The sequence below is a fragment of the Chelonoidis abingdonii genome, chromosome 15, assembly GCF_003597395.2.
Source record: "Chelonoidis abingdonii isolate Lonesome George chromosome 15, CheloAbing_2.0, whole genome shotgun sequence".
Classification (NCBI taxonomy): domain Eukaryota; kingdom Metazoa; phylum Chordata; order Testudines; family Testudinidae; genus Chelonoidis; species Chelonoidis abingdonii.
Window position 1 is genome coordinate 22744370 of NC_133783.1, and position 72089 is coordinate 22816458.

Below are 72089 nucleotides of genomic sequence, written 5' to 3' on the forward strand. Positions count from 1 at the left end.
AGGAAATATACATCCACTTTCCTCCTTCCCGTCCCTAGCTATACCCGGCCGAAACAACGGACCTTCCTCCGTAACCTGAGAGTATGAGGCAATTCATCGTATACATCGTTGCAAAGTAATACCAAGAAGGCTTCCTCTCCATAATAATACAATTAATCTCAAGGAATACACAACATATATCACACCCACCCTCTACCAAGAACTACGAGTTAGCTACCGGAAGCGGATCGTAGCTCCAGCCAGCGCCTCATCGACTTCCAATGACTGCACAGGTAACATGGTGAACGAAGGACTGTAAGGGGACCAGTTGGGTCGGCAGGATAGGTAACATAATATATCCGGCGCCCATAGCCGCTCCACTCCGGGGGGTTAGCGCAGTCGACACACCGAGGTGTTTGCTACAGAAGGTAAAAATCTTCCGCCGGACGTGCACGCGGACATGCGCGACACACCTAACTGGAGCACATGGGATATGAGCAAGCACATCAAGAACGAACTGGTCACATCAAGTATGATGGTTATTATGTTCTTAACACTTGATCACAAAGAAGTCATGAGGCAGCTGGTAATCTTGATGCTCAGCTCCTCCTACAGGGAAAGGGATGCTGTCAAACTCCAGGTATGACTAGGAAGACCAGTGTGTAATCGTAGTAAATTCTTTAAGTTCTTATGGACTGCGCTGTACTCTAGACTATAGCAGAAAGGGCTCACCGTGTCAGCCACTGAGCAATCCGACTTGCCTCAGTAGAAATTTCCATTTCACCAGGCTTCAACTATTGATGATCGTTGCCATACGTCCAGGCTTGGGTCCCCCAGTTCCGCATTCTCCCTCTGTCAATGACACCACACTCGTTTCGCCCTCACTTCATCCACCTTCCCTTGGTCGTTCCCCCGCCCCCAGCTGAGCGCTGCTCTGCGGGCTCGCTGCCAGCCCGTAAGTAGGTATGACTGCCGCCGGCTGCGAAGACTCCGCCACCAGCGCGGAGGACTGGTGGGTGCCGCTCGCGGGCTGCGCATGAGGTAGGCGGCGAGGGGGAGGGACGAGAGGCAGGCAGTCGGGCCTGCCAGAGGGGTAGAAGATTAGGTATGGCACGCGGCCCGAGGAACTCGGGGAACATCTGCTTACTGTGCGCCAGGTTTTCCCTACCTTCGCCTCAGTTCACCCTCATCACACATAATCCCACGCTTCATGGCTACGATCCGATCTCCCTCGCTGTGAGCGAGATAAGAGCCATGCGCGTGAGGCCTCCGGCCGGGGACTGCCAGCGGAGCGGGCGGGCGTCCGAAAGCAGAGACCCCGATCACCGCGGTGTGTACTGTCCCATCTGCGCGAGATGGGCTCCGGACACACAGCCCTGCCCAGCATATCCCCCACGCCACCTGACCGTCAGGCGCTGACGCCCTGACCTACCGGGATGAAGCCGAGGAGGCAGGCCCGACGCATCCTCGCGGGGTCAGACGTTTGTTGTATATTTTTGAGAACGCTCGAGTCATGTTCGCTCCGCGGACCTTAATACGGAGGTGTGTGTGATGTGATGTGCGTTGCCGCCAGGGAGACTCACCTGTGTGTTTGAGCTCCTGCGGTTGCAGGAAGCCAAGGGGAGAGGTTATTTCCCCTTCGGTCAGGGTTTAGTGGGGTGGGCATGGAGAATTTATGTACGACTGCCGATCTCTGGCGTCAACTGCACACACTGCGCCGTGCCATAGGAGGGAATTCGTGAGCCATTTGGGGCATGTCCAGTTCTGTGGTTGTCACGGAGGGCTGGCCTGCGGTACAATCAACTGGTGTTGAGGCAGTTAGCGACTTTCGTAGGTGGAGCGGATGGTGGGCCAAGTGGCATGAAATCAGATTCGGTGCCACAAGTAACAGTAAACATTGCTTAATAGTCTCACTCAGTGGTAGGTAGCGCAAGTAGAAGGGGGAAACCTCACCCACCTTGTACAGTTGTTCTTGTTTGTCTGGATTAATGTAGGAATTTTTCAATTTTAGTTTGTGGGTTGTTCAGTGATGATTTTTGCTTGTTCTGTGTGCGTTTGAAAAGCAGGAAGGGGCAATGTGCTTGAATGTCTATTACTCTGTTAGGAAGTAGTTACAAACTCTTCTCCGCGCTGCAAAGTATTTCTTCGTATACTATCATGCAGCAGGCAGACAGCTTGTGATTCAGTACCTTAGACAATGTTGCAGGCTTGGTAGGGGGAGAGCTTCTGTTGAAGAGAATCATCCAGGCTGTTACAGCCCCAATCCAATTTACATGTCTGTCCTTCTCCTAAAAATGGCAACTTAATTTTTTTCGATATGCTCGCTTATGAACATCGCAGGCGCACACTTACTCTTGGCGTGAAAAAATAGCCAACATTTCCATTTTCAGTGGTGAGTTTGGGATTTACGCAGAATCTGACGGACCGTTTTCTGATAGACTTTGTTCTGTCTTTGTCTCAAGGGCTCCAATTCAAGTACTACTGCGATTTCTTGTTTTGAATCTGATATTTTTTCTCGTGAGAGAGATGTGTTTAAAGTAAAGTGCTTTTTGTTTTTAATAGAATGAGTTGGGAGACATGTTATTTGGGTTTTTCTGAGTTCTTCATAATCTGATAGTATCCTTTAGATTTGCTTTTGAAAGAAACACTACAATTTGAGGAAATACTGAAGAATCAGAACTTAGCACGTATGCCTTATACTTCAGACTTGGATATTGCGTATCTTTTAGCCTGTTTTGTTTATTTTTTTTTTATCTATTTAATAAGAAATTAACCTTTCTTTACCTTGGAGTCCTAATTTCACTCTAGCAACCTTCCCATAAGTAGACCTTCTGCAAAAACAAGGTCAGGGCAACAATTCTATAGTTCCCCGTTAGGATATTGTGGACCTAAGTTAATAACATTTTACTAATCTTTGTTATGTTGTTCTTTCAAAGAAGTTTCTGTAAATTGATTAGTATACACAGTTTATGCATTCTGTTCTTCTTAACACACATTTATCTTTTTTTCTGTGAGCAAACTTTCTGTAAAGGCACCCTGCTAACCTCATTATACTTGTACTGCCTCTTTACATGTTTGGCTTAAGGACTGGTGGAGGCTTTGTTACTAGATGTGGCGCATACATACAGACTTCTAAATCATAAATATACCCCATTGTGACAGAATAAGCGTCAGCCATTGGTTCACTGTAAGATCGACCTCTCCAACCAAAGATAGCGTGTGGGCTTAAGAAATTTAGTCTTTATTTGGTATTCTCCCTCTTCGCCCCTGGATTTTAACTTAGGAACAGTAATGCTAACTTGCTCCTCCTAATTCATATAATCAATAGTCATATGTGCAGTTCTAACACCATGGGATAGTTGTTAAAAGGAAATCAGATATAATTGTTTTGGTATTAGAAATGTTAGTTATAATGATGTGTCTTGGTGCGCTTAGATTAGCTTATAGTGAATGGGTTTGCAACTATAGTTTTACAAAACTCTGAAAGAGACAGATATATATTCGTCCTTAAGGAGGAAGTTTATACACACTGTATATCTTCCTTTAATCTCCTTGTCCCTCCAGCACGAGTCCAGGCAGGTTTTACCTGCACGGCACACCCCTCAACATTACTTGTAATGTTCAAAATGAAAGAAGAAAATATTATTAACTAACGACGGCAAATATAAGAAATTCCCAAGGTCTCTCATATTTCTAGTGCTCCTTTCAATTTATTTATTCTTATTTATTTTTAAACCTTAGCTTTATATCTGAATGTTGGAGCTATTAAGTATATTTTAGAGGCGGTTGTGCCCTTTTGAGTGGGACAGGGCCACATGAAGAGCTGTGTGGAGGAGGAAAGGATGGACCGGTGATAGCAATTTTTTCTTTGCCAGAGGGTTCACCTTTGTTAGTTCATAATTGTTTTCTTTCCCAATGATCTTATGATGTACTTGTTTGAAAATTATGCGCACTTGTGATCCCTCTAAATTCCCATCTCTCCCAATGAAGTTAAACACGATTCTTCTTACTTGGTAATGCTATGTAATAATAAGTACCTAGACTGATTTATTTTTCTGTTATTGCTGACACAATCCCATGACTTCTGAGAGTTAGATTCTTGTTCTTATATAGTTGAAAACCCTTCTGGCTCTGTGAAGGAATTCCATTCATTACTGTTGTACATCTTTATTGACTGTACTACTGCTCTATTTACATTTCCTTCTGTTAGGTTTCTATACTTTTGTTTTCATTGGCTGATAGCACATTCCCCTGAGACGCAGCCATATTACTTATCAGTTAGTTTCTGATGGCACGCACTCTTCTTAGGCACACTTGCAGAGCCAGCGATCGAAGAGTGAGCTTCCTGGAGGCAATTGGGAATTCCTCTGGGTTGTCACTCATTGTGACCTTGCAATAGGGGCAACACCTGCTGGCAGTATCCGCATAGACTGAAGGGAAGGTGAATGTAAAGCAACGTTACCCTATGTTACTCCTTGGTATTGCCAGATTATGTTCTCGTTCATCTTTTTTTTACACTTAATAGTGGAATGATTTTTTCGTGCAATATGGTTTTCACGGCTGGAGCATCTTAATTAACGAACGTAGTATAAATCGTGTAAATATGTAAGACTTTTTTTTTTCTTAATTGTGAGTTTGATCAAGCAAATAGGTCTCTCAAAATCATGATCCTGTTGTGCTCACGTGCATTTTACAGCATTCTGAAGACACATTGGTTAATAATTTTTGTCTATACTGTCAATCATTATGAAGAATGCCACAAAAAGATAACATAGTCTGCAAAAAACTTGTTTGAGCTGTCAAATTGAATAAATTTTGTTGCAGGTCTGTCACTGCTCAATGCGTTACTGGTGATCCTAGAACGGTCTGTTTCAAAACTGCTGACTTCTTCTACGACAACTGAATCCACACTTCCAGCTAATGGATAGTTAAGACTATTTATCAACTCCAATGACTGAAGAGAGTATTTATGTTTTACTGCTAGCCACAAATACATTAATCTTCCACTGTCATCTCCAAGGCGTCGCATCCTGGTTTGGCCGTCAGGATAGGTAGTAGGGTTTCGTAACAATAGCTGTGGTGTAGATTGTGAAACATAAAGCATTTTCATCCTGTATCTTAGACTGTAATGAGTTTTCAACTGGGTCATCACACCGAATACAGCCTTAATTAAACAAAGATTTAGTCAACTGCAATAGGTTTAAAAGCTGTTTTCCAGAGGTTGACGCACATAATTATGTTAATCAAACCCTTTCCCCCATCCAAAGCCTGGTGTTCAAGATGAAATAATTTGCTGATAGTCAGGAATTACTGACACATTAAGCTTTTGTATGTGAATTAACGCAGTAATTCTAGTGCTTCGGGACCGGGTAGTTAAATGCTTTTTCTTTCCACTTGGAAGTGAACCCGGTGGTGGTTCCACACCACACACAAAATTCAGAGTATGTCCACCTATCCTTGGTGATACATATCCCTTAATCAGATCAAGGCCAATCACTGTTCTGGCCTGTGAGTAAAACTATGATTTGCCAAATTTTAAATTAAGTGTGATGGGCAGGTGCAAAATACCCACATACTGTTTGTAGTTATCTATGGGCCTTGCTTACATGCCTCATTTGTGCCAAATACTTTTCCTTTGTTAGAACCAAACAACGGTGGAATGCATACACACTGCTTTGAGGGTGATTTTTTGTTGGGAAAATGCCCAGTTTTGTGACAAATTCATCCATCTCCACAAGTTTATAATCTTTTTCCTCTATATTTTGTCCCGCCGTGCCAGTGTAGACACAGCGGGGAAGGGGCTACTCCCCAAACCCCGCTAACTATTACTAAACTAACTATGCTAGTAAAGAAAAAACGCATAAGTATATAAATATATATATATATAAGGATTATAACTATATACACAAGAACTACGAGTAGCTAGGGAAGTGGAGGTCAGCTAAGCCGCGCTCCACTGTTCCAATGACTGACACGGGTGGTAAGAAGGAACTGAAGGGCGGTTGGGTCGGCAGGAGTATATATCCGGCGCCATAGCGGCGCCACTCCAGGGGGTGCCCAGCCGACCCACCGAGTGTTGCTAGGGTAAAAATCTTCCGACGGACGTGCACGCGGCGCGCGCACACCTAACTGGAATGGATATGAGCAAGCACTCCAAGAAGAACTGGTCACACTCAGTATGATGGTAATTATGTTCATAACACTGACACAAGGAAGTTAGAGGCAGTGTAAATTTGTGCTCCAGCTCCTCCCTCAGGGAAGGGATGCTGTCAAACTCCAGGTAATGACTGAAGACACAGTGTGAATTAGAATCTTTAAGTTCTTGAATGGCTCGCGCTGTAACTCATCAGATATAAGCAGAAAGGCTCCGTGCTCAGCACACTGAGATTCCGACTTGCTCAGTAGAATTTCCTTTCACAGCTTCAACCTATGATGCATCGTTTGCCATACGTCGCAGGCTTGGGTCCCCCAGTTCCGCATTCTCCCTCCCTGTCAATGAAACACACACACTCCGTCGCGCTCACTCATCCCTCCCTGGTCGTCCCCCGCCCCCAGCTGAGCGATAGCTCCTGCGCCGCTGCCACCCAGTGGTGCTGGCCGCGGCTGCGAGACTCCGCCGCCGGCTGGGTGCCGCTCGCGGGCTGCGCTGCAGGTGGCGGCGGGAGAAGCAGGAAGCGGGCCTGCCCGGGGAGTAGGATGGCGGCCGAGGACTCGGGGAACATCTGCTACTGTGCGCGGTTCTCCTACCTCTGCCTCAAGTTCACCCTCATCACCTACTCCACGCTCTTCTGGGTGAGCGCGGGCCGCCGGCCGGGGACTCCCGCGGGCGGGGGGCGCCGAGCAGAGACCCCGATCCCCGCTGTGTCCAGTCTGCGCGAGAGGGCTCCGGCCACCGCCCTGCCCAGCAAATCCCCCCACGCCAGGGCAGGGCGAGAGCAGCCCGCGCACTCCGCGGGGCAGAGTTGTTGTTTTTATTTATTGGGAACGCTCGAGTCATCCTCCGCGTGGATGTGCGTTGCCGCGGCTCACCTCGTGTGTTGGTCCGCGAAGTGCGAGAGAAGGCCAGGGAGGTTTTCCCCTTCGGCAGGGTTTAGTGGGTGGGCATGGAAGAATTTTGTAACCGAATGAGATCTCTGGCGTCAATGCACCGCGTGCCCTAGGAGGACTTCGGAAGCCTCTGGGGCGCAGTTCTGTGGTTGTCACTGGGTAACAATCAACTGGTGTTGGCAGTTAGCGACTTTCAGAGGTGGAAGCGGGTGGCAAGTGGCATGAAAATCAGTTGTGCACAGTAACAGTAAAACATTGCTTTGTCTCACTCAGATGGGAGTAGGAAAGCTAAGAAGGGGAAAGACCTCACCCACTAGAGAACCAGTTGTTTTGTGTCTGATTAATGTAGGATTGTTTCAATTTTAAGTTTGTGGGTTGTTCAGTGATGTTTCATCTGCTCTGTTCTGTGCGTTTAAAAGAGGAAGGGGCAATGTTGCTTGATGTCTTTTACTTTTTCTTAGGAAAGGTAGTACAAACTCTCTGCGCCTGATATTTATACTATCCTGCAAAGCAGCAGACCAGCTGTCGTAGTACTTAAGACAATTGTTCAGGCTTGGTAGGGGAAGAGCTTCTGTTGAAAGAGACATCATCCAGGCTGTTACAGCCCAAATCCAATTTACATGTCTGTCCTTCTCAAAAATGGCAACTTCATTTTTGATATGCATCCTGAGTATGAAAACAATGATCAGAGGCGAACACTCACTTCCGGGGAAAAAATAGCAAATTTCCATTTTCAGGGTGTGAAGTTCTGGATTTACAGCAGAATCTGACAGACCATTTTCTGATGAGATTTGTTTCTGTCTTTGTCTTCAAAGGGCTCCAAATTCAAGACTACTGCATTTCTTGTTTTGAAGATCTGATAATTTTTCTCTAGTAGAGAGAGATTTTTAAAGTAAGGCTTTTTGTTTTAAAGCATGAGTTGGGAGAACATGTTACTTTGGGTTTCTGAGTCTTCATAATGTAGTATCCCTTTAGATTTTGTTTTGAAGAAACAACTACAATTTGAGGAATAACTGAAAATCAGAACATAAAGCACGTTGCCTTTACTTCAGACTTTTTTGGATATTAGGTATCTTTTAGCCTGTTTTGTTTTATTATTTTTTCTATTTTTTAATAGAAAATTAACCTTTTCTCTTCCTTGGAGTCCTAATTTCACTCTAGCAACCATTCCCTAAGTAGACCCTTCTGCAAAAAAAGGTCAGGGCAACAATAATTATAGCTTCCCAGATTAGGATACTTGTCCTAGTAATAACATTTTACTAATTTTGTTATGTTGTTCTGTTCAAAGGGTTTCTAGTAAATTGATTTATACACAGTTATGCCTTCTGTTCTTTCTTAAACACCACATTATCTTTTTTTCTGTAAGCAAACTTTCTGTAAAGGCACCCTTGTACCTCATTTACTTGTCTGCTCTTTCATTTGGCATGGTGGGCTTGTTCTAGTGTGGCATAATACAGCACTTAATATAATATACCCCTTAGTAACAGAAAAGTCAGCCCTGGTATCACTGAGTACCTCTCCAAACCAAAGTAGCTTTCAAACACCTTAAGAAATTTAGTCTTTATTTGTAATTCTCCCCTCTCTCCCCCCTGGATTTTCAACTAGGAACGTATGCTAAACTTGCTCCTCCTATCATATATCAAATTACATAATGTGCAGTCTAACACCATGGAATAGTTGTTAAAAGGAAATCAGATATAATGTTTTGGTAATTAGAAATGTTAGTTCATAATAATGTTCTGGTGAGCTAAGATTAGCTTATGTGAATGGAGTTTGCAAACATATAGTTTACAAAAAAACTCCTGAAGAGACAGAATTTAAATTCGTACGTTAATGGAGGAAAGTTTATACACACTGTATCTTCCTTTAAATAACTCCTTGTCACCTCAGCACAGAGTCCAGGCAGGTTTTACCATGCCACCCCACCCTCAACAAAATTACTGTAAATGTTCCAAAAATGAAAAGAAGAAAAACTATAAATAACAGACCGGCAAATATAGAATTCCCAAGGCATCTATATTTTAGTGATCCTTTCAATTTATTTATTTTATTTATTTAAACCTTATTTATATCTAAATGCTTAACTCATTAATATATTAAGAAGGCGGTTTGGAATTTGAAAGTGGGACAGAGGCCACAATGAAAGAGCTGTTGGAGGAGGAAAGGATGGGGGGTGATAGCATTTATTCTTGCAGAGGGCTTCCTTTGTTAGTATAATTGTCTTCTTTCACAGACTGAATGTATGATGTATTGTTTGAAATATGTCGCAGGCTTGTGTTCCCTCTAAATTCTCCATTCTCCCAATGAAGTAAAACAGATCTTCTTACTTGTCCAAATGTGTAATAAGTACCTAAGACTGAATTATTTTTCTGTTATGCTGACACAATCCCACTGACTTCTGAGAGTAGATTTTTGTTCTTTATAGTGAACAACCCTTCTGGCTTGTGAAGGAATTTCAATATATTACTCGTTTAAATCTTTATTGACTGTACTTAACTGCTCTATACTTTCCCCTCTGTTAGGGTTATACTTTGTTTCATGCTGAGCACATTCACCTCCCATTTACTTCCATTAGTTTCTGTGGGCACTACTCTCTTAAGCACACTTGCAAAGCAGCCAGAGAGCTGGCCTACTGGGGCAACTGGGAATTCCTCTGGTGTCACAGTTTTGGACCTGCAATAGGGGCCAAACCACCTGCTGGCAGTATCAGCATAGAACTGAGGGAAGGGTGATGTAAAGCCAACTTAACCCCTTGTTTCTCCTGGTAATTGCCAGAATTACTGTTCTCGTCATATTTTTTAACACTTAATAGTAATGATTTTTTTTGCAATAATGGTTTCAAGGCTGGAGCATTTAATTAAAGAATAAGTATAAAATTTGTAAATTGTAAGACTTTTTTTTCTTAATTTGTGGGTTTGATCAAGCAAATAGGTCTCTCAAAATCTGATCCTGTTGCTTGCCACGTGCATTTTACAGATTTTCTGAGACACATCTGTTAAACTAATTTTTGCTCCTGTCAACATTATTGAAGATGCACAAAGAAGAATAAAAATAGTCTGCAAAAACTTGTTTTGACTGTCAAAATGAATAAATTTGTTGCAAGGTCCTGTCACTGCTATGGTTTCAACTGTGCATCTAGAACTCTGTTCAAAAACTGCTGACTTTTCTAGACAACTGATTTCCAACACTTCCAGCTAATGAGATAGTAGCATAATTTATCACTCCAATGTGAAGAGGTATTTATGTTATGCTAGCCACAATAACATTATCAATTCCCTTCTCCTCCAAGGCCTGCATCCTAGGTTGGCCGGTAGTAGGGTTTGTAACAATAGTGGGTGTGATGTGAACATAAAGCATTTTATAACACTGTTAGACTGTAATTGAGTTTTGAAACTGGTGTCAAACACGAATACAGCCTTAATGTAAACAAGATCTTAGTCACTGATACAGGTTTAAAAAGCTGTTTTTCCAGAGGTTCTAACCATAATTATGTTTTAAAATAAAACCCATTTCCCCCATCCAAGGTTTCAAGATGAAAATAAATAGTGCTGATAGTCACAGAATTACTTGACACACTTAAGCTTTTGTATGTGAATTAAACAGTAAATTTAGTGCTGGGACCAGTAGTTAAACTGCTTTTTCTTCCACTTGGGAAAGTGACTCCACTCTTTTCCACACACACACAAAAATTCAGAGTATGTCCCTATCCTTTGGTGATACATATCCAATTAATACAAATCAAGGCCAAATCACTTCTGGCGTGAGTAAAATATGATTTGCCAAATTTAAATTAAGTTGTGAAGGGACAGGATGCAAAATACACATATGTCTTTGTGGTTATCTATGGCCTTGTCTACACTGCCATATTTTGTTGCCAAAACTTTCCTTTGTTAACCAAAACAGTGAATGCATACACACTGCTGAGGTGACTTTTGTTGGGAAAAATGCCCAGTTTTGGTGAAAAAATTCATCCACTCTCACAAGAAATTTATATCTTTTTCCTCTATATTTTTGTTGACAAGTGCCAGTGTAGACACCAGGCTTGATTTCATTGTTTTAATTAGCCTCCAGGAGATGTCCCACAATGCCCATCCTGACCGCTCTGTTCAGCAGTTTGAACTCCACTGTCCTGTAGCCAGGAAAACAGCCATCCTCCCCTCCCTCTTAGAAGCCCTGAGAATTTTTGAAATTCCATTTCTTGCTGGCTCAGTATGGAGAGGTCTCATCACATTTACCCAGGTGACCTTTGCGGGTTATCGCACCAAATGCTCTCCTGCTTGGACCACTGCAAGGCTGTTGAATCTGCTCAGTATATGAGGAGAGGAGGCTGTGCAGTCCCAGCTGCGCTGGAGCTGTAGGAATTGGGATACCTACGGGCAGATTTCTTGAGGCTTGTGTGAAAAGGGCTATGACTGGAACATGCTGCAGTGCAGAGCGAAGATAAAGGAGCTGAGGCAGGCGTACCATAAGGCGAGGGAGGCAAACCATTGCTCTGGTGTTGCACCTAAGACCTGCTGTTTCTATAAGGAGCTGGATGCTATCCTCAGCGTTGACCCCACCTCAATCGCCAAGAGCCCCATGGATACTTTGGAGGGCATGGTGGCAGCGGAAAGAGAATCTAACCCAGAGGATGAAGTTACTGATGAAGAGGTGGAGTTAGATGAGGATGTGCTGCTCCTGGCTGGGCCGCCCGGTGGGGCAGACATTCAGGAACTGCTCTCCTCTCCAGTGGTGTCTAGCCAGTCTCAGCAGTCGCTCTCTGGCAAGCAAGAAGTAGGAGATGAGCTGCCTGGTAAGTGGTTGTAGCTTGTGTAGTCCGGACTGGAGGTGGGTTAGGGCATAGAAATGTAGGACACTGGCTATGTTTCTGTGAGCTGGACATTTCCCTGTTAGCTAATTGGTATGGTGCAATCGGGTGTTGATGCACGTTGAGATCTCACAGGAATCCTCCAGAGAGTTCTCCAGGAAAGTTTCCTGGAGGTACTGAGTAATCCTCTGCCAAAGGTTCCACGGCAGAGCTGCTTTGTTCCTTCCCCCACTGTAGGAAACTTTCCCGTGCCTTTCGGCAAACTCTTTTGCAGGGACCAAAGCGGCAAACAGGTGAGCAGCGTAGGGAGCAGGGCAAAAGCCACAAGCATGGAGTAGATGTATCCTCGTTTCCCTGCTTACCCTTAGCAATGAGATGTCTGCTAGAATGATCCCCTCCTGTGAAAAGTGTGGGAGAAGTTTAGAATTTGTTTCCTAGAATGCTGCACCATGAACCTTGCAAAGAGCGTGTGCTCTTTTCCCCAGGTGGAGAACCCTCCCTCCCTGTCCCCAGCCAACACTCACCATGCTTTGGCTGTTCACAGAGAGGTGTGTCTGGCTAGGGTCAGTGAAAAAGTGATGGCAATGTTGCAAAAAGTGTATTTAACCGAAATGTTTCAATGCTGTGTGTGAATTTAACAATCCCACTTCTGTGCATTGCCCCCTGTGCTTTGCCAGTCGTGGCCTTCAGGAACACCCCATGCACCCCGGCTGAGCATCTCCAACAGAATGGCGTGACAGAAAAGAGAATCACGCATTTGTTAAGGACGGAACTGAGCGGATAATTAAAGTAATGGAGGAGCAAACGGAGATGCTGAAGTCCTTAATAATCTGCAGACTGAGCAGATCTGTGCTCCACCTCCACTGCAGAATATTCAGAACTGTTTTCCATGCCCCCTCCCCCCCCAAACTCTGCCTACATGTTCCTTTCCACTCTCTGGGACTTCTTGGTTTCCCCTTCACTCCACCCCCTCGGACAACTTTCACAATGATAGCTGAACCTACACACAGTTGTGAAAGTCTGTCGTTCTTTAGTTGCTCCTTTCCCACCAAGCATCTGTGTGTTTGTATGTGCTGTTTCTTGTGTAATAAAAACAAAGTTTTATAATGGTAAATCATTTTTATTTATTTCCTACAAATTGAGATAGCAGGCTCTACCAATACATGAACTGGCAGTTTAATCATGTCCTTATTGAAATATAAGGCCCCAAATGTCACCATTGCCCCCTAGAAAACTACATGTAATGTAACATTGAAGCACCTTTGACAGATATGTTACTGGTGCTCATTGTCAAAGTGCAGCCTCAAAGCCTCTCTGATTTGAATAGCCCCCTTCTTGGCTCCTCTGACAGCCCTGGTATCTGGCTGCTCAAAATCAGCGGCCAAGCAATCTGCTTCAACACACTACCCCTGAGCAAACCTTTCACCCTTAGCTTCACAGAGATTATGCAACATACAGCACCCGGCTATCATCATGGGAATATTATCCTCAGTAAGGTATAATCTGCCATGAAGGCATCACCGGCGTGCCTTTAATCTGCCAAAGGCACATTTAACAGTCATCTGGCACCCATGGAGCCTGTTGTTGAACTGCTCCTTACTGCTGTCCAGGTGTCCTATGTAAGGTTTCATGAGCCATGGCTGTAAGGGGTACGTAGGATCCTCCAGGATCACTATGGGCATTTCAACATCCCCCACTGTAATCTTCTGGTTTGGAAAGAAAGTCCTCACTTGAAGCTTTCTGTACAGGCTGGTGTTCCTGAAGATGCATGCATCATGCACCTTTCCAGACCACCCTGCAATGATGTCAGTGAAATGCCCATAGTGATCCACAAGTGCCTGCAACACCATGGAGAAATACCCCCTTCTATTGATGTACTCCATTGCAAGGTGTTCTGGTGCCAAAATGGGAATATGTGTGCCATCTATCACCCTTGTATCATTAGGGAAACCCATTTCTGCAAAGCTATCCACTATTTCATGCACATTTCCCAGAGTCACAGTCAAGGACATGATTTATTGCCCTGCACACTTACATTAATGTAGCCCAGTGGTTGACTTCCCCACTCCAAACTGATTCGTGACTGACCGGTAGCAATCTGAAGTCATCAGCTTCCACACAGTGATTGCTACACGCTTCTTTACCAAAAGGACTCTCATTCTGGTGTCCTTGCGCTGCAGAGCTGGGGCGAGATCTGCACAAAGTTCCGGGAAGGTGGCTTTCCGCATCCGAAAGGTCTGTAGCTGCTGCTCCTCATCCCACATCTACATGATGATACGATCCTACCATTCAGTTCTTGCTTCCTGAGCCCAAAAGCGATGATCTATCCTATGTACCTGCTCTGTGAATGCCAACAGCAATCTAAAGTTGCTCCTATCCATATCAGTCAGAATGTTGGGTGCCTGTGAGTCTGCCTCAGTTAGGAACTTCACGATTAACTGCACTGCTATCTGTGAAGTCTTCATGACAGTTAACAGAGCATAGGCGAGCAGGGCAGGATCCATCCCTTCTCACAAAGATGCCAGGCTGCACAGCAAAGAAGGGCCATTGCAAAAATGCCACAAAAAAAGCTGGAAGATCTTGGAGTGTTGGGACAGAACGCAATGCATCACGGGACATTTAGCCCTGATCCGCCATGATTTGCTGGTTATGATTATGACATTTGTATGCAGGTATCATTTTTTTATTTGAAGTTATAAGTATTGGCTCTATTCCTGGATTTCAAATGTTTGCTCCTGGGGTAACACCCACAAGGTAGTTAGCCAGCACATCTTGGAGGTACTATTCAAATTGAGTGGCCCATCAAAAGAACATTTTACTGACAATGAACCATGGGAGATGCCTATTACCCTTAATGGAAATTCCTGTAATGACTATGCAAAATGCATGGACATGTGACTTGTCCATGTGACTCCAACCGCCATCTTGTTACTGTACTTTTCCACAGTAAGAACAATGGGATTCTCTCCACATGACAGAAGATATCAAAGGGTCTGAGACACCTCTGTTTTGCCTCTTTTCTGCTCCAGCCTCTGGACTACGAACTTACATTAATGGAAGCATTCTAACCAAGGAATTGAGGACCTTACAATGATTTGGAAGCAGCCAGAGACTTGACTTAGGCCAGCAGTTTATTCCATCACTGCTACGAGCCTGAACCAAGAACTTTGCGATTATGTATGTATTTGATTCCTTTAACTAATTTTAAGTCTCACCTTTCTTTTTTTCTTTTGATGAATAAACCTTTAGATTTTAGATACTAAAAGATTGGCATCAGCGTGATTTTTGGGTAAGATATGGGTTATATATTGATCTGGGTGTGTGGCTGGTCCTTTGGGATCAGGAGAACCTTTTATTTGATGAGACTGGTTGTAAAGAACCACTCACCTTTAAATCCAGTGTTTTTAGCAGTGATATAAGCAGGGCCAGCTCTAGCCATTTTGCCGCCTCAAGCACAGGTGGCACACCGCGGGGGGCGCTCTGCCGCTCGCCGGTCCTGCGGCTCCGGTGCACCTCCCGCAGGCGTGCCTGCGGATGCTCCACCGGAGCCGCGGGACCAGCGGACCCTCCTCAGGGATGCCTGCGGGAGGTCCACCGGAGCAGCCTGCCACCCTCCTGGCAACCGGCAGAGCGCCCCCCGTGGCACGGCCGCCCCAAGCACGCGCTTGGCACGCTGGGGCCTGGAGCCGGCCCTGGATATAAGAACTGGAATGTCTAAGGAAACTGCTTTTATCGCTTCTTGTTAGCCAGTGTGGTGAAACAGACGTTTACTTTTGTTGCTGGTTTGGTATATCCTATGGGGGATTAGCCACCAGTCCTGGGGTGTGTCACCAGTTTTTCTCATCAGTTTTTCCTGAATTGGGCATCCTCAGTTGTGGCCCACAAAGGCACGGTAGAGGTGTTGTGCTGGACGATGGGATAGGTACCCACAGTGCATTTCTTACACTGTCGATGGTGCCCCCACTGTGGACGTGATCTGCCAACAGAGGGAGGAAGTGTGAACACGAAATTGCGATTTTTATTATGTTAACTTTTGGGTGTTGACATCACTTTTGTCAACACAAATTGGTAGCGTAGACATGGCCTATGTGTGGTTTGGATTTCTGCAGCAGCTGGAAGAAGGAGAAGAGTCAACACTGGCAGAAAAGGGTAAGTTGGAGGGGTTAAAGTTCTTTCCCAATCTGTTACCTCTTGGTTGAGGCAAAGCAATGATCCTGTTTTTTTTTAGCCGTCTGTATGAGGGTTTTTTTAGCCATTTAGGCTGTGAGTTTTGTTTTTTCGATGGTTTGCCAATAGAAATAATGAATACAGTAATAAAGCTGGTTTAGTATGCAGATTTTACAAAAAATTATTCCACCTATGTGTAAGAGAAGTGCATATGAGGACAAGTTTATTCAAGTAATGGTATTGCTGGATAGAGGGGTAATTATATTGTCAGCATCATTCTTTTTGATCTGTATATTAATGCTAATCTAGGATTTAAAAAAATCACATATCAAAAATGTACAAGTAAATATAAGCATAACCCACGTGCACAGGGATTATAATAATGTATCTATTCTTTCTTTAGGAATTCCCACTGCTAAAAAAAGAAGTCCTTATACAGTATGGAATATGTGTGTATTGCATGATGGTATGGAGTAAATGTTTTATTAGCTTTATTGTGGGAAGGTAGCATTACTCCTTAATGGCAAAGCTACAAATGAGTGCCAGTAAATGCTTTATACCTCCCACATTTCTATATGTCATGTTTTGCAGAATAACTATTTTAGAAATATTCTAGTGAGTTTTTATACATTTTATTGGCACCAAGTTTTGTAACTGTCTATCTGTCAAATGCCACTGTTTTGAAATGTAAAATGTTGGAGCCTTCCAGAAGTAGAAGTACATGCTGTATGTCCTGTTGGGAAGCTCGGACTATCCCTTGTGTATAGTTTGCATTTCAAGTCTTGATGGGTTATGAGATATCACATCTTAAACCTGTCATTTTTCCAACACTGAATAGTGTCCATTCTGGTTCTCAGGCAGCCCAATGTAATCTTTTGGGGAATGGAAAGAAAGGAGACATAGTTATGGTATGTTGATTTAATAAAGGAAAATAACTGAAACTTCTCCTAAGTTTGGAATATCTAAAGTAGTCTTGGAGGAGATGGATGGGCAGAGTGCAGGATTAAGTGGACAAAAGTGCATTTTGTCATATGGCCCTGCAGTTTATTAGCCAGGTATCATCACCAGATATGCAAAATTTTGTGTGTGGAGCATATGTTCCTACTTCCAGACAAAAATCTTTAGGAAGATGTGGTTAGGTTTGCAAATATGGATCAATAACTCAAGGGAAAAATCTTTCAACAGAATTTTCTAGTGTTAAAACAACAAACTTTTGAAAACCAGGGAATTCATATGTAAGTTTCTACAAAGAAACTTAACTCTGACTTTATATCCCTACCACCTTGCACACCCTTTGTATAAGGTATATTTTTGCTTGACAAGTATTTCAGCTACTAGACAAATCAAATCCTCAAATCTTCATGGTTTGACTACAAATGGTGATAGCTGAGGACATCTTAAACACTGTATACTGCACTTTAGTGTCTTGTGTGCAGTTGCTTATGATAGTGCATAGTAAGTTCTACCAACTTCCTAGCAGAGTATACTTAGTATAACTGCAAGTCTATACTAGGTTTAAATTATCTGCAGTAGTATAGTGTATAGTAAAGGGTTGTAAAATTTACAATTTCTAAGCTACGAGAGTGCAAACATACACCTGAAACTTGTTTTCCAGCTCTTACAATGTGTACATTTCAAGAAATTATTGTGGAAGATTTCTTATTTTCTTTTTAAACAAACTAATTCCAAACGAGAAACATTGTATACCAGCTTTCACTCTGGAGTAGATTTTATTGTTGAGATTTAAGTTCCTGAAAGTTGGAGTTTGTAATGGAAAAACTGACACAGTCCTAACTGTGGTGGCTGTAAGAGGCTTTGATATAGCAGAGTGCAAAGCAGGCATTTGAAATCATGACAGATCTGAAGGTGCTGATTTAATCAAATTCAGATTTAGACCTGTACAACAGCAGCAGTGTGTAACAGAAAAAGCGGTGCTGTTTCTGACCAGTAACACTAGGAACTTTATTGGCTTAATAGTGAGTGTATCTATTCTTAAAAGGGCACTTTTTAAATTTTTTATTGCAAATCATTTCACTGCATATTTATTTTTAAGGTCTTGGATAGGAAGATCTAACACACGAATTAATATAAAACTTTAAGCCAAGTAAGGAGTATAGGGCTGGAAGGCTAGCCAAACCCAGATGTATATATTTTAACAAAAAAGGTATTTTCTAGACATTTTTAGTTATGTTAATATGCATGCTATAATAGCCAAAAAGCCTGCAATTTTATCCATTAAGTTGGTACTGAAGATTTTTGATAAGACACTGTTTAAAGAGTGAACATGAAAAATCATATACAATTGTATTCAAGTGATGAGAGACAGATTTTAAATAAACACAGGACTAATCCATTTGTGTGTTCTGTTTTTGGCTTTTAGCAAACTATTTTCCCCATCTCAGAGTTCTTTGTAAACTGCAATAACCTCAAAGCATTATTCAGTATCAATATTTTTAGAATAAGATTAAAATATTACATTACATAATAATTCTTTTAAAATTAATGGACTTTGCAAATCTACTATTATACAATTGCTATTATAAGGTTTATTGAAGATTCTTTGGGTTGTTTGCCAATGTTCCTAAGTTTCATACCAGCTAGAGTAATATGAATTGTTATGATAAATAATATAATTTATAACTGATAATTCAAAACATTTTGCTTTTTAAAAGCTAAACTAACATTAGAGATCAGCCTTCTAAAGATGTAAAACCAGTTAAAAATAGCTACAGTAGAAAAAGGCTTGTAATGTAAATAGTAAAGTTGAATAAGTGCTGTCTGTCTTTTCTCTTCTGTGATTCATAAACTCCTACAAAAGGCACTCTGAAGTCAGGAAAGCATGTTAGCCTGACTTCAGTCTTATTGATTTAGTTATTTAATGGTTGAATTCAACAAGACAGTGGTAAGTGTTAAAGCACTAAGAGAAAAAGACACTAATATCAAGTACACCATCTATAGAAGTGTTGTGTGGGTGAGATTTGCTATGGCAGCAAAAGGATCAAGAACTTGCAAAGATCTTGGAAGTTACATAGTATTACTGGCTATGTCTACACTACAGACCTTACTGGGGCACAGAAGCTGCACCATCGTAAGGTCTCCTGCGCTCTTTGCCAATTGGCGAGAGCTCTCCTGTTGGCATAATGAAACCACCCCAACGACTGGCGGTAGCTATGTTGGAGGAAGAACGCCTCCTGCTGACATAGAGCTGTCCACCACAGGCACTTAGGTCTGTCAGGGGAGTGTTTTTTCACACCCCTGACCGACAAAAGTTTTACTGACAAAAGTGCTAGTGCAGACATAGCCTAACACAGTGGTTCTCAAATTGGGGGCTTTCCCTACACAAGTGGTGCCCCAGTTTGAGAACCACTGGCCTAACAAGAGTAATAGAAGCTGTGACCAAATACACGTCTCCATAGCTAATATGAGTCCAAATGCAATCATCTTGTGGACTGAATAATAGAGAATTTGAATTGGCAGGTTGAAATAGCCCTACAAGAGCAGAATAACAAGTCTAATATTTATTTCCTGAAAGCTTGCATTTATAATGTAAAGGGGAAAATCGCTAATCTTGGCAAAATTGAATTATTATAGTAACAGTCATGCCTATAGTTTAAAGCAGTGGTTCTCAAACTGAGGTTGCTGCTTGTGTAGATAAAGCCCCTGGCAGGCTTGCCTTTTTGTTTACCTGCCGAGTCCACAGGTTAGGCTGATCGTGGCTCCCACTGGCCATGGTTCACAGCTCCAGGCCAATGGGGGCTGCGGGAAGCGGTGGCAGGCAAATTCCTTGTAAACAAACCGCCCGGCCTGCCAGGGGCTTTCCCTACACAAGCGGCGGCCCAGTTTGAGAACCACTGGTTTAACACGAAGTAATATACAGACTTTTTTGCAATACTGACATACAAGTATGAAGATCTTATCTACAAGGAACATAAAATTCTCTCTTCAAATTCACTTGGAGGAGGGAAGGAAAAGAGCAGGTTGGTAAAATTTGCACATGGACTAAGCCTTTGTACATCTTAGGCAGAGATTTGGTAAGTGGAAAAGTGCCTGTGTGACTGTTCTTGTCAAAATTTGGAGTTATAAGACTGGCTCCTAAAAGAGTATTGTTTGTCAGAGGTGGCCCAGGTTTACCCGATTAAGTGGAAAATGAGAAGGATCCTTTGCACTGGAAGATAATTGGAACTGGATGATGCTTAACCAAATATTAGTCCTGTCTTTCCTAGAAAATCCTTCTTTGTACTGAGCCTAAGCATGCACTGTAGAAGTGAGTGGAAGTTTTGTTACTGATGTTAGTGGAGTATCTATAGGTCCAGTATCTATAGTAAACTTTTTTTTTATCAACTTTTCATGATAATTCTCTTGGCATGAAGTGGTATGCAAATGAATAACTATGTACAGGGTCACTTTGAACTTATTTGCTTGCAGTGTACTTTAATTTTGTGGTCTGTATGACCTGCAAAGAGAACATTATGCAAGTTAAATGTAGAGACTAGTACTTTTAAGTTTTTTCCTTAACCCAGTGCATGGTAATTGTAGAAGTAAATGATTTGTAATTCATTCCAAAGCAATTAGTGACAATATTTGTATATGACAAGAAGTGACAAAGACAAATTTAATACAATTCATTAAATGACATCTCTGTATTTAAGGTTAATATTATTATTTGAAAAAAAAATAACACTTGTTTTTCTTTTTTTCATTGCAGTTGATAGGAGCACTTGTTCTTGCTAGTGGAATTTATGCAGAAGTTGAAAGACAGAAATATAAAACTCTTGAAAGTGCCTTTCTAGCCCCAGCAATTATTTTAATACTCTTGGGCATTGTAATGTTTCTTGTATCATTTGTGGGTGTACTGGCTTCTTTAAGAGACAATATATACCTTCTTCAAGCAGTAAGTACTCCGTTTTTTATTGTCTATTATAGTTTTTGTATTTTTAGATATTGCTTGAACTCAACCTCCCTAACCATTGCTTCATCTATCTTTTATAACACTATATAAAAAACACAGTATTTTTATGTCTCCTTCAATTAAATAATAAAGATACACTATGTAAAGCAAAGCTGGTACACACAACTTTAAAAGCGATACAATCAAGTCACTTTTCTTACTTTAATTAAACATTATAAAATCCTTTATGATGATTTGTTCTTACAAATATTTCATTGCACAGGCATCTTTGTAATGAATCATCTGGATTATTATGGGATTTTCACAAGTGCTCAGCATTGGCCCAGCTCTACTCCCACTGAGATCATTATTGACTTCTGTGGGAGCAGAGTTCAGCCAATGCTGAGCACTTTTGAAAATCTCATCGTGTGTGTGCATAGTGGCCTAAGTGAACAAATGATGAATAAATAAAAATGTCAAATATTGAGATATTAGATTATTTATTTATAAGTAGAATTAATATTATAAATACTTGTAATATTTTCTAATTAGTAGTAAGGTAATAAGATTCCCATCCTCATAATATCTCGTCTCACTTTATATACCTTGAGATTGGAAATGTACCAAACAGCATCTTCTAAAAACAAAGAGCATGTTCTTTGCAGTCCTGTGTAGCAGTAAACCGAGCTTCTCTCAAGCAATCTATATCAGATGACAGTTGTAAATAAACAGTTTTAAGAGATTCCCAGGCTTACAGCTAGAGAAAGGCTAAATAAAGGGATATCCTATACCTCACTTTAACAGCTGGAGAATGCCTCGTGATATCTAATTCTAGGGGGTTCACCACTATGAATGCCCTACCTCAAACTTGTCTGAGCTTCACCCTTGAAAAAGATAGCTGAAGCTTTCTTTCTATGTGTTGTTGATATAATAGCACCTAGGAGGAGAATCAGTCTTTGGCCTGGTCTACACTAAGGTGGGGATCAACCTAAGATAAGCAACCTAAGAAAAGCACTACAAGAATAGTGTAGCTGAAGTCAATGTATTTTAGGTTGACTTACCTTGCATCCTCACGGTGCAGGGTCGACCGCCACCGCTCCCCTGTCGAAGCCGCTTCCGCCTCTCGCTGCGCTGATGTACAGGAGTTGATGGCAGAGCGATCGGGGATTGATTTATCGCATCTACACTAGACGCGATAAATCAGTCCCTGATAGATCGATCACTACCAACCGATCCGGCGGGTAGTGTAGATGTACCATTAGATGAGATAACTGGGACCTAGAGAAGTAAGGGCTTTATCGATAATAACCCCAATCATGAATAGGCAGTCAAAGTGGATTGCACTGACTGACGCTTACAAATAGCCGTCTAAGTTAGCGCTAGGTACAGTGTGTGCCATTTGTGTAGCCTAATGACGACAAAGGCATGTATTGTGGTGAGGGACTGCATTTGAGAGGAAATGGCACAATCTCTTGGCCAGCTGAAAATGAAAGAAAAAATACCTGGCCACTGCTACTATTTGAGAACAGAGAAGAGTAGAACCTTGAAACTGTGAATTACTTCGATAGATGGATTTTGCAGCAGTTCTCAAACTGTGGGTTGTGACCCCAAAGTGGGTTGTGACTCTGTTTTAATGGGGTCGCTAGGGCTGGCTTAGACTTGCTGGGGTCTGGGGCCAAAGCCTAAAGGCTTCAGCCCTGGGTGGCAGGGCTTAGGTTACAGGCCCCCTGCCTGGGGCTGAAGCCCTTGGGTTAGGCTTTGATCTCCCCGTACAGGGTGGTGGGATGTAGGCTTTGGTCTCCCCGTACAGGGTGGTGGGATGTAGGCTTTGGCCTCCCCTTACAGGGTGGTGGGATGTAGGCTTTGGCCTCCCCGTACAGGGTGGTGGGACACGGGCTTTGGCCTCCCCACCCAGGGAGGCAGGGCTTGGGCGAGCTCAGGCTTCCATCCCTCCTCCTGGGATCATGTAGTAATTTTTGTTGTCAGAAGGGGCTCACGGCACAACGAAGTTTGAGAACTCCTGAGTTAAGGCATTAAACTGAGAAGCTAGCTGTCAGAAGAAGCATTTTGAGGAGATGGTAGACTCAGACTGAATCTAAACAAGTTGGCTTACATCCAAATCTCTGTCTACCATTCATTGGGGAAAGCACGGGGAATAGTTCTGTGGGGTTCATTGAAAAGGAGATGTACAACTGCGTATTCAGTATATGGATGGCACTGTAGCACATAGCTCCTCAAAGTCTTAGAGCTGAGACCCCTCAGAAGGAAACAGCTGTAACCTAGCATTTCTCTGTTATTTCTGTGAAAGAATGAGTGTAGCTATTTGAGGGCAATTCTATTCACCCCTGCAGAGTGCTGTGGTCACAAACTTAAGTCATAAACATAAATTACAATAAGGAAAACATATAAACATAATTTTTATTCACCTGTCAAATTTTATTTACTGAATAGTTAAATGTGATACGTAAAGTAGGCTAAAATGATGGGTGATTGCGATTTTAAAAAGTACACTGGAAATTGACAGATACCATATAGATACAGAGAAAACTGCTGAGAGTCTGAGGTTGAATGATCATAGTCTCTAATTGTACAGCGGTATTGCTTCCCATTCTATGGCAGGAAAGTTTACCATGGATTTGAACAATGAAGGTTCATGGTGCTCCTTTCTTAGACTAATTCTGTCTCTAGCAGAGGAAAAGACTTCAATCTGTAGTAGTTCCAGGTCATTCACAACAGTCTGAATAAACTCAGTTTATTAATGTGGGCAGTCTGTAGTGTTTACTTCTGGGCCTTGTTTACCCTTGGCATGTGTCTGTGTTCACAAGTGACAAACTGTATTTTCCTGGTTGGGGGTTGGGAGAGGAAGGAGTAGGATAGAAGCAAGAAGTACAAAAATTTCCAGTGCTCCATCCACATAGTACAGCACTAGTTTTTGCCCTCATGTTTTTGAAAAAGGGAAGTGTGACCCTCTTAAAGCGCTCTCACTTTGCTATCAAATGTACTAAGTCCCAGATCTGGCTGACTTTGAATACTACTGATCTTTTCAGGAAGCACAAAAACATAATGTTCTGTGTTTGTTCTAGCAGTTTGTTAATATGCTATTCCAAGAGCTATGATGCTGTTATAAAGAGAGGTAGAGGTGTTTTGGCATGATAAATGCAATGCAAGTCTTAAAAAAGCTATATAAATTTCATTTCAGTTGAAAACAGGAAAATCAATTTTCAGTGTTTCCAAATGGAAAAAGGTATAATTAGTAACATGGGGAAAAGAATCTCTCAAACCACAGTTTGTTTATATATATAAAAACCTTGAATTTTCTTGTTGTCTTCAAAAGTATATCGAAATTTAGAACATTGTTCAGTACGCTGAAGGTTAAAAAATCCTGATTTAAAGCAGAACAATTGGAGGAATAATTGAGGAAATTTGATCCTAAGCTTATTTAGGATATCTTTTTGCAATTACGTTTTGCAGTTTATGTACATCCTTGGTATTTGTCTCCTCATTGAACTGGTTGGTGGAGTTGTGGCACTGATCTTCAGAAATAAGGTGAGCAAAATTAGTTTACGTTTTTACTCCTTAGTAATATTATGTACAATACGCAAATGCGTGGCTACGCTGTTTAGAGGATAAAAGTATTTAAATTCTTATCTGAACACTAAAAGGTGAGGGACTAAAGAAAGGTACTGTTTTTTTTCAAATTAGTAGGAAAAAAGGAAGTGTCAGAACTTGTGCAACTTATTTTGAGACTGAAGAATAAAGGAAAAGGTTATGTGTATGGCTCATTAGTAAGGATCTGCAATACATGCAGAACTGGTTTGCAAAACCTTTCTGTGTTGTGAAATGCTTTTCTTCATTTTATCTCCCATGTCCCACCTGTTCTGAAAATTTCAGCTGCCTAGGGAGACTTGGGCACTTCTGGGTGAACAATCTGTTTTGCATTTCATTTTCACCTTACTTGTGTATATTAGTACAGTAGTGCTTAACATTATCTCAGTTCTGTTACTAGGTCAGAGTATCTTTCTTTCAATAACCAAACTACTTTGCTCCGACAGACTTGGTCAACCAAACACTTTGCATATTGATTAAATTAAAAAAATGGACTGTTTAATCTATGTGTGTGTGTGTGTTTTTGGCAGATAGGTAATAGATTACTCTTTTCTGTTAAAGTTTTAGGACATAAATTAATTTGCCAGGTTAAGTAGCAGAAGCCTATACACATTTATTTCTCTTTTTTCTTTTTTTCTATTGGCAAAATCAGTAAGAACATTCAAAAGGAACAAAGGAGCAAAAAACAAATGACTACCCCCCAGTGTCCACATCTGTCTCTTCTAAGGAAAGCGTTCTGATGGATAGATTTAAACACATCTTTTTTAAATGATGAATCTTGCCATTTTACTTCTCACTGTTGTATTGAAACAAGCTTTCCCTTTTCCCCAGCATTGCTCTTTCCACTTGATGCTACAGTGAAGTTCTAATATTGAATTGTAACATCAAAAGATGGGTTATCTTCACTTTTAAAAGTTATATTTAACAGTAACGTATACTTAACATTGTGCAAATTATTCTTCTAAATTCCACTTAAAGTGAGAAACTAGACATCAGAACGGAACCCAGCAAATGTGTTTACACTGTATTAGAATCAAAATGAGCAGACATTTTAGTAAATAGAAGATTTGGGTCATGGTAAATAAAAAATCTTAAATTCAATTTGCTGGTTTTTGAGTGTGGGGGAAGGGTTGCTATTGATTTTCATTAAAAAAAGGGTCCAGTTGGTCATTCCTGTAACTCTCCCCTCACAACTTTATTTCTGTTGGCTTAGTTGGCTGTCTAAGCAGAGGGATTAATAATTGAAGGGATCTGGGGGCTGTACTACCCTCTTTTAGAGCTGGTGGAGAGCTTGGTACTAATGATCTATGGGTAAGGAAATGATTTTAAATATCCTGTTATATTCAGTGATGCACTGAATTTAAATGCTGATGTTTTGCATAAGCCACTTCCCTCTGAAAGCTGAAAAGTTACGTTCCTTTTCTTTGAGTCATACTTACTGTAAGAAATATCTTATTGTGGCATCTGTTTGTTTTATTATTTCCTATTGTGCAGAAGAAATGAATTCATCAGGACAGCAGCACAATGTCTCTTGCACGTAATTATCAGCCAATAAGATACACCAGCTGGATCTCAACCTTCTGAAACATTATCAGATATAACTAAGATGGAGAATCTTTATTCCCTCCCTCTCTTAGCAAATATCTGCAGTCTTTTACAGATGTCAGATGAGCCCTCTCCTTTGCCTTTCTAGCCAAGGGATGAGCAATTACAGTTAACTAGAAGAGAAATAGATGAGGGCTTCAGAAGGGAAAATGAGATTCCCAGAATGAAAGAAGTGAGATGCCCACTGACCATCCTTTGGGGACTAAGGCACAGTCTATAGTACAAAGGTAGATTGACATAAGCTGTCTTGCGTTGATCTAATTGTGCATGTGTCTACACTTAAATTTGTCTCCCTCTGATCTAAGCACCCTGTTATGGCGGTACAGTAACACCACCTCCCTAAGCAGCACTGAGTCTTGTTCGATGTACTGGGATCAACACAGCATGTGTGCGGATGCTGTGTTACTTACGTTGACCCTAACTGTCCTCCAGCAGCTGTCCCACAATGCCCAACGCTGACTGCTCTGGTCACATTTGTGAACTGCACTGCCCAAAGGACATGGAGACCAGAAGACCTCTCCACTCGTAAAGCCCTACAGATTTTTGAAATGCCTTTTCCTGATTGTTCAGCTTGGCAAGCACACGTGTTGGCTCTCCATTGTTGTGTGCAAGTGCCCAGCTGTCCGTGCTGGTTATACATTTCAGACATACTCTGGCCTGGAGTAGACTGGAGATATTCGACCTCCTGGGACTGTGGGGAGAAGAGGCTGTGCAGGCACAGGTATGGACCAGCCACAGAAATGTAGATATCTGCAAACAGATTGCATGGAGGATCAGCAACAGTGCCGTGTGAAAGTGAAGTACCTGCAACAGGCATACCAGAAGGCCAGAGAGGCCAACAGTCAAACTAATGCTGAGTTACAGGCCTGCCCTTTATACAATGAACTGCATGCTGTACTTGGTGGAGACCTCACAACAACCCTGCAGATTACTATGGATACCTGTGAACAGCAAGGATGATGATGATGAGGAGGATGGGGGACATGCAACCAGGGGGTCCAGCTATTCCATGAACCAGGACCTTTTTGAGATTCCACTTGCAATCCAGTCAGTCATGGCAGCTGAGTCCAGGTCAAGAGGAAGGAAATTGAAGTGCATGTGTAAATGTATTTCTCCTTTCAATTATGTACTGATGATGCCCCCAACTTAGCAGGACACAGCTATTGACTTTTCATTAATTTACTGATATTGGAAGAAGCATTGGTACAACAAACAGAACAGTGTTATCTGCTTTTCATCCCTCTATAGAGTTATGTGGTGGGGGTCTTACAGAGAACTTTGTGTGTGTACACAGGAATTTCCCTTGAGCCCTCCTGAGAGATATCACTGAAACTTTGATCGAGGTACTCTGCAATCCTCTCCTGAAGGTTTCTGTGAATGGCAGCCTTATTTCTTCCTCTGTGGTAGGATGCTTCCCATGCCAATTGGCGGTAACTTTGGCACACACCATTGCAATAAACAGGCTAGTGGCATACGGGCCCATGTGGGATACTGGCAGCAGCTGTGCTCTCTGTGCTTTTGTTACCCTCAGGAGGGAGATATCAGTTAAAATGACCACGGCCTGTGAGAATGGTTCCAGTTTTCAGTGCCGTTGCTCTTTACTCATAGTCTCATGCAATCAAGCAGTTTCCTCCTCATTTCCCTCACCCCTGGTGGGCCATACTCACCATGGCTGGTGTTGTGAGTGGTGCTGTGCACAAGCACTCTGAAGCAGAAGTGTCAGTAAGCATGTTTTGTTTAAAACTTTAGGGGAATGTGATGGGGTATACAAATCCCACACTGGGCAACAAGGGGTTAAGGAACTGCTCTGGGTTCAGCCAGCCCTGCCCCTCCACACCTGTAGGAAATGCACCAATTGGTAGAGGAGTTAAAAGGCAGGGGAGTAGCTCATTTGGTGGCAGAGCAGAGGAGAGTCCAGAGCTGCAATCCCAGCAGAAGAGAGTGGAAGGAAAGGCAAAATCTTTCCCCAGGATAACTGCCAAAGGGTCCCTCCCTGAGGGAAGGAAGGAACTGCTACAGAGATAACCTGAGAGGGAAGCATTCCCCTCTTCCTCTCATATGGACTTCAAGTTTTATTAATTTCCCTTTCTTTTGTTTGGACTACCCCAGCAGAGGAAAGCCCTAGGATTGATCTGGCCCAGATGGGTGGGCTATACTGCAGAAGGAGGCAGTTGCTGCACGAGAAAGAGAGCTACCACACTACATGCAGCTGCCAGAAGGTGGCACCAAAGGCACAAAATTATGGGATATGGATGAAATTATGGGATGGAGATAGTTGCATGCTGGGAAGTTGATCCCCTTGCTCCCAGTCACCTCTGCACAATTCATTACTGCCCCAACATGCATTGCCAAAACTTTCCAAAGGACAGTGCGCTGGATGGTGGTGAGCTGCACATTGGGTTACCTGCCCATGGTGCACCACACAGTGCATCGATGCAAGCAATCCTGGTGAGTGTGTGCAGCTCTGACTCAAGGAGCCGAGTATGCACGTGCATAAGTGATAGATATACTGCTTGGGGCATGTTTATACTGATACGTTGCAGTCAAAGTTTGTAGTGTAGGCATAGCCTTAGTCATGATGAGGAACAAGCCACACTGACAAGCTCCTGGGGCCTACCTTGTTGTTGTAATGAACATCCTCTGTTTCTGTTTCTTGAAGTCTGAAGGAAGGTGCTCTCATGAAGGCTTTTCCTGAGGAGCTGACAGCTGAAGAAAATTAGTCCATCTTCTTGCATAGTCCATCTTCTTGCATAGGGTTGGCTATAATGTTAAACTACTACTAATGTTAAGCTACCAGAGCTATAAAGAAAGAACTACTGTGGCCTCAGTTAGCTTCTTCCTTGTGTGTCAGAACTGAACAAAAATGTCAAGAAAGAAGTTGAGGGCTTGGAGAGAGAAGAGAAATTGGGAAGATAAGAGATCAAATCTGTGATTAATGTGTGCAGATCTAGGTATACAAATGTATTATAAATCTTCGGCTTGCTTTATGTGTGCTCCCTCACAATAGTTTTCAACTAGGTATAAAGAAATACAGGTTTATAGACTCAAACTCTAAACTATATATTTAATTTTCAGTTTTTCATAGTTTAATTTTGCATATTGTGAAGACAAATTTGGTTCTCTTTTTTTGGGATGCTCTTATATAAGTGTACAAAAGCTAGAAATTAAAAGATCCATCAGTTAAGTCCACCCACTTGCAGGATTTTGATTCTTGGATAAAGGGTGTATTTGATATTGGCAAAAAGATGAAGATTAGATTTCTTATATAATCAATTGTTTTCTGCGAATGTTTGTTTTATTGGGATTTAAGAAATCTAATATTAACAGAATAGAAGAAGCGAACACAATACTTTATTATTTCTACAGACTTTATTTATTGTGGGGCATTCTCTACATACTAAGGAAACTACTGTACCTATTTCTGACCAGTGAAGTCTAGTCTTGAAACATTTCTTAATTATGGAAGTTTTAGTTATAAGGAAGATTGAGGTGTTCTGGTTCTGAGGACTGCCTGTTTCAGGAAGGCTGTGACTGTATTGGATTCTTAAAAGAGAAAAGTTCTAGACATTTTTTCTTAGCTCTTCTTGATTCATGTCTGTAGTTCCCAGTACACTGAGCTCAGGAGACATCGCTTCTTATATCTACAGCTTCTTTTCTGGATGACTTTTATATGTGCTCAAAGCCATGATTGTAAAGTATGCAAATATTCATTTCTTCCCTCTCCTTTCTATTCCAGTGAAACTGAAGCTCTTTTTTCACTAATGATCTTTAGCACAATTATTTTCATGTTAGACCATAAACTATTTGTATGTTTGATGAGAGATTATTCTGCTTTGTATCATTGGGAATGGCAGGGGAACAGTGAGGATAGAAACAGGTACTGAAATATTTTGGCCAAGTAACTAGGGTTGCCAACTTTCTAATCTCATAAAACCAAATACCTTTGCACTGCCCTCTGCCCTGTCCCTTCCCTGAGGCCACGCTCCTGCCCTGTGCCTTCTTCAAGGCCTCGACCCCCCTCACTCTCTCCCCCCCCTCGCTCATCTTCACTGGTCTGGGGCAGAGGGTTGGGATGTGGGAGGGGCTGATGGCTCTGGCTAAGGGTGTGGGCTCTGGGGTGGGGCTGGGGATGAGGGATTTGGGATACACGAAGGGGCTCCGGGCTGCGGGGGTGGGACTGAGGGATTTGGAGTGTAGGAGGGAGATCCGAGTGAGGCAGGGGGTTGGGGTGTGGGAGGGGCTGTGGGGGTCTGGGCTCTGGGAGGGAGTTTGAGTGCAGGAAGGGGCTCAAGGCTGGGGCAGGTGGTTGGGGTGCAGATGGCACTCAGACTCCGGGATGGAATTTGGGGGTGAGAGGGGGCTCAGGGCTGGGGCAGAGGGTTGGGGTGCAGGAGGGTGTTCAGGGTGCGGGCTCCGGGCGACGACTCCTGGGAAGTAGCCGGCATGTCCCTCCGGCTCCTAGGTGGAGGTGCAGCCAGGAGGCTCTGTGCACTGCCCCTGGCGTGGGGTGGGGGCAGTGCATGGAACCCCTGTGGCTGCCCTTATGCCTAGGAGCTGGGGGGACACGCCAGCTGCTTCCTGGGAGCTGTGCGGAGTCAGGTAGAGAGCCTGCCAGCCCCGCATCAACCAGACTTTTAACAGTCCAGTCAGCAGTGCTGACTCTGACTGGAGCCTCCAGGGTCCCTTTTCGACCAGGTGGTCCAATCTAAAACCAGACACCTGGCAACCTTACGAGTGACAGGAACTGTACTAAACCTTTAACTTAAACACAGTGTTTTCTAAAGGCACTTTTCCTGGCAGCAGTGAAAAGGAGGGAAGACCACTTTTCAATGCTCAAAGACAGAGCATCCTAACGTATTCTGGCCTAAAGCAAACCCATGTTACTCTAAGACCTACCAAGTCTTGCAGCTGTTCTAAAACCAGATCAAGGCCAAAGTCTTGTGCAGACCTCTTCATGAGGCCTTGCATAACAACCAGGCCTTACATAAGCAGTATTGCCAACTCAAGCATACAAAAATTGTGAGTCAGATCTCATCAAATGTGTCTTTTTAAAATAAAAACTAGATCCACTTATTGCCCTTCTGGTTTTAAAGCCTTTAGGATTTATGTTTTCAATCTTTTCTCTGCAACCTTGAGGGTTAGAAACTTTTTAAAACATGGAAGCTGAGAGTCTTACATAATCACATGGTTCCATGAGCTTCAGGGGCGGCTCCAGGCCCCAGCACGCCAAGCGTGTGCTTGGGGCGGCAAGCCCTGGGGGGGGCGTACCTGCGGACCCTCCGCAGGCAAACCGCCGGAGGCAGCTTGCCTGCCGTGCTTGGGGCAGCAAAATCTCTAGAGCCGCCCCTGATGAGCTTGGGATTAAGAAGAACAACCAAATATTGCAAATCTTGGATAAAATTATGAGAGTGAACAACATTTTCTAAGTGCCTAGGCCTCCATGCATCTCCAGGCCCTTTCTTTAGGAGAGTTGGACTGATACCCAATGTACTAGTAAGGGGCATTATTCTAACTCCTGACCACTGTAGGGTTGAGAGCACCAATCACCTCTTTATTAATTTTATCACCTGAAGGGGAATCTAACCCAATCTGCCAGGGCAAACCAGACAAAGTTGTGATTTTGCAAATCAAAGACAAATGAATTCTACCACATGTACCCATGAAATCTCTTCCAACCTAGTGAACCTCACAGCATGTACTTCATGCAAGGAATAACCCTGAAGGAAGGAGGGCAACAGACTGGGATGTGCAGTAGCAAGGAAGGTAGAGCAGGAAGAAGCCTGGTTCCACTTTGTGCCTCTCTTTATGGAGTGTGCCTGGGTCCATGCAACTAATCCTGTCAGTTTTAAGTGTAGGGATAGATCTTGCTGGGCATGAGTAAACTTGCATATAGCTTGATTTGAGTGCAGGGTTACACTGTAAAAAAGGGTGTGAGAGACTGTGTGCTGGAGACTGGTTGTGATAAACGGGAACACCCTGAACTGATAAGCTTGTAATATTAAGGTGAGGACTTAAGCAATTGGGGTTTCCATGATCTGCAAAGTGACTGGTGCTTACATGGTCTATACGATGTATTGATGTACATGATCTATACAAACCAATTAGATTCAAGAAGTATAGATATTATTAGTAGCTTGAAAAATATATATATATATTGTGCAGTATGTGACATGATGTGTGCTTATGTTTCCATCCTGTACCTAACCCCCTTGTGTCTGGGCCTGGCCAGGACGGGCATAGAGTTTTCCATGCCTAATAAAGTAACCCGAATGAGTAGCTGGAGTTGCACTGAGTTTTTGGATCCCAGAGAACTGGATGAAGTGTTTTCCCAGAACTTGACTAGGTGTTCTGGGTAAGCTGAGAGGAAAAGTTCTCGGCGGGCTTTCCAAAAATGAGAGATGTTGTGAATTTACCATTTGTAGCAACTCTAACTCAGGAGGTCTGCCTTTGGCAGGCCATTGCCCTTGAGCTGCCAGGGATCTGGACCATTCCCCAATCCCACAATCAGAGCTGACTTGTTAAGGGTCAGGTTCCACTAGACTTGGTCTCAGATGACCTGGGCTGTTTCCTGTGTCTGCCACTAGCCTGCTGGATGACCTTGGGCAAATTGTTTCATTTCACCATCCCTCGGTTTCTTTATCTGTAAAATGGGAATAATGATATTTGCCTTCTTTGTAAAGTGCTTTGTGTTCTATAGATGAAAAGTGCTATGTAAGAGCTAGGCAACGTTAATTATTTATACTATCATAACAAGTGATATCTAAGGCACTGATTATCCAAAAACATATGCATGTGCTTAAACTTTAATCAGTGGTGTCAATGGGACTACTTATCTGCTTAAAATTAAGCAAGTGAATAAATCTTTACGTGATCAGGGCCTAATTTAGTTACTATCTGCATCTATTATGACAGAATATCTGTTTGTGATAGTTTTATGCCCATTAGTTACCCTATCAATAAGTGCTGAGTCTTAAATATTGTTGTAGAATATGTAAGTGATGCATCTTATTTTGCTTTTATCCCCTAGACAATTGACTTTCTAAATGATAATATCCGAAGAGGAATTAAGAATTATTATGATGATCTGGACTTCAAAAACATAATGGATTTTGTTCAAAAGCAGGTTTGTTTTTCTGGGAGTATTTAATTAAAACTAATACTAGAAGGGAACGTGGTAAACCCTTGAATGTCACTCTTGATAATAAATATTACGGAGCGTATTCTTCCATTGGTGTGTTAATCTAACTCCCACTAACCGGGGGGAATAGACTCCCTTGTATGAGCTGGAAAATCTCTTGTAGACTTTCTACTTGTAGGGATTTTATAGAGTTCTAGTTGGCTTTTAAAGCCCCCTTTCCCTCTCAAGTGTGAGGAGTGCAAACTGCAACCCCTACACTTCTGAATGTGAATCTGGGACTAAGGGCATGATCCAAATCCTGCTGAAGACAACGCAAAGATTTTCTGTGAAATCCACTCTAGTGGGCATAGGACTGGGCCTCACTTACAAAAGCTATGAAGAATTTTGCTTAAACAAATTCTTCATGTTTCTTCTTGAAATGCTTACTGAAGGAGGTATACCTGTTACTAAAATTCACAAATGATATTGAGTGCAGCTGAACAGTATTTAATAGCATATGTGGTTGACTCATAGCCTTTATTAAGGCTACTGTGTTAAAATGTTTATTGGATTATTTAAGAATTCTGACACATACTTTTGAGACTATAGAAGAAACAGAAAGTGGTCAGATGTGTGTATAGAGATCCTATACAATGTATAGATGTGTTAAATTCTTTTTCTTAAATGGCTCTAGATGGTGCACAAATTTTGTAACGTCCTTATGGAAACACCACAGTACTTTCAAAAACAAAGTAGAACATGGAAAAAGTTTTCAAAAGCAAACTATCTTTAAGATATCTTGTCATTTTAGTTCATACCCTTCTAAGAGTTTCCATGTTCTACAAATAGTTATGTATATGGACAATGATTATAAGTACCAGTGATAGATAAACACACTTTTTCCTCATTTTGAAAAAAGCAATAGCGGGGGGCTTTTTTAATCAACTGGACTACTGTAAATTAACTATATTTGTTTTGTTTGCAGGACCACAGTCCTATTCTGTTAATTAAATCACTTTGAAAACATTCTACTGTTTTTTATAATTTGCAAGAACATCCCTAGATAAAATACCATGTTTGTGTTTAAACTCTTTTTTTTTTTTCCTTTCAGGAACCTGGTCAAAATTGATCAGCTCAAAATTCAACTAAAAAGAAATAAGTTTTGTGTTATTTAGATCCAAACCAATATCTATCATCTTTCAGAAATTGATCTGGGACTGAGTGTCAGTTACTTTTACGGTCAAACTTAACAGTAATGGCTTAATGAATGATGGCGGGACATGATGTGTATCCATAATGCTGCTAGTCATTTTGAATAGACAGCATATTGAAGTTGGATCCTGCTCTTCAGGAGCCCAGTTCTTTAGCTGTCTTAATATTCTTTCTGTTTTCAGGGGCAATGCAATGTACACACACCTGCTAATCAAAGCAAAGCTGATAACCCCATTACAGCCCCACCTTCAACACTGCCCATTAATGCATATGTACATTAACAACAAACTAGATATTTCAATTTAGCTTTTCCCTCCTTGTCAGTCAGATAGAACTTTTCCTGTGAATACAATATTTTGCATAAAATTGTATTTAACCATTTCTAAAGATATGTTGAGAGTTTTTCCTTTTTCATTTTGCCTCTAATCCTGTAGTTTTACTGATTTCTTCTATAAAAGATGTTTGGGCTTTTTACTTGAAACATTGACTCTGGTCCAATGCATTTTAAATTTGATTTTCCCTTATCCTGCATATTTTATTTGTGACTTTGACTACGATTTTGGGACATGCTGTCCTATAACTTTTGCTAATGAGTCAATGGTATGACAAGCAGATACCTTTTAGTTGCTGCCTCTTTCCTCTCTGATATTTGAACTTTCTTAAAATTAATTCATTTTTATATTTGATTCATTCTGCAATTATTAGAAACATATTTTTTAAGATAGTTTTTTTTTTTTTTTTAAGTTTAAGTGTTGTGGTGGGGAAGATTTTAAAGACTGGTCACAGAATATGTACCATGAGTGTTCTGCACCAGGGCCATTAGCCTGTGGAGTGCCCTATACTTGTTGTATTACAAACAAGGTATGTAAACGCTATTTGATCTTATTATTTTAGCTGGTTTCTGTTAAATCTCACTGATTCACAGAAAAAGAACTACCCTAAATTACTCATTCTCTTAAAGAATAACTTTTCGTCAGTTAAGAATCTTGGGAAATATGTCTGTTAATTAAGCAAAAAGGAACAGATTTTCATAGTTGCTAGGTTTTTATGCTAAGTATGGTCTCCCCAAGGTTGTTACAGGGCCAATATAGTATATAGTGGGGTGCCACTTGACAGGGCCACCCAGAGGATTCAGAGAGTCTGGGGCAAAGCAATTTCAGGGGCCTCTTCCATAAAAAAAAGTTGTAATACTATAGAATACTATATTCTCGTGGGGGCCCCGAGGCAAATTGCCCCACTTGCCCCCTCCCCTCCCAAGCGGCCCTGCCACTTGAAGTGGGAGCTGGTGATCTGTGACTCTGAGGAACTTTAAAAGGGGAAAGTAATTCTGATTTGGCTGAATACTAAATACTTCTCTTATCCTTGCTAATTTGCACATCACCTCTAAGTTCTTTTGACTGTTCGTGCTTTCCCTTTAGCATTATATGCATTCTCATAAGTTGCATTCACATATGTTTGTACACACACACTAGCTGTTCATCCCCAATGATGTGAGAAACCTGAATACATACAATAAGAAACTAACCTCTCTTTTCTTCAAATGGCATGACACACAGCAGGAAAATTGATCTGCATAGCTCAAAAATAACCCTGCTCTTTCTGCTGCATGCCCAAAAGCAGTGAATGTCAGCTTGCTAATGGAGAGACAGGCAGAAACTAACTTTTCTTTTTTTTCATCTGAACCCTTCCAAAAGTACTGATTTGATTAGAGATTTGGAACAGTTTCTAAATCCATCATACCCATCACAAACATTCTGTAACCAGTGCTCTTACTTTGAAGGCAAAGTGTAACACTAAGTTTGATAAGGAAATAGTCCACAATTAAAAAAAATACTGGAAATGCCTTTCCCACTTTGTTTCAGTCATTAGAAGTGAGGTCTATGTACAAGACAGAAAAATAAGGTACTTGTATAGTTTTTCAACTTTGTTCATTGTGCAGTTCCATGTTTTCCTGATCTTGACCAAATTAGTTTTGAAATAAAGGAATTTGGCATTAACTTCTGTACTTGCTGCATACATCTTTCTGCGTGTGCCCAGGTACTTGTGGTTCTCCAACTTAGATAAAAGGCTACCCGATTGTCTTTTATACTGTATTTGTCATGCCAAATCTGAATGTTTGCTTTCTGCGCAGATCTAGGCCCTGCCAACATCTAACTTATCTAAATATTCTTTAACTTGTTCTTACCCTGTTCTGGCTTTTGTTCCTTCCCCCTCATCGTTAATATTAGTTGTGTTAAGCATCTGGTCACTTTTTAGTGAAGACTGAAGCAAAAGAGGTGCAAAACACCTCAGCCTTCTTGGTGTCTTCCATTATTAACTCTCCTTCTCTGCTAAGTAGTGGACCTATACTTTCCTTCATCCTGGTCTACACTACAAAGTTAGGTCAATGTAAGTTACTTTGTGTCAATGCTCAAAGTTGTGCATGTGTCTGTGCTCAAATTTGTATCTGGCCGAAGTAAGTGTCCCATTACAGCGATGCAGTAAAACCACCTTAAAACCACCTCCTTGAATGGTGTGAAGCCATGGTCAGCCTACTGAGATTGACACAGTGCAAGTGTAGACACTTCGTGACTTGTGTCTATCCTAACTATCCTCCAACAGCTGTCTCACAATAATCAATTCCTTGTGACGGTGACTGCTCTAGTCACCATAGATTCTACTGGCCAGGTGTCACAGAAACTGGAATCCAGACCCTCTTTAAAATACCCTTATATTTTTGAATGCCTTTTCCTGACTGCCCACCTTTGTGTGCAACTGCCTAAACAACCATGCTGGCTCCATGCACAGGACATGATCCTACCTGGACAAGGAAGGCCTGTGAGGAGAAGAGGTTGTGTAGGCACAGCTGTGGCTTCACTACCAGTTTTGAAGTTGCTTTTACATAAATCTGATAAGTGAAAAGTAAAAATAAATTTGCTTTTGTGAGTATTTTTTCCAATTTTTGACACTTATTTTTTCTTTTCAGACAGACATTATGAACACTATGTGTGGATATAAAACAATTGACAGAGAGGTAATTTAATTGTAAAGTCTGTTAATTGTAAAGTGTTTCATGTTCCTTCTTTCTGGATTTTGTTAAGGTTAAGTAAATTACTAATATAATGCTTACATTATTTTAACTTTTTTTGCCAATTTTTGAAGTATAAAGAAATGAAAGATTAACCTGATTTATCTAGAGTAATCCATGAGGAAACACGTGGCTTTCCTGTGAAATGCTGTCTTTCTTCCACGTTTAGGTTTGCTGGTTTGACTCAGATGAAAAATTCCTTTCCAACTAGGAGAAATACAAACCAGCATCTAATGCTGCATATTCAGTATACAACAGACTATTTCAGTAATGCTAATGCCATGACTACAACCAGGAAATTATTTTTTAGGAAAATCAAGGCTTCTCACTAAATAAAAACACATCTTCGTAAAGCGTCCTTTTAGTTCTTACAATATCTTACATGCCAGAGTAGTTGGTATAAAATTTAGAAAACTTGACAAAATAATGTAACACTGGAGAGGAAGTAGGACATTCCATATTTTTTGTGAGCAGGCTTTTAATGCTTTTTAAGTGTAGTTGTAACATATGGCCTAGTCCTGTAGATCTCACTCAATGTGTAGTCCACTGACTTTAATGTTGTGGGCTTTGTTGGGACTAGCCATGTGAGAAAGGGCTGCATGCTCAGGCCCACAGTACAGCAGTAGAGTGCATACTGAATGGATCTGCCACAGGTCTGTACTTCATAGGCTTGTAGAACAAAAATTACTGTTGGACTAAAATACCTCTCTCATAAGGCACTTAGCATAAAATGCCAAGTTCAACTGTTAATTTTTTTATATTGGCAATCACCTTTAAAAATGATTTTTCCCTTCATTTAGGCTCATTGACTGAGGGCTTTATCCTGCAAGCTGCTAAGTATTCCAGTCTGGCCCTGATCCAGCAAAGCATTTAAACATGTGCTTAATTTTAACCACATGAGCAGTTCCATTCATTTCAGTGGGACTACTCATGGGCTTAAATGTCTTATCAGTCCAGGTCTAGAGTGCTCAAAATATTGTACGATTGAGACTTATATTCTTTTGTCTCCAGCCTACTTGGAGCCTATTACAAGGCAAGATAGCACTTTGTCTATGGTTTTGTATTTTTGTATTCCAGCAGTAGCAGCAGCTTAGAAAGTAGGGATGTAAAGGTGGATAGATGCCTCTGTATTCCATATGGTTTAAAATTACGATCAGGTATATTTTTTTCAGCAAAGTATAAATGGAATGTAAAAAGTACTTGTTTAGACTTGAAAAACTTCAGAATACATTATTTGAGAGTTGGTGATAAGCCCTCTGTGCCAAATTCAGAGGGGTTGCATGGATGTGAATGAGGCAGAATTTGCCACTTTATATTCCAAAAATACATCTCTGTTCTTTTCTAATTAAACTGTTGTTTGAAGGTATATTTCATTATTTTACAGCACTTGAGCGTTCGAGACATTATATATGTCCGAGGATGCACAAATGCAGTACTCCTTTGGTTCTTAGACAACTACAGCATCATGGCTGGTGCCATGCTTGGCATATTGTTACCCCAGGTAAGCCTAGGTCATTACATTGTCCGTTAAAGGGAATATTTGGTTCACTGCTTTGGTAAAAAAAATGAGATTTGATTTTATAGTTAATAAAATACATTTTTATTTAAAATTTATGTATTCTGTAAACTTATGTGGCTGGACTTTTGTGCCTGTACAGAGCCCCACTGATTTAGTGACAGCAATGTCATATTTTGCATTTTTTCATGACCATAATCACCTCACCTGAACTCTGCTCACTAATCTGTCTCTACCAAGACTTATTCTAACGTTCCATACCCCAGAGTGGTTTCAAATTGCCTCTATTATCTTTTTTAAAAATCAGCTGGTCATTAATATATTTCCTTCATTCCTCTCAAATGTGGACTTTCCCTTCTCCAAGATTGCGCTGGCTTGAGGCCCCAATTTTTGTATATAAAAATTTAGAGTGAGAGGTGTTGGATAAGCAGAACTTTGTCTCCTATTTATATTTGCTGTTTTATTTTACAGTTCCTTGGAGTGTTGTTAACTTTACTTTACATAACTCGTGTAGAGAATATCATTGCTGAACACAAACTTAATGAGGAGCGTTTACAGGAAATACAGCCGAAATCAGAAACTGAATTTGCAAGCACAGGTTGCTGTTTGTGTTATCCTGAGTAATGTAGCTGCCATGCAAGACCTCAAGTGCTGTTTAAAAAAACCAAATCTTGTGTTGTGGCTTGTATGTATTTCTGCAGATCTTAAAGATCTTGAGCCTAATTAATCTGTAAACCTCTTTGATTTTTTTTAAAAAAAAATGTACTTCAAATCAGAAACTTAACTCTCTCCACCATGCGTTCTTAACTGCTTTTCCTGTGTATTTCAGCTTGAGCATGCTTTGAATTTTTAAAGGATCTCTCAGGCTGTGCATTCTGAGGAATTTCATACCCTGGAGAGTGCTAAATCTCATGAGAATTAAAACTTGGGTCAGGTAATCCAGTGTATTTTAAAGGAATGTGGGTTCTGCAAAGCAGAAGCATTGCCACCATATTATAGCTTAGTTCAAACATTTATTTTGGTGCTTTCCCCAACTCTGCTGCCCCAGGTCGCTGTTTGCCTCTAACACAGGCCCTGTATCTCCCATCCTGTCCTCATTTAAGGCAGCAAATGGCCTCCAAGGCTGACACAGGCCAGCTGTGGATTTATAGATTCATAGATTCTAGGACTGGAAGGGACCTCGAGAGGTCATCGAGTCCAGTCCCCTGCCCTCGTGGCAGGACCAAATACTGTCTAGACCATCCCTGATAGACATTTATCTAACCTACTCTTAAATATCTCCAGAGATGGAGATTCCATAACCTCCCTAAGCAATTATTCCAGTGTTTAACCACCCTGACAGTTAGGAACTTTTTCCTAATGTCCAACCTAAACCTCCCTTGCTGCAGTTTAAGCCCATTGCTTCTTGTTCTATTCTTAGAGGCTAAGGTGAACAGGTTTTCTCCCTCCTCCTGATGACACACTTTTAGGTACCTGAAACTGCTATCATATCCCTTCTCAGTCTTCTCTTTTCCAAACTAAACAAACCCAATTTTGTTTTATGGATGGTTAATTGCAGTGTATATCTACCCTCAAAGCACAAGCCCAGGAGCCTACCCTGCTTGACTGTGGTTGACTGAACATTTTCTAGTGATTACTGAAAGATCTGTGGTGAGGAATACTTTATGTTGGGAAAACTCAGAGCTAAATTTTTTTGAAAGAGCTTTTGTATTCTAGTTTGACATATTTAAATGTTTGTATTTTCATATTGATTCCTAATCATAAAGGAAACTTTTGTGTCTTTGTATATTGAGCTAAATTGTAATATCAAATACATGTTTAATAACTTTTTCATGCTGGTCCTGACTAGGGCTGCCAGTTTTGGCTGGACATATTCCTGGAGGTTTCATCACATGACATAATCCTTAATTAAAGATTAATCTTTAATTCCTGGGAACGCCAGGATAATCCTGGAGGGTTGGCAACCCTAGTGACTGATTTAATGACATCATATAACTGCATGTAATGCAGCACGCTTTCATAGATGAATCTTTTGTGCCTTTTAATAATGTCGGTATACACTAATGTTTGAGTCAGTCAGGTAATGCTTGGACAAACTTTTTAACGCAGTTTATTACTATACAGATTTTGTATGAGAGTTATTGGATGTTTGGCTAATTTAAATCTTGTAAATATTGTATTTTCCCCTCCAAGTAAATTAACTAGATTGCCTATTGATTTTTGGAGTTGTTCTGATATGTGCAGATATTTCAAACTGGATTGTTCTCATAAACAATAAACTTTATGATTTGTTTTAAAAAACAAACACCTTATATCAAGGATGGGCAAACTTCTTGACCTGAGGGCCACATCTGGGAATAGAAACTGTATGAAGGGCCATGAATGCTCACAAAATTGGGGTTGGGATGTGGGAGGGATGAGGGCTCTGGTTGGGGAGTGCGGGCTCCGGGGTAGGGCCAGAAATGAGGAGTTCAGGGTGTGGGAGGGAGCTCTGGGCTGGGATGGGGGAGAGGGGTGCAGGATGGGGGTGAGGAGAGTGCTCTGGGCTGGGATCGAGGGGTTTGGAGAGCAGGAGGGGGATCAGGGCTGGGGTGGGTGTTGGAGCGTGGAGAGAGGCAAAGGGGTGTAGGTTCCCAGCGGCGTTTACCTCAAGCGACTCCCGGAAGCAGCGGCATGTCCCTTCTCCAGCTCCATCCGCAGGCACCGCCACTGCAGCTCCCATTGGAGTGCTGGAGGGGGGCCACTAGAGCAGAGCCATTGGAGCAAGTAGGAGTTGGAGTGGGGCCGTGCCATGGCTTCCGGGAGCTGCGTGGAGCAGCCCTCGACTCTGCTCCCCAGATGGAGTGCTGGAGCGGGGCAAGCTCCAGACCCCACTCCCCGGCGGGAGCTCACGGGCCAGCTTAAAACGGTTTGCAGGCCAAATCCAGCCTGGGGGCCGTAGTTTGCCCACCCCTGCCTTATTTAAATCTAATTTTGATTATAGTTTTAAAAGGGATCTGTTCGATCATTAACGTTACTAGATTTGAGATACGGACAAGAAAAATCTCTCTCTAGTCTATTTTTCATGAACTCTCAGGCAAGTGCAGAAAGGTTTAGTTGTTCTTTGAGGAATGTCCCTGTGAGTGCTCCACTTTTAGGTGTTAAAGCATCCCAGCGTTTCTAGTCAGAGATTTAAGGTAGTAGTGCCCTGGTTGGCCATGCATGCGCTGCAGCCAGCTTGTGCTGCTCTGAGTGGGTGTCCCCCAGTTCCTTCTGTGCCGCCGTTGGCTTTGGTCAGAGCAACAGCAGTGCCTCAGCATACTCTTCCTCAGAATACTTTTTCCTTTCTGCCCAAAATTACCCCTTCCTGTTCGCCGCAGGGTTCCTGTCTCTTTCCTTTCCATTTTAAAAAAAAATACCCCTCCCCTCCAGAGACTCTCTTCAAACAGCTATGCCTGGCTTCCCAGGCTTGAAAGTAGAAGTGGGCAAACTTTTTGGCCTGAGAGCCACATCTGGGTATTGAAATTGTATGGTGGGACATAAATGTGGGAGGGAGTGAGGGCTCCGGCTGGGGGTGCTGGCTCTGGGGTGGGGCCAGAAATGAGGAGTTCAGGGTGAGGGAGGGTGCTCCGGGCTGGGACTGATGGGTTCAGAAGTCAGGAGGGGGATCAGGGCTGGCGCAGGGGGTTGGAGCGCGGGAGGGGATCAGCAGTGCAGGCTCCGGGCGATGCTTACCTCAAGCAGCGGAGGCACGGCCAGGCAGCTCTGTGCGCTGCCTGGTCTGCAGGCGCTGCCCCTACAGCTCCCATTACCCATGGTTCCTGGCCAATGGGAGCTGCAGGGGCAGCACTTGGGGTGGGATGCGGCCCCCAAGCTGTAGTTTGCCCACTCCTGCTTTAAACATTGCCTCACCTGTAGACTATCAATACCAGTGTCTGATGATCACTCCCAGTGTGTTTGCTGCCTAGGGGAGACTCACATTACTCAGAAGTGCCAGCACTGCAAAAAGTTAATGGCAAGGACCAGAAAGGCTAGGGAACTCCAGCTCAAACTGATGCTTCTGGAGACATCCCTGTGTCCTACCTCTGACCCTGAGCAGGGGACCCCTCCCCACCAGCTCACTCACTCACCAGCTGCCATGTCAGACATGGGATCCTCTTCTAAGATGAGCACGAAGGACTCAGCCTCCATGAAAACAAAGAAGCGGTCTCCCTCCTCCCTCCAGGGAGACTCACCATGCAAAAAGCGATCTCCGACTGTTAAATCTGCCCTGGTGCTGTCGGTACATAGATCCTTGGACCCTGTGGCATCGGGTTCCTCCAGTACAGAGGCAATCTGAGGAGTGAAAGACCCAGTATGGTCTAGCTCTGAGACAGGCAGCCGTGGTGAAAAAGACAGTTACCTTTCCATAACTGGTGTTCTTCGAGATGTGTTGCTCATGTGTATTCCACAATAGGTGTGCGTGTTCGCCATATGCACCGGTGCCAGAAGATTTTTGCCTTAGCAGTACCTGTAGGGGAGCGCCCCTAGCAATCCCTGGAGTGGTGCCACTATGGTAGCGGTATAAGGGGCGCCGCGTGCTCCCTCAACCCTCAGTTCCTTCTTGCCAGAGACCTCTGACAGAGGGGAAGGAGGGTGGGATGTGGAATGGACATGAGCAAAACGTCTCGAAGAACACCAGTTACAGAAAAGGTAACTGTCTTTTCTTCTTCGAGTGATTGCTTATGTGCATTCCACAATAGGTGATTCCAGGTTATATCTGTTGGAGGTGGGTAGGAGTTTGCAGACACTTGAGATGGAGCATTGCCCTGCCGAACTTGGCATCCTCCGTGGTTTGGGAGATGATCACATAATGTGAAGTGAACGTGTGGACCACGACCATGTAGCAGCCCTACAGATGTCCTGAATAGGGTCGTGGGCCAGAAAGGCAGCCGACAGGGCTTGCGCCCTAGTTCAGTGCGCTCTCACAATCGGCAGCAGGGAAACTCCCACCAGGTCGTAACAAGTATTGATACACGAAGTGATCCAGTTGGAGGGCCGCTTAGTGGAGGGAGACTGACCTTTCATGCATTCAGCCGTGACGATGAACAGTTGCAAAGACTTCCTGAACAGTTTTGTATGTTCCAAGTAAAAAGCCAGAGCCCTTCTCCCATCCAGCATGTGGAGGTGGCACTCCTCACTGGATGCATAGGGTCGGAACAGAGCACTGGCAGGAAAATGTCCTGGCCTATATGATAGGCAGAGACACCCTCGGGGAGGAACGAAGGGTGTGGGCAGAGCTGGACATTATCCTTATTGAACACCACGTACTGGGGTTTGGAGGTCAGAGCCCGGAGCTCCAAGATCCATCTGGCAGTCGTGATCGCCACCAGAAAGGCTACTTTCCACGAGACATATGACCAGGAGCATGTAGCAAGTGGCTCAAATAGAGGTCCAGTTAGCCTGGCCAGCATGAAGTTCAGGTCCCACTGGGGGACTCAGGGTCTAACATACGGAAAGAGGCGATCCAAGCCTTTAAGAAATTGACCGTCATGGCATGAGAGAATATCATGTGGCCTGCACTGGTGGGTTGAAGGCTGATACGGTCGCCAGGTGCACCTTGATGGACGAGGGTGCTAGACCCTGGGCTCTAAGATGAAGGAGGTAGTCTAGTTTAAGCTGGATCAGAGCAGCCACTGAGACATCCCAATCAGCAGCCCACTGGGAAAACCAAGACCATTTTCCCAGGTAGGCCTGACGCGTGGAGGGCCTTCTTCTCTCCAGGAGGACATGCTGAACTCCTTCCGAGCAAGTCCTCTCCTCCAGGCCTAACCATTGAGCACCATGCCATGAGGTGGAGGGCTGCTAGGTTGGAGTGGAGAAGGTGACCTTGGTCCGAGGAGAGCAGGTCCAGGCGGGCTGGCAACGGCCATGGCGGGGCGACTGCCAAGCTCGTGAGAGTCTCTTACCAATGCTCCCTGGGCCATGCTGGGGTGAGCAGAAGGACACAGGCCTTGTCCATCTTTATCTTTTCCAAGTCCTTGCCGATCAGTGGAGTCAGGGGAAAGGCATAGAAAAGCTGACCCGACCAGGACAGAAGGAAGGTGACAGAAGTCCTGGCACAGCTGATCCGCCTGAGAGTTTCGGACACCTGGTAAGTGGTAGGCTTCCAAGTAGATATTGTGGGCTATGCAGAAGTCCCACAGCCTGAGGGCTTCCCTGCAGAGGGCTGAGGAGCGGATCCCACCTTGCCTGTTGATGTAGAACATCGAGGCCGTGTTGTCCATGAGAACTCTGACCACTCTGCCTGCTAGGCACCAGCAAAAAGCCACGCAGGCTAGATGGACTTTGTCCATCCTGCCTCTGGACTGGGAGAATACGGTGTCGAGAATACCGAGGCCAACCAGAGCTGAAGGGGCCGCATCCTGAGACACCCCAAGTCCTGAGTCATGACCATGCCAATGAGCTCCCTTAGGGTTTCGAATCTGTCAAGTAGGAGGGAGGCTCTGGCTGATGTCGTGTCCAGAATTGTCCCAGCGAACTCTATGCATTACACTGGTACCAGTGTGGACTTGGTGTTGTTTACCAGCAGCCCCACTGTGGTGCACATGGACAGGAGGAATGTTATGTGGTCCTGTACCTGTGATCTGGAGCTGCCCTTGACCAGCCAGTTGTCAAGGTAGGGAAAGATCGGGAATCCCCCCCAGCCCCTGAGGTAGGCCGCTACCACAGACATACACTTTGTGAAAACTCTGGGAGCCATCGATAGGCCAAATGGGAAGACTGAACTGGTAGTGCTCCTGCCCTACCGTGAAGCAGAGTCAAATGCCTGTGACCTTTGAATATATGAATGTGGAAGTACGCATTCTGTAGATCGAGGGTGATGTAGCAGTCTCAAGGATCCAGGGAGGGGATGATGGAGGCCAGAGAGACCATGCAAAACTTGAGCTTTACCATGTACTAGTTCAGGCCTTGCAGGTCCAGGATGGACCTGAGCCCCCCTTTGGCCTTCGGGATAAGGAAATAGCGGGAGTAGAACCCTTTGTGTCTGAACTCCGCCAGCACCACTTCCACCACTCCTAAGCAAAGGAGCCGCCTCACCTCCTGCTCAAGTAAGCTCTTGTGAGAGGGGTCCCTGAAGAGGGACGGGGAGCAAGGGTGGATGGGTGGGGTAGAAAGAAACTGGAGGGTATAGCCCCAGGAGATGGTGTTGAGGACCCATCGGTCCGAGGTCAGGAGCGACCACGCTGGGAGGAAAGTTCATAGGCGGTTGGAGAAGGGAAGGTTGGGTGGATCCTTGGCACAAACTGGTAAGTCGTCCCACGGCGTCCCATCAAAACTGGCGCTTACCTGACTGCTTGCCCTTAGAGGGCCCAGGCTGGGGCGCAGGTGAAGATTGCCTTTGTGGGCGCTTTTTAGAGTCCCTTGATTTTTAATAAGAGGGCTTGTATCTGGAATGGGTGGCCTGACTGGGAGCCTGCTGGGGTTTGAACTTGGTCCTGCCACGGCCGGGACATAGAGACCGGAGGTTTTTAATGTCATGCGGGAGTCCTTAAGACTGTGTAACTTCAGGTCTGTTTGTTCTTCAAACAGGGCCTTGCCATTGAACAGAACGTCCTGCAAGGAGTTCTCTACCTCGCTGGACAACCCAGACAGCAGGAGCCACAACGCTGTCCTCATAGACACCGCAGAGTCATAGACTGTGCAGCCATATTCGCAGCATCCGAGGCTTCCTGAAGGGCTTCCCTAGTGGCAGCCATGCCCTCCTCAACCAGAACCTTAAACTCCTGCTTATCATGCTCCTGGAGGGAGTCCGCAAATTTGGGCATCAAACTCTACAAATTGAAATCATATCTGCCCAACAGGGCAAGGTGGATAGCCACCCTCAATTGGAAGCTTGAGAACAAATAAATCTTTCTACCAAATAAATCTAGTCTCCTTGGGTCTTTATTCTTAGGAGTAGGAGCAGGTTGACCTTGATGCCCCCTATGGTTGACCGCCTCGATCACTAGAGAGTTGGGGGTGTGGGGGGTATACAGATATTTGTGCCCCTTGGCGGGCACAAAATACTTCTGTTCTGACCTCTTAGAGATGGAGGGCAAGGAAGCCAGGGTTTGCCACAGGGCATTTGAGATCTTTGCGGCCCCTCAAGGAATGGGAGAGCCACCCTGACTGGTGCTGAAGCTGAGAGGACATTGAAAAGGGAGTCCAAGGGTTCCTCCACCTCCTCAGCTTGCAGGTTGAGGCTTGATGCTACCCTTTTCAACAGTTCCTGGTGGGCTTTCCTGTCCTCCTGCGGGGCAGGAGGAGGAGAGGCCATGATCACCTCATCAGGGGAGGATGAGGAAGAGGGTGCCGTGGTCTGCATCCCCACCGGTGACGTAGGCCCCACCACTTCATCCCCTTCTAAGTGTGAGACTGGGGATGAGTGCTCTGCTGACCCTTTTCTGGGATGCTGAGAGAGGGAGGCCAACGGTCTTTCCAAGGCTCCGACCACTGAGTGAGTCACCACCAGGGACTGCATTGGGCCCATGGGGCTCATTGGTACCATGGCGCTGGCCAGGGAGCCCGGTGCCACTGCACCTGCTGTGGCACCATCACAGCATACTGCCCTGCCTGATTCACCTGGCCCACTGACTGTCGACTTTGAAGGGAGGCGGGGCAGGCATACAATCTACCTCTATCCCGGGATCAGGACAAATAATGGCGTTGGGAGCGGTCCAAACACGAGACCACGATCCTGGCGTGGAGGAGTGGGAGTACCGTCTGTAGTAGCTGCTCCGTGAACAGCTCCGACGGGTGGATCCGCAGTGGCAGGGTGCTGGCAATTGATGCCTGGGACTGTGGGAGCGGTGCCGTGGTGGGGATCTTGAATGGGACAAAGAGTGGGAGCGGCATCGACATCTGTACCACGAGGGGCTGCGATAGCTTCTTGGAGATAACGACCTCTGGTGCTGTCTGTCCCAGTATCGGCGGGGCATGGTCTCATCACAAGGTCTGCGTTCCCTTTGAGGTGAAACGGTGCCAGGAACCCCTGCTGCTTGGTGGGGGTCGACAGGGACCGGCGCGGGCTGCATGTGGGACAGTCGCTGTGCGGAGAATAGCATCGGGAACCTTCCCTTGACCGTGACTGGTACCATCCAGGTGGTGACTGTGGGGGTCCAGGCAGCAGCTTGCCTCTGGACCAGGGAGCTGTTGACGGCAGTGTGACTGGTACCAGTAGAGACATAATGTCTCGGGCTGCCTGCAGGGCCTTCAGTGTGGAGGGCACCCGAATGTGGCCACTGGGGAGGTCGGCCTGGAGTGGGCTGGGCTACCCTGCTTGGCTTGAGTCAGAGGCCGTGAGGCTGGTGGGGACTGAGAGCTGCATAAACCGGGTCTAGTCTCTCCCCCAGCCTGCTCCGGTGCATTGGCAGAGAAGGTCTCTTCTTCGCCTTTTTAGAGTGACCCATGGATGGGGAGCGGTGCCGACTGGTGGAGGGCACTGTTGGGTCGCCACGCACAGATGCCAAGGTGCTTGGTGCCAACTCTGAGCGGTGTTGGGGTTGTTGCCGGCACAGTGCCCGAGGGGGGCAACAGCAGGGGGGGTCCATTGCCCGGTGTGCACCACACCAATAAACACACCAGGGTAGAGAAGCAAACACAAGTTTATTTGAGCTCAAATAAGGTGCGAGGGAGAATGCAATCTCAAATCCTGCACACTTAAAACAAGCAGTTTCTTCCTTTTATATTCCAGTTGTTTACTACAAAACTTTTTCTTGCTGACTAACTGATCTTTCATTCCCCCCTCCTTTCCCATCCAGCTGCAGTATCTTTTCTCACTCAATCTTTTTGTCTTCCCCCTCCTCTCCCCTTTCTGCTGCAGACATGTATGCTGTATCTAAGAGTGAGCCTTGAAACTTGCTTCAATTTAGCTCCAGTGGCAGGACTGGCTATTACAACAGAAAACTAACTGCTGACATTACATTTTTACAGCTATTAACAATTAGGTTACACTAGGTTACACAAAGTGTTAAACATGGAGGAACAATGGTTCATTGAGGCTGAGCAGGAGGGCTTATCGACACTCGTGGTCTTCCATTTTCCGAGTTACCTAGATTTATGCCTAGTGACACCAACAACTCCCTCCTTTGAGAATACTCAACAAACTTTTGGCTGAGTGTTCTCATATTTCAAAGCAAAACATGCAATTAAGCTCTAGGGAGCTGGAGTGCTTTACAGCAAGCAAGCAAGAGAAAGTAACTATACACAACACCACACCAGTGAGCAGGAGGCGAAACATGCCTTCCCTAGTTCCCCAGGTTGGGTAACCAGCTCCAGAGGAATCAGAAATAGTGGGTTCCCTTTCCTGGGCCTTCCACTGTTCAAAAGCCTGTTTGGCTGACAGGAATGTGCTTGTTAATATCCTGTGTGTTTTCTGGACATAAGTACAGCATTCATTCCCCCTATAAGGCGCACACCCCGCCCTGGGAAGCCACACTTCCACCCAGAAAGTGTTCAAATATGTTTCATGATCACAAATCAGATGGTATTTCTGATGCGTCTGTAAGGGCAGTGGGCAAGTCTGGTACTCAAGATCACTCCAATGGCCATCAGCTGGTCACTCAGGAAATCCCGAATTCCTACACATACTAGATCCCACTGCAATGCCTTCCCAGCCTCAGTGATATTCAATACCATCTTTCCTTGGTGTAGTACTATAATACACCTGTTATTTAACTATTCTCAGGTATTTTCAAAAGGCATTAACATTAATAGCATGGGGGGGGGTTACATTATGAGTCACTCTCCAGGACACAGGGCGCAGCCTGTAGAATAAACCCCAAAATTACAATCAATACCACATTCCCAAGCATGGGTCCCACAAATTGCTCCTCCTGCCAGTGTATAAATTCTTTTGGTTTTCTTCACCAGGGTCAGTTCTTAATGTCCTTTCTAGTCAGGAATTTCCTGGACTTTGGCAATTTCAGTGGAGTGAGTGTTCCTTCTTCTTTTTTCCCAAAAAAACAGTCATGGTGCAGCATTTTATAGGGAGAGGTTACTAGCACATCACCCTGTAATGGTTTTGATTCTTCTAGAAAAATTTAAAGGCACAGTAGTTCTGTCAGTGGACAAGGGAGAGCGTTACTAGTACTTCACCTTGTCCTTTTCCCCTGTTGCCAGAAGGCACAGTGGAGCTAAGAAAGAAATGGCTAATCATCAATAGGAGAATTCCTTCCGCGGTGGAGGGGTCTTTTTGCAGTGAGAATCATGGGTACAGGCAGTCAGTCTCTGCCACCTTCACAGTCATGTTGGTAGTCAGCAGGGCTTGATAAGGGCCTTTCCAGCATGGAGCCAAAGCAGTCTTTCGTTGGTGGACCTTTACATCAATCCAGTTTCCTGGTTCCAAGGAGTGGCAGGGCTGCTAGGGTCTTCGGTAGCGCTTCTTTACCTGTGAGAAAAGAAACCTAACACATTTCATTAGTGCCTGGCAGTGTTTTTGCAAACCTTATAGCTGTGTGGGCAAATTCAAGCCCTCCTTTCCTGATTGTTAGCCAAGTCTTGACTGTGAATGGAGTCAGTGTCCTATCTATAGCCTGAGCTTGCTATTTTTTTTATTTATTTTTTTCCAGTTAACTTTTTCTGTTGTTTGGGGGTTTTTTTTATTTTTTTTTTTTTTTCTTCTTTTTGGCTTCTTTTAACCTACAAAGGAACTTCCACTTTTTACTTATACACCTTTTTTGCCAACAACGAACACATAAACATTGCCATTATACAGTACATTAGTCTTATTATTCATGTATGCCACATATACCCTTTTACTAAAATAACCTTATTACAGAACTTTGGAGCAACAAGCCAGGACAAGCACACCCACTTTGAGGAGTTCAAATTTAACCTCTAGTCCAATAGCTTTTTTACCATCCCCAGCCCTCTGGCTAGAAATCTGAGGTAGCCAGAAGGATCCCATGTACAATATGGGGAGTGGGTTAACTTTTCATGTCTTGCTTTCAAAGACTGTTGGTATGCAAAGTTTAATAACAATTTTTGCAATTAAACACTTTGGCCAGTGAAATTTCTTTTTTTTACTTAAGGAAATGCATTAGACTTTAGTATATCCCAGTCTCCTGATTTTATTCAAACACCTTGTATTTTCCAGTTTGAATAAAACAAGTATCTGCATTTTTAATTTAACCCTTCTGATTTGATTCCAAACCAGACCATCCCATGAAAACACTAAACACACAATTCCGGCCACAAGACAATACACACAAGACAGAACATAGAACACAAAACATAATTTTTCTATTGTGCCAGTAAATGCATGGTACGTTGAATGCTGTTCAGCTGGCATCAGTTTTTTCTGATTATCTAAAAGACAAAAAAAAAAACAGAGATCTACCCCTTTGGGCAGACAGTCATCATTGCTTAAAATATACAAATACCCTTGTTGACTTCAGGCAAAACACAGGAATTACCCCATATTTTCTTGTATGTGTTTCATAGGCAGCCCAGGTTTCAGTGGCTCCTACCTTATCAGTTAGATAAGTTGCATTAGTATACAGACGCTTTCTGGCTTGCTTTTGGATCCAAAGCTATCCACAGCATAAAGATTCTTATCTTAAAAGGGACATGATTAACTTTACCAGAATTTTGATTGCTTTTTACTTTATACTCCTGCTTTCAAACACTGAAAGAAAACATCACCTGTCTATAGCGCCCTTAGAGCCTAATAAAATTTTAATTACATAGCACTGTATACATTCTTCAGCTAATTCAACCAAATTGTTCATAGCCAAATCAAATGATTGCAATCCAATAATTTCTTTGCCTGAACTTATTTACAAACATTTCAAACACACAAGAACTTTCCTCTTAGCATTTTTACAAGGTTTCAACTGCTGTTCCCTCCAGCAACTAAGGAGTTAACTTCTCACTCTCCCTAAATCACTTGCTTGTCTCCCAACAGCTACTTTATTAACTCAAATCACCATTTCAAGTAAGACATGGTATCTGAAATCCCCATGCTTACACTTACTTTCTCCTTCCTTCCACTACACCCTCAAAAAGTTTTCCAACCTGTTTTCCAATCTCTCTGTTGTTGCCTGCCTGGGCCCGATCCTGCTTTTCTTGCTGAACCGTCCCTTCCATGGGCACCAACTTGTTCCACTACCAGTTTAGCTAGGAGGGTGGGCTTTCTTAACTAGCCCCCCACCCCTCCTGGTCTCTTTCCCTTAAACATTCTTACTCACAAGACTACCCGAGTCCTCCCTCATGAGGCTTGTCACCTGGACAAAAACACATGGCCCATTGGGCAAAGGCCATTTACTTAACATATAATCCAACCCCTTAGAGGTTTACCCAGAACCCACCCATCTGTCTGCTGACACTTAAAACAGAAAAGAGAATTACACAGAGAGCAAAGAAAATTACAGTCTAAGCCAGGCTTTCCCACTTTCTATACACTGACCGCTACAGGGACGGGACAGAAGGATCTCATTTGAACTCAGAGCTTCCCGCAGTGGCTTACACTTTACTTTTCAGTTCCACCCACACTACACGCCCAAACCAGAGACAAAAACAGTTAAACTATGTTTTTTTTAATTTGAACCAAGTAGTTGTTCTTAATTTACGATCTGCTCATGCAGAGTTAGGGCGCCCCATAAGGGGCCAAGCGCACCAGACCGCGGTTCCACAGCCAGGGCTATGGAAGTGGCCGGGGAGGAGGGAGCCAACAGCCGCCACCCGGCAGGCCCAGGGACAAAGCCGCACAAGAGCTTGGATACCGGCGATCCTCCCGGGGTCAGGGAGGCTTGCCACGGACCCGGCAAAAGATACCGGGGCGGACAAAGGCCATCTAGGGTATACCGCCCACTAGACCCGGTCTGCAGAATTCGGCTACAGAAGCAGACACAGAGAGCAACCCGTGCGGCATCAGCTGGGACGGCGAATTACAGTCCCGGCGCCTAGGGCGTTAGAAAGAACTTCCATAGACTGGCTACAGGGGACGGGACAGAAGGATCTCAGACCTCAGAGCTTTCGCCACATGGCTTCACTCCGAGGAATTACGGAGAAGATTTCAGTTCCGCCCACACTTCTAACGTCCAAATGAAACAGAGCAGAAAACAACAGTAACTGGTTAAACAGAACAACCAAAACCAGATAGTGTTTCATGCCTATAAGGGCTCACTTTTACTCATGCAGTTCTCGACATACAACACCAACAGTACCAAAAGCAAACACAAAATAACAAGGGTAAAACAAATAGATGGTGTAAATTCTGCAGGGCTCCCCCCTTTTTAATTGCTCACCAAACTGTGACAAATTTCTGTTACCAATCTGTCCCTCGTGTCAGGTGATCAGGCTGACACTACAGGATCGTTGGGGAAGATAAAGAAAACACACCATATAACTGAATTTTTTTAAAACTCCATTAATAAAATAATAAAACAACAACAGAGAGTGTTGGGAATGCTCCACATCACTCAGGAAAAACATTAATGCCCCAAGCCCTAAGCCCCTCTTCATACTCACACCTGTACGTCCAGACTGGCCACTTCTGTGTATAATGTTCAGAGAAGGGGAGAGGTGGACAGGAGATTATCCTGTATACAGCTTGTCCAGAATTTCCAACATGCTTCCGCTCTTGGAGGGCTGTTCTTTTACACCCTGGAATCTCCTGCGGCGTCTCTTTCAGAGATTCCAGTCCAGGTGGCTGCCTGTGGCTTCTTTGGTGTCACCAAGCCACACCGGCTCCGGGGTCACAAAGGCACACTGTTGGATCTTACTGGACAGTTAAGCTTTGCAAATGTAATCTCAGTTCTGTAACTTGTATTGCCTTTGGTTCGCCTCTGTCTATTTTTTTTTTTCCACAGCCAGCTGGGGCTGAAAGCAGTTTTTCTTTGTACTTAGCATAGTCTGCGTTGATTCTTGACCTTGAACGCAGAGCAACTTTCTTTTTATCCCTGGGCCAAGATGAATTTCAAATTAACCCGTTCCTTTTCCTCAATAGACAAATTTGCTCACGTTGTGTTAGGGCTTTTTGGAGATTAAACGCTCCTCTTAGATATATGATCTTATCTAAATTGAAGTACCTTCTAGTGGGCATTGTTTAGATGGATTTTTACGCGTGTAAATTCCAATTCTCTAAATACCTGCAGGTTGTTGAACCATAATGTACGTACATGTAAAATGCTGGGGTACTCTTAGGGGGTGAGGTGGAATGTTTAGACTGTCCCCCACCCATTTTCCACTTACACACACACAGGGAGGGTGCCCTGTCCGCGCTAGCGGCTCATAAACTAAGGATTTTTCCCTACAGGGTACTCACACAGGAGAGGCTAACGAGGATGGCCACGACCCTCCTACACCTCCTTCAGCAAAGAGCGTCGGCTAGTCTCTGGGAGACGGCGCCGCTTACTCTGATTGCATCCAGTGAGATGATCAGACTGTCAGTAGCCCACACGGAAAGGAAAGGGGAGGAAGATGGGTACACACACTCCTAGACCCAGGTAGCTTCCTCACCGGACGATGCCAGGCCAAGTCAGCCCACCATGGGTCGGACCTCCTAAAGATCCACTAGTTACCGGGCTTGCGTTAGAGTAGTCCTGGTCACGAGCTTTTGCTTCACAGGGTACTCTGGGCGTCTTCCGGTAACAGTCACTCACACTGGCCCCCCTTTTTTTTTTTTTTTTTAGCTACAACAGGGAGAGAGTGCACTAGGACATAGGTCTCCCTTTCTAGACAGGTCCCTCCTTTGTCCCTGCACTATCCCTAACCTGCTTGAATCCTTGCACTCCACCAGACAGGGAGAAGAACAGGAGCTACAGTGGGGATTTTTTTTTATTTTTTTTTTTTTACAAGAGCTCTCCATACAAACAGCTTCAGAAGCTACCTGTTCACTGACAAAACAGGAGTAATTGGAGGATCATACTGTAATTTACTGATCCTTCAGGTGGCCACCTTTTCTGACCCTCTAGGCCAGTCTACTGTACAAAACCTTTGTGACCTACTTTTGGTCATCGGATCCGATCCAAACACCTTCCAATTCTCTAGAATGCATTCTAGGGGGGTACACCTTGCCTTCCCCGCCTTGCTCTGCCCTGCCCCATGTCGCAGGTAGATCTCTGGGCGTCCCCAGGTCCTAACAGAGAGAGTCCAGACACCCGGACTGTTCCTACCTTATCCAAGGACCGGTTCCTCACTTGTCGCCTGGGACTGGTTCCACACCGTCGCCCGCAGCTGCTTCTCCACTACTCGAGCACGTGCAACCGTTGTGCCCTCCGAGGTCAGCCAGATCGCGTCTCCAGCCGAGGCCCCCGGTGAAGTCACCAGTGTGCACAGGGCATCGGTCGTCGCCGCACGATCCGTTGACCACCAGGAGGGATCCGGGCAAAGCTAATTTTAGCCTCAGCCCCACGTTGGGCGCCAGAACTGTTGCCGGCACAAAGTGCCCGAGCATAAAAGCAACAGCGGGGGGGGGGTCCGTTGCCCGTGTGTGCACCACGCCAATAAACACACCAGGGGTGGAGAAGCAAAACACAAGTTTATTTGAGCTCAAATAAGGTGCGAGGGAGAATGCAATCTCAAATCCTGCACACCTAAAACAAGCAGTTTTCTTCTTTTATATCCCAGTTGTTTACTACAAAACTTTTTCTTGCTGACTAACTGATCTTTCACTCCCCCCTCCTTTCCCATCCAGCTGCAGTATCCCTTCCCCCTTCTGGCGGCAGAGACATGTTATGCCTTCTCCCTTTCTGCTGCAGAGACATGTAGCCTGTATCTAAGAGTGGCCTTGAAACTTGCTTCCATTAGCTCCAGTGTTATACATGCGGAACTGCTATAACAATGCAAAAACTAACTGCTGACATTACATTTACAAGCATTAACACATTAGGTTACACTGGTTACAAATGTTAAACATGGAGGAACAATGGGTCATTGAGGCCGAGCAGGAGGGCTGTACTCACTTTTGGTATGAACGAGTCCCATATGAGGAAAGATTAAAGAGGCTAGGACTCTTCAGCTTGGAAAAGAGGAGACTCAGGGGGGATATGATAGAGGTATATAAAATCATGAGTGATCTGGAGAAAGTGAATAAGGAAAAGTTATTTACTTATTCCCATAATACGAGAACTAGGGGTCACCAAATGAAATTAATAGGCAGCAGCTTTAAAACAAATAAAAGAAAGTTCTTCTTCCACAGTGCACAGTTAACTTGTGGAACTCCTTACCTGAGGAGATTGTGAAGGCTAGGACTATAACAGCGTTTAAAAAGAAACTGGATAAATTCATGGTGATTAAGTCCATAAATGGCTATTAGCTAGGATGGGTAAGGAATGGTGTCCCTAGCCTCTGTTTTTCAGAGGATGGAGATGGATGGCAGGAGAGAGAGCGCTTGATCATTGCTTGTTAGGTTCACTCCCTCTGGGGAACCTGGCATTGGCCACTGTTGGTAGACAGGATACTGGGCTAGATGGACCTTTGGTCTGACCTGGTATGGCCGCTCTTATGTTCTTATGTTCACAGATGGCACCCCAGGCAGACCAGCCATAAGTCTCACAGTTACACCTGCTGGCTTAGCCCATCCTCTCTCAAGCGATGAGGAGGATGAAGTGACTGTTGGGATGGGCACCCCACACCATTCATCACCAAACCTGGAACCTCAGGGCTACAACCCACAGTGTGGCAACCCCCTCAATGGATGCCCCCTCAATGGCCCTTCCACCAAACTGGCCATACTGAGAGCCATCGGCACTGTACAGGTCTCACAATATTCAGCCCTCAAACCAGTCCAGGTCCAGATCACCAAGATCAGCTAGATCTACCTCACCGGTTGCCCCAGCTTCCCCTGAAGTCTCCAGGGAGGAGCATTATAGCAATGAGGACTTAATAGAGGGTGACATCCAGCTCCTACCCATATTTCTTCATCATCCCCAGAGGACACAATCATGCCTCCCCCGACACTGTGGGACGACTTTAAATCTTTCCAAGATCTATTCAAGCATATGGCTGATTTCCTAGGCATCTACTTAAAAGAGCTGCCAGAAACACAGCATAAGCTCACTGATATTCTCCATGCCTCTCCTACAGCCAAGATTGCATTGCCTATTAATTCTGCCATATAGACCCGGCAGAAAGAGTCTGGCAGAGACCGGCCATGGCCCCACTTTCTTGTAAACATTCAGACAAGAAGTATTACGTGCCAGCAAAAAGGCATGAGTTCCTCTTCATTCACCCTTGCCCAAACTCACTGGTTGTGGAAGCTGTTAATCAAGAAGAAAAAAACACCTGGTTCATATCACCTCTTATGACAAAGACTGGAAATGCCTTCACTTGTTTGGAAGAAAGGGCTATTCCTCAGCGTCTCTTCAGTTACACATCACTAACTACTCCGCGCTATTAGCCAAATACACTCACAACATTTTTGCACAGATGTCTACGTTCATTGAGCATCTCCCAACAGACAAAAAAGAACAATACAAAGTGAGCATCTTGGAAGGTTCTCTGATTGCCAGGATGGGCTTGCAGGCATCATTGGATTCTGCAGACACAGCAACTCGCTCTGTCACCATATCAGTAGTCATGCGGAGGGCTTCTTGGTGCCACCTTTCCAGCTTCCCCAAGGAAATCCAGGCCACGATCAAGCACTTACCTTTTGAGGGACAGAAACTGTCTTTGCAGACACCACGGATGCAGACTTGCATACAGTCAAGGACTCCCGTGCCACGCTGAAAACCTTGGGAATTCATGTACTTAATAACAAAAAGAAACAGGGCACATTTTACACCCGTATTGCTCTGTATACCCAGCCACAGAGACAGTACTAGCAACATTGCAAACAATGTCAGCCAAGACGATGACAGACACCAGGGCAATCCACCACGTCCCAACCATCTACTTCTAGACAGGCATTTTGAAGTGTTGGTCAAGGGCATGAGAGTCCCTCAAATTCAATTGCGGCAACCATCTCCTGATTCCAGTCCCTTTGGAGACCACCTAACACCTTTCTATCTGGTCTGGACAACCATTACATCAGACAAATGGGTTCTGGAAATTTTACGCAAGGGCTAGTCCATCCCCTTCACCTCTATTCCACCAATTCACCCCTCTTCCCCATCCCTCTTCAGGGACCCTTCTCACGAACACTTACTACAGCAGGAAATAAATCACCTCCTGCATCTCGGTGCTGTAGAACCTGTACCTCCCAAACACAGGAGGACCGGGTTTTATTCACACTATTTCCTCACCCAAAAGAAAACGGGTGGCTGGAGGCCCATATTGGACTTGTGCAAGCTAAACAAGTTTATCAGAGCTCAGCGTTTCGTAACCATAATCCTGGCATTGGAGAAGGGAGATTGGCTCTCAGCCCTTGACCTCCAGGATGCTTATTTCCATATTACCATACTTCAAGCACACAGAAGTTTCCTTCGTTTCACAGTATGCAACCTACACTTCCAGTACAAAGTGCTCCCATTTGGACTTTCCATGACCCTACGAGTTTTCTTCAAAGTCCTCGCTGTGGTCGCAGCCCATCTTTGTGGACAGGGGGTAATTATATTCCCTTACCTGGACGATTGCCTTTTGAAAGCTTCTACATACCAACATGCGGTGGATGCTTTGTCCCTCACTGCCACTCTATTCAGAAGACTAGGCCTACAAATCAATGTCCTAAAATCCACTCTAATTCTGACCCAACAGTTGGAATTCATAGGTGCCCACCTGGACTAAACCACGGCATTGGCAAGTCTACCCCAACAACATTCCTGACATTAATGAACCTCATAGCAACCATACAAAACAGCCCAGAGACATCTGCCAGGTTATGCCTCCAACTTCTAGGACACATGTCAGCAACCACATTTGTTATGAAACATGCACAACTTCTTATGAGGCATCTTCAGGCATGGCTCCGTACAGTACACATTCCTTACAGACATGCCATTCATAAGCAACTGACCATGCCCACCATGGTAAAGACCTCATTATCCTGGTGGACAAACCATTCCAACGTCTGCACGGGTGTTCCGTTCCAATGACACACCCCATCAACCACGGATGCGTCTCTCCTGGGCTGGGGGCACATCTGTCTGAACATATCATCCAGGGAAGATGGTCCTTCATGGAGTCCATGCTCCATATAAATCTATTGGCGCTCCAGCAGTCCGCAATGCATGCCACCATTTTCTGCCCCTCATTTGCAACAAGACAGTGCAGATCCTTACAGACAATTTGGCCACCAGGTTTTATATCAATCGCCAAGGTGGGGTTCGATCTTACCCACTCTGCACAGAAGCGGTTCACCTTTGGGAGTGGTGCATCTCCCACAACATAGACCTCAAAGCAGCCTACCTACCGGGAAGCCAAATCAACACAGTGGACTAGCTAAGCAGAAACTTCTCCCAGACACATGACTGGGAAATGGACCCGGAAATTCTCACCACTATCTTTCAACACTGGGGCTTCCCCACAATAGACCTTTTTGCAACGCCCCACAATACCAAGTGCCCTCAATACTGCTCCTGACCAGGACTCGGGGAAAACTCCCTTGGGGACACCTTCCTCATGAAATGGGAAGCACTTCTAATATACATTTCCCTCTGATATCTGTGTCCTTTAGAAGATAAAACACGACAGATTCTGAGTAATCTTGTTCGCACCAATGTGGTCGAGACAAACCTGGTTTCCCTACCTCAACCAGATGATCACAACACCACCATGGCCCCTCCCACTTGTACCTGACCTACTCACACAGGACTCAAGTCGTCTCCGTCACCCCAACATCCCAATCCTCCATTTCAAAGCATGGCTAATCTGTGGCTGACATCTCTGGAGGCAGGCTGTTCCACAGAGGTCTGGGATATTTTGATGGACAGCAGACAACTAACCACACAAAAAACATATACTCAAACATGGTGTCATTTCTCCATATGGTGCGGCAACAAACAACTCTCCCCTTGAATGACTACATTACCCGCAATACTTGAATATTTGCTGACCTTAAAAAAATCGGGTCTTTCTATCAGTTCACTCCGAGTACACTTATCTGCAATCACAGCTTTCCATTCCAAAGTAGATGGCCTCACTATATTTGCGCAACCTCTCACTAAATGCTTCCTCAAAGGTATACAGAATACTTACCCTACGGTCAGAGACCCTATCCCTATGTGGGACCTTAACTTAGTCCTCAGTACCCTCATGGGCGAACCTTTTGAGCCCCTGGCTACCTGCTCACTTTTACACTTGTCCATGAAAGTCACCTTCCTAGTCGCAATTATGTTGCCACGACGGTTTGGAGAGCTTGGTGCTTTGGTGATAACTTCAGTTACACCATATTCCTCAAGGACAAGGTAATTCTTTACCCACATCCAAAATTCATACCTAAAGTGGCCTCATCCTTCCATCTCAACCAGCACATGTACTTAACCTGTATTATTCCTGAAGCTGCACGCTGACAGCAGGGAAGCATCTCTTCACATGTTGAATGTTCGTAGAGCACTTGCGTTCTATATAGATAGAACAAAGACATTCAAAAAATCCACCAGGCTGTTTATTTCCACAATGGAACGATTTCAAGGACTAACCATTTTCAAACAATGACTTTCAAAATGGATATCGGAGTGCATCCGATTATGTTACCACGAACATGACCTAGAACCCCACTCTGTTCGTTGCACGCACACCACTAGGGCTATATCCACATCAATAGCTTTTCTTAAAGATATACCCATCATTGATATATGTAAAACTGCTACCCAGGCATCAGCTCATACCTTCACCAGACATTATGCCTTATAGAAGCAATCAGCTGCTGACGCTCATTTCAGGGAAGCTGGGTTATCCACCACTCAGTAAACATCTCCGAAGCCTCTCCTTCCACAGAACGGTACTGCTCCATAGTCACCTAAAAGTGGAGCACCCACAGGGACATTCCTCAAAGAAGAAGAGTCGGTTACTCACCTGTGCAGTAACTGATGTTCTTTGAGATGGTTGTCCTTGTGGGTGGGTACTCCACGACCGCCCCCCCATCTGCTTCAGAGTGTCTCTTTGATCCTCTGCAGCAGAGAAGGAACTGGGGGATGGTTGGCTGCACGTGCATGATACCCACTCAGAGCAGCACAAGCTGGCTGCAGCGCCTGCGTGGCCAACCAAGGCACTGCTATCTTAAATCTCCAACTAGAAGTGCAAGGGCGCTCAAATACCTAAAAGTGGAGCACCCCCAGGGCAACCATCTCAAAGAACATCAGTTACTGCACAGGTGCATAACCTTCTCTTATGCTGCTGTAGGAGTAGGGCTTATATTGTGATGTTACATTCAACTACCTGCAGTAATAAGATTTTTAAACAGCAACAGAATCTGTTTTTTCTTGAGACTTTTGAAGATTTGGATGTCAACAGTCTGCATAATATCTCAGCCTTTTTTGACTAGGGAAAAATATCCATTGTTTGTCTGAGAACCTTTTCTGTAGTATTTCCAATCCCCGTCATACTTACAGGCAAAAGGTGAAGATATAATTGGGTTCTGCAAATAAATAAAAGCCAAGAAATCTTTTTCTGGTGTTTTGTTTTTGCCTTCATGAATCCTCCCCACCCTCCACCCCCGCCCATTATTTATTTATTTATTTTGGATACTCTAAGTGGCACGGCAAAAATCCAGCATCACCTTTTTCTCCTTATTTCTTCTCCCATTCCTATTTTATTTCCTTTCCATCCACTTCTCTTGTTCTCTCTGTCCTCTTCCCACATTTCCCCACTCATTTCTTCTTAGCTTTCCTCAATTACCAGGGGTATCTAATAAAGAAAGCTCCATATTTTTTCAAGGGTCCTTGGTGCCAGAAATGTCCAACTTGATCTTAAACTACTATCATAAGAATTAGAAAGGGGAAACGCCTACTGGATCATCCAGTCTACTCTGTGTCAGTGGGGTCATCCCTACAGCACATTTTGTAGAGTTGTGACCAGACCAGTGTTAAATATTTCTGATTATTTCACCATTTTACAGATCTCAGTGCCATTCAGTTTTTCCTGATATTTATTCTGAATTGCACACATCTTTCTCTGATGGGTCATCTTCGATAAATTTAAGGGGAAAGATGTTTTTTAATTAAGGATTTGAATAAAGAGAGAGAAGGAATTGTAAATGAAAGGGGCATCTTGAAAAGAGAAATCAAGATGAGTGTTGGTGAGGATAAAAAGGGGCATTTTGGAGGGGCTTAAGCAAAAGCAGGAAGCAGAAAACAATGAAGGAGTAGAAAGAAGTGAAAGTTGAGATGTAGGTGGGGCATGGTATTGAACATGAGGACATATATCTTGAACTTACTGTGGAAAGTGAGAGGAAGCCAATGTCAGATTGACCAATGGGAATCAAGAGCATGAGTACCGACCTCAGGGCAGACTGTCAAGAGCTAGTGCACAAACCCCAAATTAGCTGTGAGTTCCATACTTAGATTTCACCAACCAGTTATCAAGTATAAACTCATCAGGCAGTGTAACAGTCACAGACAACTCTCTTGGGTATTCCAATCTTTCATGTCACCTAGGCAAGCTTGCCTTTGTGATAGATGGTCCCTTATACCACAAATCAGCAATATTTAGGTTACTTCCACTCCCAAAGGACCAGTCACTTACTCCAGGTCATTTGCACCTTACATCTCACACCAAAGGCAACGCTTGTAGCCAATCCGATAATAAAGTATATGCAGATTTATTATATAGGAAAAGGAATCAAAGAGTTATTCACAAGATTAAGGCAGGTAAACATAATATACAGACAAATGAGTTCCAATCTTAAATTTCAATAAATAATAGACAATTGTGTAATAAGCAAGCTCTATTTGTCCTTTAGGGCTAACTCAGGCTTAGCAGCTGAGGATCCCTTGCTTATGTCTAGAAACCATGCCACCAGAGTCCAAGGAGCAATGAGATACAGTTCCTCCTCGTTAGGGGTTTTTATTTCTGTTCCCCCTTCTGCTTTGAGCTGCAAATTTAGCTGATGTGAGGAATTCACTTGCAAGATTCTTCTTCATGGATGGCAGGAGAGTAAACAACGAAGTCTTCTGTCCTCTTCAACATTCTACTCAATCTGTCTGGTGTTGATGAGCCTTCCTTGTTGGGCAGGACATAACACCTTCTGTCAGAGACCAGCATTTCCCACTAGTTAGTGTATCTCTCCTATCTCATGATTTACACAGTTACAGGGGCTTACAGTACAAATGTTCAAATATTACCTTACAATATGGGATACGGATATTTTAAGTGAGATTAATGCATGCAGCAACTCACAAGCATTCTATAAAGTCTAAACACATTCTTATAATTCTATTACCTATTTTAACAATACAAACACACAGGTGAGCCAGACTGATTTCAACTATGTATTTGTCAGCATTCAGCTGAGGTATGGGGACCATGGTGTTTGCTGGCCCCTGGTCTGCCAGCATCACAGCCAGAACAGAGTTCTGAAGAAGTAAATTGATATAAGGATGATTGGGGTATTTTGCATAGATAGTGATGAGCTGAGATGTGGTATGGCCAGAAAAGTAGAAGTTGGGGTAGTCATAGCAAATGATGACCAAAGAGTAATTAAGAATTTGTGTAGAAAGGATGGAAAGGAAAGAATAATTATTGGCGGCTAGAGACAATTTTCCTTTAGCTAAGGGGTTAGTGGCTTGTCCTATGTTTTAGCAGAAAACTATCTTGCGTTCTGTTCACCACACTTTGTGTGAGGTTAGCTGATTATTATGGGTCATGGATTGTTATGAGTGTATCCTATAATGTTTTCTATGTTAAAAGGTAAAATACATTTTTATTTAATGAATGTTTTTACACCTATGTTGACACTTTCCAATCTGTCAGTCTTGGTGAAATTAATTTTGTATTTACAGCCTTCTGGTGGTTGAAGGGAAGAAGTGCACAAATCAGGAGGTATCCGAAATCAAGACTATACTGGTAGGAGGGGACAAAGTGAACTCTGCATGGCTGCTGCCCTGATGGATGATAACTGGAAATTGCCCAGTTTACTTCCAGTGATTCACTCCTAACAGCTGGATGTAGGCAAAGAACAAGAATGCAAGTGACAAGCACAGGAGAGCAATCTCATTCTCCCACAAGCCCCAGGTGCTGTAGTTGATGCCTTGCTGCTGCAAGTACACCTCTCCAGGTACCCTGCAACAAACAGACACGGGTGTTTGACACTGTTCAAACAAATAAAACACAGTGATTGTTTTTCATTTTAAATGTTACGATGATAAGTTTTAGTGGTGATACGTGAGAAAGTATTGATTAGAAGCAGGCACAGCGAAGGAAGGCACTGCGTAAGTCTCTCCTTCTGTTCTTTTCCCACAGCTTTGCTAATGCAAATAGGTCCTGACCTGCAAGGTTGTCACTTCAAGTTATTCCAGTTTCTGAGCCGCATGTGGCTCTGTCAATGCACTGTGATCCTGTCTTGGACAAAGACTGCTCTCTGGAGCTATCTGGAGAATACCAAACTCACTAACTCTTTTAATTTGTGTAATTAGTCATAAGAGCTACTAATTAGTGAAAAATGGAGTGCGATAACTTTCTGCAACATCTAGCTCTATGATATTCCCTGTAGTGAAGTACTGCAGTGCTTCAAGAGTGCTATCTTCTCTTTATTTTACAGTTGCTTGGAAGCAACTGTGGGGAAGTCTTTTGCTTGATGGGCTGCAGTAGATAAGGCATGTTATGGAAGTGATGCATTTGCTCTTGTGGACAGCTGCCAGCCTTGACCCACCCACCTGGATGCTTCCTGAATGAAGAGATCTAGTCCATGTTCAAATGCCTAGAAGACCCTTGATAAATAAATCTAGTTCTTCTAAATCAGGGATCGACAATCTTTGGTATGTGGCCCGCCAGTGTAAGCACCCTGGCAGGCTGGGCTGGTTTGTTTACTAGCCGCGTCTGCAGGTTTGGCCGATCGTGGCTCCCACTAGCCGCGGTTCACCGCTCCAAGCCAATGGAGGTTGTGGGAAACGGCGCGGGCTGAGGGATGTGCTGGCTGCCGTTTCCCGACACCCTCATTGGCCTGGAGCGGCGAACCATGGCAAGTGGGAACTGCAATTGGCCAAATCTGTGGACGCGGCCGGTAAACAAACTGGCCCGGCCCACCAGGGTACTAAAGGTTGCCGATTCCTGTTCTAAATAAATAAGCTGTCCTTATTAATGGGACATTGTATTGGTTTTTACTGGGCCTATTTTATGCCTCTGTGTATTCTGTAATTCTACAGTAGCTGTTGCTGTTTTATCAAGTTATAAAACTCCTGTAAGAGTGTATTATGTGTCCTGCCTAGTGAGTTCCTATAATGAGCCCTTCTAAGTACTGATGATGCGATTATGTGAGTCCCCAGGTGAGCCATTAAGTGTTTGTAAGTACTTTAACTGTAATACATATGCTCCTGTAACATCCTGCTATGAACTTTCTGTGGGCCCACTCTGCATGAACCTCTGTGGTGTCCCATATGTGCCCTGACAATCCCTAAGTTACATAAATGCTTAATATGATCTTGTTGTTCACTTGCTATATGCCTCCTGTGTTGCCTAAAATTGCCATATGAAATGCCCCCATGTAGTTCTCTGGTCTGAAAACGCCTTGTAATTCCCAATAGGTGACCTCCATGATATCCATGTTCTTTGTTTCCTGAAAGTGCCTTTGTCTTGCATCTGTCCTGACAAATTTTGTAATGGTGGTGCAGGTTATCTGCATGAGGAATAGCCAGAACCAAATTCTAACCCAATAATTACAGTGACTCTTTGATTACCATGCCTGCTGATTTACAATAGAGAAATCTAGTGGCATTTACAGATTCACCTTCCCTTGTGTGAGGGGAAAAAAGAGATAACTGGAGACACTGCACAGACTATCACACTTCAGAAGGGGAAAAATATTGCACGCAAGGAATCAAACAAGCACGACTAGTTAGAGACATCTACCTATGCATTTTAAATAATTTTAGATTATACATACTGGGTGAGGTTCAGAGAAGTACTCAAGTTCCTTGAGCACTTCTGAAAATCTCACCCGTGGTGCTGTTTATATTTAGTGCAGCATTTAAGGTTATATGTACTGATATGTGAAGAAATGTTGCTAAAGTATTATGTACCATTTTTGCATGACCCATTATGTTAAAAGACTATTTAACAAATGGTGAAAGTAGAGATTTTGGAAGAACCATACTGTTATATATGGAAATGACTAACACAGCTCCCTCTAATGGGTAATATTTATTACTTGATATTTCTGTGTACTGTTCTTCCTGTTAATAAGTTAGTTAAACATTGGCTCCCTGTATGTGTATTGACACTGCAGCTTCTCTTTCAACAGGTATCATCACATCATGGCCTCCTATTTACGCTTCATGCCGTGTGGTATGTCAGACTCCTGTGTATCCAAAAATACTCTATAAATTGAGTGCTTGTATGTACCCCTGTGGTGAAATGTGTCAGGTATGACAGCCTCTACCTTCCCTCAGCTCTTTTGGGTTGTTTGGTGGTTGGTGAACAGACTGAGTACTTACGTGGAAGAGTTCAAATGGAAAACTGCTCCTTGGAGCTCATTGATGGTCAGGGCCTAAAATAGGAAACATATGTTTAAAAAATCTAATCTGTTAGAAAATGGCAGATGAAGAAATTATACAGCAAGAACAGCAGTACCTCCCCAGAAACATGGAATGTTCCATTTTGACAGGGGTTGCTTCTCGACCTTTTCCATACTCTATTCAGAGATTTGGGAAATGCAGCATGACCATGATGCCCTGACACAATTTTGGCAATGGTTCTTGACCTATTCTGTATCGTGACCACCCTCTGTTCAGCAATTTAGGAAGTGCAGTGTGGCCATGATGCCTGACACTTATTCATGACCCTTGGTTGTGAATCCTTGAACTATGAGAATCAAAGAAAATTAATTATGGGCTAATTATCAAATGAATCTGCCCTGTAGCTTTTAAAACATAGCTCCCTCTCTTTCTTCAGGCGTTTCAAGGTAGACACGCATCTGGGCTCCTTTTGTCTTTGGCTAGCATTGGAGAGACTCCCTGGTGCCAGGATGTTTGGAGCGGAGTTAGGACAGGAAAGGGAAGAGGGAGGGGATGAGATTCTCATAAAAACAAAGCCCCAAACAGCAGAAAAAATAGCAGAACATGGGAAAGAGATTCCTAAGTCTGAATGGGAAAAAAGGACAAAACATTCAGCTGAAGGCTTTTCTTTTGCGAATCTCATTGTAAATGTATATGGAAATGTTTATTCTTAGCCCCGAGAAGCAGGAATTTAATCAATCTTCATTGAAAAGAAGATAGTGATTTGTTTTACAGCATCAATATCGGATGCTGCCAGTAAATGATGCTGTAGTTTCTATAAGAATTATATTTAGGGCAGACTTCATATAAACTGTGTTTTATTATAAGAATACAGTAAAGCTCATGTTCTGGCATAGTTTGTGAATGTGCATGTGTGCTTATTGTTTCCTTTACTTCAGATGAGTACCATTGTACGTGACAAAGCACAGTACCAACTTTACAGAGTGAGAGACAGAAATGCAGATTTACAGATGTTGTCAGTCAGACAAACACAGACAGTCGGCATTTTCTTGGTCAGACAGAGGTGGGCTTCTAGGACTTCTTCAGAAGACATGTGAAGACGACAGTCTACCAACATAGACTGGATGATATTTTTGATTAGAACATGGTAGTATCAGGTGATTCTATTTTGTCTTTGGCTAAGAGCTTGTGAACAATCTGAGACATGAGAAGTGAAATGGCAAACAGGCTTGAGGGATTTTGTACAATCGGGAATGAAGTTCACTTTACTTTTGAACCTTCTATTTTGCACTTTGCCAAATCTTCCGCATAAGGGCTGTGACTCACATTCATTCCATAATGGAAGATGCTGATCGATTTGATCCAGGACAGCCAACTCAGCATGGAGTTCAGGTTTACAAGGAACCCACCAAAGACCTGTAGGAGACAGTGCAAAAAAACAATGCAGAACACATTATAAACGATATGCTTGCCTTTTGTCCCTCAAAGTGCTTGGGAGTTGTTCCTCAGTACCAGACATCTTGAGCCAAATAGTGGCCCTCATTCATGAAAGGGAGAATAGGGAAATTTATCAGATATATGGTATTCCTATCCACTATATTCTGAGTAGGAAAATAACAATGCTAAGGATGTTTCTCCAGTTTCTGTGTTGTTAAAAATAATCTAGTTTAAGATTACTAGTATATTTATTAGCTAAAAATTATTTTGTAAAATATTTTTTCAGACTATTTGGCCCTAAAGTTTACTAAGACTTCCTAATACTAGTAGCTTTCATTTAAAATGATTAGCTTAGAACAGTGACTCATGTGTGTGTTCAGTAACTACTTTTTCATTTTAGGCACCTCTAGTAGCTACATGTTGTTTGTATTGTGCAGTGTATTACAATAAAAAATATAAAGCCCATTAAAGCCTGGACTGAAGCCTCTTCTAATCATACATCCCAGTGGGGAGGATAATGTACCATTCCATATTTTTCATACAATATGTGTGAGAAGTTAAAAAGTCTGTAATGTTTTCATTATTAAATTGCTTTACAAATATTTAATAAACAGATCTCAAACCATCCATTTGAAATAGGTAAGGATTAACCTCATTTACAAGTGGAAAAACTGAGCCAGAGACTTTGTGACTTATTTAAGATCACAGGTACAGTAATGGAATGTTAAACCGCATTATACTGTTCAGAGTAGCAGCCGTGTTAGTCTGTATCCGCAAAAAGAACAGGAGTACTTGTGGCACCTTAGAGACTAACAAATTTATTTCAGCATGAGCTTTCGTGAGCTGTAGCTCACTTCTTCGGATGCATAGAATGGAACACACCTTTTCATGTTCTCTGTATGTATAAATATCTCCTGTCTGTGTGTTCCATTCTATGCATCCGAAGAAGTGAGCTATAGCTCACGAAAGCTCATGCTTAAATAAATTTGTTAGTCTCTAAGGTGCCACAAGTACTCCTGTTCATTATACTGTTCAGTCACTAGGTGCCGCTGCATGAAAATACCTGGCAGAGTGGTAAAGGATCTTATGATGAACACATGTGGGGTATATAATAAGCAAGCTCTGTAGCCAGTCCATATCTGGTACAGGAATGTGACATGGTGTCAGGAGTAAACTAAGAACAGAAACAGAAGGAAAATAGCAACAATGTTGCAAACAGAAGGAACAAAGCAACAAAGATTGCAGGATCTCATCAACATGCCACTCTTTAATGCCCTAGAGAACTTCAGCTTTGACAGACAGACTGGAAACCATATTCTGCAAGATTTCATATTGCTATCCAGCTGCACAAAGAAACTGGAAATATACAGGTATCAAATCACCTTTATGCTATCGGGAAACAGGTAGAATATATCTTTAAATCTTTTGACTTTACTGAAGACAGTCACAAAGATGACTCTGAAAGGGTTCTGGCTATGTTTGATGCATACTTTATACCTCAGAGAAATGTGGTTTACGAAAGAGCATGTTTTCACCTGAGAATTCAAGAACCAGGAGAAAATGTTAAATGTTTTATAAGAGCTCTGCATACATTGGATTTAAGGAATGCAAAACATGAAAATACCAGAGAGAGGCTGGTTATTGGGTTAACAAAAAAAAAAAAAGTTTCACAGCAGCTATAGTTGAAGGCAGATTTAACCTAGCCACAGCTATTGAAATAGCAAAACAGTCTGAAATGGTGCAACAGCAAAACAGAGAGAAATTTTTTACAGTTTCTAAGCTAGATTCAGTTTCTTCAATTTTTTCAGACATTTGAGTGTTAAAAGTCATTACCATAAAACCCCTGAAGCAAAGAGCAAGAACTCCCAGGTGACAAATTCCAGCCTAGATGCACAGGATATGGAAAAAGTCATGTCCTAAGAGATGATGCATGTCCAGACAGATGCACACAGTGTAATACATGCAGGAAATATGGACATATTGCAGATGTTTTGTCACACCAAAACAGTCTGGAAGTTGACTCATATTACAGACAAACAAGAGCCATTGTTTCTGGGATCTATCACTTGTGATGACATAGATCCTGCACGTAGAGTGAAATTTAATATTTATGACAAGACTCTTGATTTTCAAACTAACTCAGGAGCTGATGATACATCATCTCAGAAGGAACTTACAGTCACCTTCTAGAGATGAAGTGACAGAACTCTGACTAGCCCTGGAGGTATTCTGAACTACACGGTCCAGTTCACCACAGAAACAACCTACACAGACAAAAGCTAAGCATTCAGTGTGCATGTGACTAAAGGATCAAACAACCTTCGCAGCTGCAGTATGGCAGCCATGATGGGCCTAGTGAAAAATAAGAAAGAACCTGATGGAGGATTTGATGATATAGTGCTTTTGAAAGGACATCCAGTACAAATCAGCTTGAGGTAATACTGAACCAGACAGTGTACAAACACTATTAGCAGAGAAACCTTGAAAGAAACTAGCTTCAGGATTTATGCAAATTTAGATTACATCATTACCTGGTTGTAGTGGGCTATTTTTCCAGGTATATAAAAATAATGTACTTGAAAAATATAACATGTTGCAGTATTATCGAGAAATTCAAATGTACTTTTGTTCACATCAGTATTCCAGAACAACTAGTGACAGACAATGGACCACAGTTCACTGGGGCAGAATTTACCTGAATCCAAATGAAATATGTTATTTACTATATTACGAGTGGCTCATGTTATCCACAAGAGAATGGAAAGGGTGAGAGACCTGTACAGATAGTCAAGAAAATCCTACAGCTGAAAGATCCATTTCCTGTTCTTCTGAGTTACAGATCAACACCAATAGTGGCTACTGGATATAGTCCAGTACAACTCCTGATGGAAAAATACCTCAGAAAGACTGTTCCAGTTTTGGAAAAGAATGTATCCAAAGTGCCCAGACATGAAGAGAGTAGCCAAGTCAGATAAAAAGGCTAGAAAAGTTTATGAACACTTTTACAACAGATGTCATTCAGTTGAGAACTGCCGGATCCGCAATATGGTGACTGTTCATGTCAAACTGGATGGAGAAAAAGGATGGACACCTCTAACTGTTGTAAAGAAAATCCAGCACCCAGATTATATGTGATTGAGATTGACAATGGAGAGTTCAGCAGAGACAACCAACATCTACAGTTTCTTTCCTCAGAAAGAACAATCAACAGAGGAAACGCTGCAGATGACAGATGCAGAACAACAAGAAGAATACTCAGGAATTCCAAACCAGCCACAGCCTGTCATTGAAACTAACAGAGAGCTAGATGACCAAGTGGTTACACATTTGGGTCATATAATTAGAATACCAATGCGATACAGACACACTTAACAGACTGATAGGTATTGAACTTCAAAGACAATGAGACAGTGTAAATATTGTAAATGGTAGGAATATAGAACTTAAAGGGGGAGATGTTCTGGAATGCTAAACTGTATTATGCTGTTCATACACTAGGTGGTGATGTGTACAAAATACAGTAGAACCCTGTTTATCGGACCTGTGTTATCTGGCTCTCCATATTAACTCAACAACCAGTACACACACGTCCAGAAGCGGGCAATCTCTCCTGTGGCCCTAGATGGCGCTGCAGCCTCACAATTTCCAATTCTCTGAATTATCCGAATTTTTGATTATCCAATCTGGCCCTGATCCTAAAGAGATCAGATAAATGGGGTTCTGCTGTACCTTATTTACACTAACCTCAGCCATACCTGGCAAAGTGGTAAAGGATCTTGTGATGATCACATCTGGTGTGTATAAGCAAGCTGTAGTAGCCAGTCTATATCTGATACAGGAATGTGACAGGTGAAGAGGCAGGATTAGAACTCAGACATTGCTGACTGCCTGTCTTGTGCTCAGAACAGAACAGACCTTTCCCGTTAGACCAGATGTACTAATAACGTATTGTTTATAGCTACAGTTGGTCTGTATCTTGCTTTCCTATGTCATAAATACTCCTGTTTTTTTAAAAATGCACCTTCCCAGACCATTCCAGTAGGGACCCAAACCAAAGCCTCAGATCTGAGCACCCCTTCAATTTGGGATATTTGAACTGAATGTTGAGATTTAGGCCCATCTCTGATTCCAGTAGACTCTATACATCCTG

The 72089-nt window shown here is 43.3% G+C and overlaps 2 protein-coding genes across 2 annotated transcripts in view; one reads left to right on the forward strand and one right to left on the reverse strand.

Annotated features, from left to right (window-relative positions):
- Positions 1-6591: 6591 nt before the first annotated feature.
- Positions 6592-40160, forward strand: TSPAN15 (tetraspanin 15). Its single transcript, XM_032795203.2, has 8 exons — positions 6592-6771; positions 20706-20891; positions 24360-24434; positions 33127-33222; positions 35173-35289; positions 37394-37441; positions 38880-38996; positions 39483-40160. The coding sequence occupies exons 1-8, from the start codon at positions 6676-6678 to the stop codon at positions 39633-39635; spliced, it is 888 nt and encodes a 295-aa protein (XP_032651094.1). The 5' UTR covers positions 6592-6675; the 3' UTR covers positions 39636-40160.
- Positions 40161-63964: 23804 nt separating this feature from the next.
- The window catches only part of LOC116833591 (broad substrate specificity ATP-binding cassette transporter ABCG2-like), a 26828-nt gene continuing 18703 nt past the window's right edge, over positions 63965-72089 (reverse strand). The window contains exons 13-15 of the mRNA XM_032795200.1: positions 67829-67918; positions 66482-66534; positions 63965-64112 (exon numbers count right to left, since the gene is read on the reverse strand). Of these exons, the coding sequence (XP_032651091.1) occupies positions 63965-64112; positions 66482-66534; positions 67829-67918 (291 nt within the window). The remainder of the gene's footprint in view (positions 64113-66481; positions 66535-67828; positions 67919-72089) is intronic.

Bases quoted from the DNA above. Each gene is read 5' to 3' on its own strand.
- TSPAN15 (XM_032795203.2), top strand. From the start codon at position 6,676: ATGGCGGCCGAGGACTCGGGGAACATCTGCTACTGTGCGCGGTTCTCC. The intron at 33,223-35,172 runs GTTTGTTTTTCT...TTTTTTTTTAAG, and splicing joins TGGATTTTGTTCAAAAGCAG to TTTAAGTGTTGTGGTGGGGA. The intron at 37,442-38,879 runs GTAATTTAATTG...ATTATTTTACAG, and splicing joins ATAAAACAATTGACAGAGAG to CACTTGAGCGTTCGAGACAT.